A 72,089-nucleotide genomic window follows, 5' to 3' on the forward strand; every position below is an offset into this window, starting at 1 on the left:
TGGGTTTACATACGAGGACCGAAAGCATCTTAAGGCCTCGTGTAATGGTCTGTTGCTGAATCAGCCTGAAGAAGATGATTGGGATTTTCTAGAGTTTATGTGTGAAGATTCGAAATCTGAAGAAGTAGCTAAAAGACGAAGACGGGGTAATTCATCAAGGTCAGTTAAGTCAGTTGCGAGTGAGTCTGAAAGAATTACTGAGTTGGAACGTGAACTGGCTGAGTTGAAAAAAGGTAAGAAAAAAGAGGTCGGGAAAGTTGGAGTGAAATTCCCGGTTTGTGAAGATTGTGGTAAGCTCGGGCATAAGGCAGAAAAATGCCCCGAGTTTTATGATGACGAGGAGGATGAACCCGAGGATGTTAATTATGCTTACGGGGATTCCAATGGTCAAGGGTTGAATTCAAACACATATCACCCGGGCCTGAGGAATCACCCGAACTTTCGTTACGGGAACGCATCTTCGCAGTTGAACCCGAACTTTCAGGGAACGAGCCAGAACAGGTCGCAAGGTAATTACCGCCAGGGCGGTAATCAGCAGCAGCAGGGTTCGTATAACCAGAATCGGGGATATAACAGAGATAGTAACTGGAGTGGTAATTCTTTGGGTAATCAGGATCAACAAAAAGGGTATTCGGGGAATTCGGATGAGTCGGTGCATTCAAAGTTGGATGCGTTGTTGAAAGTCATGACTGATCATAAAACCGAGACGAAGCAACAGTTCGAGTTACGGGATAAGTCGTCAGAGGCAATGATGAAGCAGATCGGTCAGCTCGCTTCAGATGTGGCAAAGTTACAGAAGAACACGAGCCAACTCCCGAGTGACACCACAGTCAACCCGAACCATTACTGCTCAAGCTCCAAGAAGGGAAACAATGTGCACATCAACGCTGTAAGTCTTTTACCTCATTTTGAAATTTCTATTGTTGAAGTTGATTCACCACCACAGTTTGTTGAGGGGATGTTGGAAGATTTTAGTGGTGAAAGTGATTGTGTCGGTCAAAATGAATCAATTTTCCAAAATGAATCAGAACCAAAAACATATGAAATGTCTTTTGTGAAAATTGCACATGTGAAAGATGTTTAAATGGTAAATTAACCAACATGAGAGATGAGGAGGTGGAGAATAATACCACCTCAAGTAAACTCCAAGACCCGGGAGTGCCACTTTTATCAATTCAAATTGGGAAATTTAAAACTGATCGGGCACTTCTAGATCTTGGAGCATGTGTTAGTATCATGCCTGATAGTTTATATGATCAGTATGAATTTGGCCTTCTAGAAAGGGTAAACACCACCGTGGTGTTGGCGGACCAAACTCATACACTTCCACGGGGCATGGTGACTAGTGGTCATGTGGACAACCACATCCACCTCCACCACCATGATCAACCCAACACCGCCATTGCTGAACTGTCATCCACCACCAATTCGGTATGATAATAAATTATTTATTTATATTTTTATTCGAACAATTGATTTCTATTTATATTATTGCAAACCATTATTACTGTTATCATTTTAAAGATTTATTACTTTTATTATTTTATAGAATGTAATGGTTCAGGTGGAGGAATTTTTCTACCCAGTTGACTTTCTTGTACATGACTATGCCAAACGTGTGAATAATACACAATCGCAAGTCATATTGGGTAGGCCATTCATTGCCAAAGCACATGCGGTAATTGATTGTGCTAAGGGGATATTGGAGATTAAGTGTGGGGATCGTGATAAATGGTTACTATTGTTTGAAAATGCTACTAACCATGTTGTTGACAAGTGTGAATCCTTGAGAATGGATCACACAAAAGAGAAATTTTTTGTGACTGACAGGAATGAGCTAAGGAGTAGCATGAAGGAGAAATGATGGAATGAGATGTTGCATGGAGTTAGAGATGGTGAGGAAGCAACTACAAGAAAGGGAAAGAAGACGAAAAAGAAAGATGTAAAGAAACCGCCAGACGTAAATGAAAAATGGCAGGATCATGTCATTCCAAAAGGTTGGGAGGAATCTCTTGAGGAGCGTGCATGTAACGAGAAGGCTGCACGGGGGCAGGCTAGACGCCCACCTTGAATGTCATCAAATTTTCAAAAGGGTGGTATTTGTACATTTTGTATATTTTTAGTTTGCATTTTTTTTATTTATTACTAATTGTATTTCAAGCGTACCATCATAGCAAAAGCTAAGTGTGGGGATACCGCTCCACAAGAAAAATGGGGTTTCAGTTAAGCGACCCAAAGTGCTTTCATGTTCATTTTGCTGTGGTTAATCCAGGTACGTGTTTATTATGTTGTAACCGAACTTTGTGGGTGTTGTTCGCTATAAACCCTCACGAGACCCCACTCGTCCTCCCGGGCTACCGGGGGGTTTACAGGGCTTGTTGCATATGCTAAATGCAATCGTGATTCCTACGAAAGTGAGTTAGGTCTTTTAACGTTTTTAACTAACTTAACAGAATTTCTTATGAAACGACTTAATTTGGCTCGGTAATTGTTTAAATAAATTTAATAAATATTCATTTTCATAACTCTTAAAAGACCTATGTCTTACACTTGTGAGAAGCTTGCTTATACACGTCTCGAGATTTTGCAGGTTCGATTGTCAGTTTGGTAATTGGATGAGACGAGAGTTGTGTTTTTGAGAGTTCACGAGCCGACTGGTCCTTCTCCAGTCCTGTTGATATCAGGTGATTTCAGTTTCATAATTTGTTTTGTTTTTATTACTTTAAACGTTAAAAGTGTAATTGTATAATTATTAGTTGAACCGCCACATTTAAGCCCCGAATTTTAAAATTGCTTATTAGTCAAAAAGTCAATTTCAACCCCGTCCCTCAAATGTTTATTAATCGTTTTTATCTATTTTAACATTGAGGACAATGTAAACCTCAAGTGTGGGGATGGGGGAAATTTGAAAATTTTAGCCCGATGGTACCTCGAAGAGTGTTCGGAAACTGAAGTTGTTAACTGTTAATTATTGCAATTAATGCCAAGTTATAGGTTTCTGGTCATGGTTGGTTTTTCAGCTTCTCGATAGTCTTACTCACAAATGTTTTCAGAAAGAGAAGTTGAAAATGGGGTCGTTTAGGCGGGGATAACGAGTCAATGGGATGGGTATACATGTTTCATATCGGCAGCCCATTATTCCAGACATATTGTGAGATGGCCCCCTATACTTAATACACATACTATGTAATAGATATAAAACATGTCTTACACCATTGATTGAGGGAAACCAGTATGTTTTACAGAGTTAGAACTTGCTTGTCACATGCTCATCGAGATCTTAATACCACCACCTGTATGGAGATTAGGACTTTAGAAATCCCTTACGTACACTTCCCCCCCCCCCCCCAACTAAATAAATTTCCTTACCCAACATTATTCCCCTAGGAGCCCATTTGGACCATATTCCTTTTCATTTATTAAACTGAACATTACACTCCATTTCAGCCTTGGCCTTCACTTTATTTTAACCCTGTATGATGAAATCCAGTTCGTTATCGAGTTGTATATAGCCAGTTGTTGAGCATAGTACACAATGAACGTATGTCTCGGTTGAGTTGTAAATATGTGTTTATCAGAGTTGTATATTTATTTGCTTCAGTATATTGTCTATCAGCTACCAAAAAAAATCAGCACAAAGCCAAAAAGAAAGTCAGTTCTTATTCAGTTATGTAATTAGCAGTCTGTTTATTTTTGATTAGTTGTTTATGTATTTGTAAACTGGGTTACATCCACCTTAGTCACTAAATATGCCTATTCCGCACCCAACCTAAGCCCCAGCAAAACCTTAGTCCGAGTCTTTATGCAACCGGTGGGTAATGGGTGGAGATAAGACTGGCCTGCAAGCTTATTAAGTTGTGACTCATATTTGTTATTTGAGGGCAGAGACATATACTGGCACATCTTTTGCTAGTCCAGATATTAAACCGAGAGGAGTGTTGATAGTGTGAGGGGTATGAACATGTATGCTTTAACCGGAAACAAAGTACACTCGTCTGGACGGCTCTAATGTTTTTATTATAGCACTTAACCGTATTTGTGGGATGTCAATCTAGAAAGTATCAGTCTGGGAAACTGGGTATGAGCTTAAACCTTACTAGTATTAATGGCGATAATTCACATACCTATGATGGAGGTTAATGTTTACTTTAGAGTTTTGCTTGAGGGCAAGCAAAAGATAAGTGTGGGGATGTGATGGTCGGGTATTTTGTATATATATTAGTGTATTAATTATGTAGTTTTATTGAGTATATTGTTAGAACTTTGGTACTTCATACGTGCTTTTGTATTTCAGGTAATTGATCGTTAAAGATGCTAAATGCGAGACCTGTACGAGCATGGAATGATATCTCGGGAAGACCGAAGCATGATTTGATGTCTTGGGAAGTGTTACAAGGATTCGGGAAGAGTATGGATGGGAAATCATAAGCCAATGCTAAAATTGAACAACATGGGTTGACAAAATGCGACCTTGAAGTAAAATGAGCATATCCTGAGCTAGAAAATGAGTTACGGGAGCCATAATATATGAATTTTGGGTTTCTCGACGAGAGGAACCCAAATATGAGGTTTTATTAGGTCGCGGTATGCGAAGGGTAGGGTCTATGGCCATCGCGATACGCGATGGTATTAAAAAACATGAAAAAACGGATTTTGACCTATATCTTCTATTTTCCGAACCCTAATCAGGATTGACGACCAACAGCAGTTATTAGGCGATATTGGGTGAATTCCAGTGCTACCAATCATCTATTGATCAATCCTAATGGCCTTCCTCATCATAATCGAAGATCTATCGATGACGATACTCGGCTAGTCTTTTCCGAATCATACATGGGATGTAAAGTTTGTAACAATTTCAGTTTCCTCATTTGGCTAAGAACATTTATGTATAACTGTTTATGGTTAATCTATGATTATTGATGTTTAGTATTTTTGTGTGTTCAATTGGTTTAGGTTTACGTTGATCTGAACGATTAGTTACCAGTTGCTATAATAATTGATCATAGGGTTGTTTGATTAGGTTGAATACGACAAAGCATATAATTGCCCTTAACTGAGTCACACTGGCAGGGACCGTTTGATAATCAGTGCTGTGTGTAAAGCAATTATTGTTGCCTAAGGTTTTGTCTAGTTGATCAGTCTGTAGTTAACCGTTAATGATTAATCTGTTAGGTTGCATGAGATTACTGTAAGTTACCTACTTGAAGTCCCGGGTGTGATTTGCTTTGTTAATTAATTGAAACTCGTTTACTTGTTTGTTTGCTTAATTCTCTAAATTCAACTTAATTGCTTGTGTGATAAGCACTAAAAACCAGTCACTTCATAATTAGAAATCTGTTACACGAATACATTGACCACATACTCTTGGTGGATACGATACCTTACTTATCATATCTATATAGTTTAACTAGGTTTTTGATTGACTCAAACGACGGTCATCAGAACACGTTAATTTCTTTTTGCGGTTTAACATGCCGCAATATACCCATGTTTAATACTAGTTTTTTTTATGTTTATAACAAAAACACAAACTGACGGTATTTATTGAATGGGTTAGTTTTGACTTTTAAGAGGCATAATTTGCCAATGATCTCTAACTTAAGTGGTTAAGGTGAGACATTCACAGACTTTAATTTAAAATGGAGAAGTCTTGGGTTCAAGTTCCAACCATGACAAAATAAAACTGTTTCATGTTGAGCCAGGTAGGTATCTATCTGGGAGTGGTCTCTGATACTCGAGGACAAGTAAACCAGTGACACGTAATTGATCCAAATTAACCGTTAAAAAGGGTGCCTAATTTCATCCGATATAATCTACGAGTTACGAAGAGTTTTTGAGGAGTTAAATTACCGAAAATGACCTCACCGACAGCCGTGTTTTAATTTTGAAAGGTAAAAAGCAATGAACATTAAAGTCATTTAGTTTTCACTTATCCACATAATATCCACGTCAGACAGAGAGACAGACAGCAGACCGAAAGAGACCATGAACTAAAACACGACACCGACCCACCAATGGAATATTCTTCCTTTCAAAACGTGTCTATATATACATAATACATACTTCCTCACCAACCTTCTTTCGCCGATCCAATTAATTTCCAACTGGTACGCCTTCTAACCATTTTTACTATTATTTTTTTTTTTATTTTTTTAATTATATTGATTGACTCTCATTCTGTGTTAATTATCGAAATTGGTTTATGGGTTTTGGTGGGTTTTATCTTTTATTTGAGTCTTGGTGTTCTTGATGTTTGATTCTTGAGTTTATATCGAAAATGGTTAATAAAGTTGTGTTCTTGATGTGGGTTTTGTTTAATTCTTGTGGTTTTGGTGAATAATGATCAATATTGTTGCGTTTATGATGTGGGTTTTGGTGGGTTTTGTTTTTAATTTGATATTATTGTTATATGGGTTTTATTTTTTGGGGGTTTTGGTGAGCAATGTGCAATATATCTGATTTCTTGATTTAAAAGATGTGAATGTAATTCTTAATTAGTTTGATTTGTAAACAATAGTACCAAATTAATATGTAAATAAAAACATGAAATTAACTGCTAAATATCGGGTTTTAATTTGGGGGTGTTTAAGGGATTTTGGTGGATTTAGGGTTTACGATTAACAAAGCTTATAGCTTATTTTTTACAAAATAAGCTTAACATGGTGTTTGGTTTAGCCTTTTAAGCTTATGCTTATGAGCTTATATAGCTAATTTGAAGAAGCTTCTTTGAAGATGGTTTTTTAACTTATTTGAATAAGCTTATTTGTATTACTCATTTGGCCTCAAATGGTGATGGATTAGTAATTATTGAAGCAAAACAAATTAAAGAATGGTGGATTTAACAACTTATTAAGACACATAACTAACTTGTAGAATATAAGTTAATCCAAACACTTAAAAATAGCTTATCGAATAATAGAAAATAAGCTATAAGCTACTTTAAAATATAAGCATAAGCATAAAAAAAATGAAAAAGCTAGGCCAAACACCAATAGTTGGTACTTGGTTGTTACCTGCGATTAAGATGATGGGTATATATAATATATTGTATTAATATTAGTATTTTAGCAAGTAAAATTTTCTCTTTTTGAGTTTCTTTGTTCTTTCTACCCGATTCTTGAAAATCTTTGCAAATAAAGATCATAGTTAGCAAATTACTAATTATTAAATGAATGTTACTGAGCTACAGAAATGTTAATGTCACAGTGAAAATGATGGAAGTCGACACAAGTTCACAAGCTAACGGTATCATGACGATGGAAGTCAGTAACATAAGTACAAGATCCATTGAGAAGCGACCGTTGGAGAACCCGACACCTAGAAATGAAGCAAAAAAGAACCCGGAAGCCAATGAAAGTAGCACCCCTGTGTTTATTAATCATGGTAAATCTTTACTTCATAAAGGATGGGTGTATTTTATTTGTTCAAAAATGATATTTTGATGGTCAAAACAAGGTTATTTAAGTATGAATTGATTGAATAAACAGGTGCAATTGCTTGGAACGAAGGTAGAAAACGATGGGTCGGAGACCAATCTCAAAAACCACAACATTTGCCAAAAGATCCAATCATAAGGTAGCTACAAAATTATAGTTTTCTATGACTTAGTTGCGGTCATTCTGAAATTTAATAATTTTGTACAAAATTATATAATTTTATGTGATATTGCTACTGCTAATATTTATACACAATTTCAAAGGTCTAAAGAATGCTTGTACATATTTGGACCGTTTGACCTTAAAAGTCAAACTTGAACCTTTTCATCTTTATATGCAGCTGGTCAGCAACTTACGAAGACTTGCTTTCAACGAGCAACAGATTCTCCGAGCCGATTCCTTTATCCGTAAGAATCTTTATAAAACTGAATCCATGAACCTAGTATTTTATGATGTTGGCTTATTTTTCGACGATTTTAAATTTATTTTTTATGAACTTGCAGGAGATGGTAGATTTCCTTGTTGATATCTGGGACACCGAAGGTTTGTTTGATTAACCGATTAATCAGAAATCAATGATGAACTGATTTTAGGTGTTTCTTGATGTTAAAATCAAAGAGAGATTATAGACTATAGTTATGTTTTTTTTTCTCCCGAAGGGCAACTTAATAGTTATTAGTTATGTTACTTATGTAGCAAGAAGTGAAGTAACCATTTAATCATAGTACTCTGATTGATGCAACTTTGTGCACAAATGTCCGAAACTGGTCAAACCGTGGACCTGTTAGGGTCAACGTGTCGTTACATAGCTGTTGACCCGTGGTTAGGACACGTTTCTTAATTTGATTTTAGTTGTAAAGATGCCGTTTTGAACTCTTCCCTTGATTGTGGGCATGATTTAGGTGTTCAAATGGAGTGTACGCAATGTTTATTGCATTTTTGTGCCAAAGTGGCATATTTTTGGGGTTAATATAGCTGTTAATTTGGATGACAGTTGCCTAACGGCTAAGGTTAACAACCGATTCTTGTCAATTGCCTATATAAGTCAAGTTTTGCTCACACTTGTTACAAATAGTACTCAAATTTTAATATTGTTTCAGTGTTGTAAATTATATATAACAAGTTTTTTGACCCGCGCATTACCGCGGAGGCGTAAACTCGTGAGAAAACAACCAACTTTGAAACTCTATGACACTCTCGTTGAAACGTTAAAGACAGTCTTTGGTTAAATGGGTTATGGGGATATACCGTTAGTTCTTTAGTTCGTAAGACACGATTAAAATCGATAACAAAATTGCATGCAGCCAATTAACTAAATCATCTTGGAAAAGAGTTTCTTTTTTCTTCGACTCCTCTTGCATTTTACCTTTACTCGTTTTCTGTTTTCTATATTTCAACCGATGCGGCCTGAAGAGTTGCTTCTATTACCTGCACAAATTTATTTACAAAGGCAGTTTCTTCACCGGCAGCTAATAACTTTTGTTGGGCCTTTGAAAGTTGTGTTAACACCTAAAAAACAATAGAGAAAAGTTACAAATTAAATCTACACTGACCAACCCTACATATAAGAATACATAATCAATACAAACAATACAACACATAAACCCAAAGTTAGCATAGGGAAGTGACAGCAAGAAAAAGAAAACATGGTTGAGGATAGGAATTCGTGGAGAAGTAGAATTAAAGTTAAGGATTTTTAGAGAGAATTGAATACCTTAGGGCTTAGACTTAACTTATTTAGGTCACATACCATAATGGTATTTCCCTTACATTTATTATTATTATTATTATTATTAGCTTTTATATTGCGGTTAAACTGTGACCTTATTATTAATATTATTATAATTAGTAGTAGTTTTTTATATAACTGTTAAACTTTGATTTCCTTTTTTTGCTTCATACACATGTTCTTAGAGCCGAGGGTCTCTCTGGAAGCCACCTCTTTATTCCTTTGGATAGAGGTACGGTGTGCCTACATCCCACCCTCCCCAGACCCTACCTATAGCTCTGCTGTCGGTGGGATTTTACTGGGTATGATTGATTGATTGATTGGTATCTTACATTAAAAATTCATGATATAATAAGTTTTAGAGCATTATGCTTAAAACATAACATAAAACAGAATCTTCATTTGTAAAGACTAAATACATAAATCAAAGTGAATGAGAATGTAAAGGATACTATAATGAGTGGAAGGCAAAAAGGCGACACTGCCACTTTGATACAAAGATGTATATCATATAATATATAAAATATTAGACAACTTAACGTATTTATCGGCTCGCAAGTATGAGCCGTCTCTATTGACTCCAAAGACTTGCCCTTCAAAACACCTTCAAGCAACCTAACCTAACAACTGAAGCAGCAGAGGCCCTTTGTGAAAGTTTGCCATTAGTGTAACTTTAAATGTCGACTTTGCTGTTTATTTGCACAAATCCAAAGCTTAATATAACAATTGGCCTCTATTCTTCTAATTCAAGATAATCTTTTGTTGACTAAAAAGTTCAATACCAACATACCTTTGACTTTGCATGCAAATTACTCATCATCTTACGAAAGTTCAAACTTAACAAAGGAAGCAATTAGTCACATTTTTGCCAACAATACACTTGTTTATAAAACCAAATGTCCAATGGATTTCTAAAAGCAGTCCTTTAAATGGGTATGGATAAATCTTATTAAAATGAAAATTAATTTCCAAGAGGTTTGTGTTACCCAGGGCATTACCCTTGAGAGCATTCAAATTCTTGTACTCTTCCATGCAAATACTGAACACATTCTAAAACCTGCTATAATATACATCGGTTTGCTCAAGCGAATTTTATGTTGCATCAAAATCTGAGTATCCTTATATTATTTAGTTGATTTACCTCAAGCGAATTTTATGTTGCATCTCTCTTCTGATCACTAATGGGTATCAAATCACTCAATATTAGGATCCTAATACCCAAAAAATGTGTTCTAATCAATTACATACCACTAATTTTAAGAAATCGGTACAGTGTACCGATGTGCACAACTGGAGAATTAGGGCTAGTTACATGTGTTGATATCATCCGAAAAAGTAAATTAGGTCAAACCTAGATAGACAAAGTGAGATGAAATTAAGCAATCAATTAGCAAAATCGCCAAACAAAATAAGCGTTACCTCTAAGCTCGAGGTGGGAGACGAAGACACTGAGGTTGGCGTTAACGTAACCGTCTTGTCAACGAAGAATGGGTTCACCTTGAATTGAACCATCACAACTGTGGTGGTGATTACGATTTAGGGTTTGGAAGAGGTGAAGCATATCTTTGGACGAGCATGATAGGAAAGGAAAGGAGGGGCAGATGATTCCACGTAATGATAAGAAAAAAAATCAACGGCTCTTATTAAAATTTTGATGAATAGTGAGTGAACCATGATGCTTTTTAATATATATATATAATATTACTTTTTTTAAAATTAAGTGACAAAAGTTATTATTTTTTAGCTTTAACATTTATGAAGGAAAAAAAAATACAAATGTATTACATAATAAATAAGTTTTATAATTGTTTCATTTAAATCTATCTAATATATATATATATATATATATATATAAAGCATGAGCTATGGACCTCTTAAATTTTAAGAGGTACAAAACTCATTGCTTTATATAAAACACATAATGCATCAAAAATTTAAAAATTAGGGGTAATTAAGTATTTATCCACAAATATTACATAACTATTATTCTTTTAAAATATACCAACTTTGGTCCCTTAACTTCACTACCTTTTTTGTAAGTTTAATAATAGTTACATATATGCCCCCTAATTCAAAACCAACTACCCCATGATTTATTAACAACCATAATTTTTTCACACGTTAATATTTTTTAAAAAAAAAATACATTATAAAAACGAGCATTTTATTCTCTTTAATTTGGGTATAAAAAAAATACATTTATTCAGCAAACAAACACAGACAAACTTCTCGCCGAATAAGTTATGAACAATTTGCCGAATGTTCGGTTCGTTTACAGCACTAGTGCCTGTATCTATATATTTGAGGACTAATTAGGTAAGCTTGTAGGTGGAAGTATTTGGTTGGATATTTATTATATTGTTTGTTTCCATACCAGTATTTGAGAGAGGATCTAGAGAATGTAGATGAGAGCTGGACTGTGGCACGGTTTGATTCGTTACCTCATGTTGTCCGTATATTGACTTCAAAAGATCGAGAAGATGACATCCAAGCATTGAAAGACCAAAGTGATATTGTTGAGGAAGTTGTAGATGAAGTTGTTCAAACTTATCATGGTGGATTCAACAGAGCAATTCAAAATTATTCACAGATATTGCGGTTATTTAGCGAGTCTACTCAGAGCGTAGGAAAACTTAAAGTTGATTTGGGTAATGCAAAAAAAGTGATTAGTGCTCGTAACAAACAGTTGCATCAGCTTTGGTATCGGTCCATGACATTGAGGCACATTATTTCATTGTTGGATCAAATTGAGAACATAGCTCAGGTTTGTGTGCACCTGTTAAGGCTGCAATGCACTTCTCTATAGTTGTTAATATAAAGATATTTTCTGCTGCAATGCAAGTTATGGTGACTGAAGATCTTGAATTGCATGTATTATTCAGGTACCAACTCGTATTAACAAGCTTATTGATGATAATGAGTTATACGCAGCAGTTCAAGTACATGTTCAATCAGCTAGAATGCTTGAAAGAGAGGGACTTCAGACTGTAAGTCAATTTTATCTTATTCAAATTGTTTCTGGTTGCACAACCATGTACAGAGATCCTAAATATGGTGCCTCACTATAGTTTAAAGGTGGAAACCTAGCACGATTAATATGCTATTTTACATTGTGTATATCAAGCATATAGAATAGGAGATTGCATAAATTAGCCATTTGGTGTATTAGGTGACTTATACATCATCCTTATGACAGTGAAGTTAGACTTTTTTTTTTTGGGGGTTCTAAGTTCTTATATGGTGCATACTAAAGGAGATGTACCTATAAGCATCTAATTCTTAGTTCTTTTTTAGACATGTTTAAATTAAACCGAGAAATTTACATCCTAGCTGGTTTGACCAGGTTGGTGCTCTTCAAGATGTCCGATCAGAGTTGGCAAAATTGCGAGGAGTTCTCTTTCACAAAGTATTGGAAGCTTTACATGCCCATCTTTATAATACTGGTGAATATAGGTAATTCTTTTTTTCTGGTTTCTCACTTTGGCAAAGAATTACTTGCTTTCTGTTGATTTTAATCATGGACAGAAGGATTGAATTTGTGCCAACCGTTGTTTCATCTCATTACTGTTATTTATTATTATATTTTATCATGAAGCGAGGGATTTTAGCAATGATTATATATTAAAAAAGAATCCAGTTACAAGGATGGTTTTGGAGAATTGATATTGTTTTAGTGCAGCTCAGCTACACCTAGTATGAATGAGAAAGATGATGCCATTCCAACCACAACTGTTGCTGCATTTTCAATGAATAATTCCCAATCTCTCTCCCGGAGAACCAGATTGCAGAAAGGTGACAGTCATGTTGGAGTTGCTAGCTCTGTTGATGGAGGGTAAGATAAAATTTCAGTTCTTGATTACATTTTATGAAATAATCTTTATATATTGATGCTTAGTTGTCGATCCTTATTCAACAATGAACCACTTTAGAACACATGGATAAGATAACATTTTGTTTATGTTTTTAATGTATTTCAGTTCATCATATGATGGCCATGATGATGACGACATTAACGATGATGCAGAGAATATTCCTCGTCTTCCACCATGGTTACTGGAATCCACTCCTGATGAATTTGTTGTATGAACTATAATGCTTTATGACCTCACACCTGTTAAAATTTTAAAAAGTTTGTTTTCTCTAACTGATAAAAATATTGGGGTCCTAATTAATTTTAGGAAACAATGAGAAAAAGTGAATCCCCTCTTCATGTGAAGTATTTACAGACTATGGTTGAGTGTCTTTGCATGCTTGACAAAGTTGCGGCTGCTGGTGCTATAATCTGGTATTTTCTCCATCCATGTGTTTTCATTGCCTCCAATGAAAGAAGCAATGTTGAAGTGTGTTGTATATTTTAATGTGCAGCCAAAGATTGAGACCGACAATTCATGAAATCATCACATCAAAGATTAACGATCAGGCAGAATATGTAAATTCATCTAGGTCTGGTGGGGGGCATGGTGCTCGAACATCTACCACTGGTCTTCAGTATGTAAGAGGGCAGCTACAAAATGAAAAACATAAAAATGGGCCATCGTTAGCTGTATCACTAATGGCAGTTAGCCCTGTAACACCTGTCATGGCCCCCATGGGTGCCGCCCAGTCAGCAGCAAAGGAGCTTCTCGATTCTGTTCTTGATACTATTGTTCGAATATTCGGTTCGTAAAACCTTCAGTGTTCTGTGTGTGTATGAACACTCACTTTAGTTTCTGTGTAATATTAATGCGTGAATGTTATGTTCAGATAACCATGTAGTTGTTGGGGAGCTTATTGAATCAAAATCTTCTCAACAAACATACATGAACACAACAAAGCCTTTGGTGCGTGATAAATCTGGGAACTCTGATTCTGAAGCATCTCAGGCCACAGGAGGCTACACTATCGGGTTTTCCATGACGGTTTTGCAGGTAGTTAATTTGAACGTTGTGCTAATTTCTTTTCCATCTTATGAATAGTACCTTATGTTTGTAAATATCACAGAGTGAATGCCAACAACTCATATGTGAGATTCTGAGAGCAACTCCTGAAGCTGCTTCTGCCGATGCTGCTGTTCAAACTGCTAGACTTGCAAATAAAGCTCCTTCAAAAGACAAGAAGCAAGCAACTAGATTTTAATCTTCTTTTTTAAACACAACAAGAGAATATTAAATAATATATATACTATTTATTGTGGTTGCAGGGACAAATCAGAAGATGGCCTTACATTTGCCTTTCGCTTCACTGATGCTGCCGTTTCCAGCCAAGGTAAGTGAGACTCCTCTTTACCTTGATACTTTCTATTTTACTAAATTTTCCTGAACTTTATCTCGGGTTTGTTTAATTTAACTAATTTCTGGTACAGATTTGATTCGTCAAGGACGGAATAGAAAAGGTCAAAATATCCAAGAAGGTTATGGTTCGGCTTCCGTCCTACCAGAGCAGGGCATATATCTAGCAGCATCTGTATACCGGCCTGTTTTACAGGTTGGGCCCTTTGACCAATTTCTGAACCGTTTAAAAAAAGTTGTTAGCTGTGCACCATACTATAGTTTCGACTTACATTCTTGCATATGCAGTTTACCGATAAAATCGCGTTAATGCTGCCTGAAAAGTATTCTCAACTAGGGTAAAGTTTGTTGAGATATGATTAACCATTGTAGTGTCTTAACCTAATTCTTTTTTTCTGTTTAGAATTAACAAGACTTCTTGTGTTTCAGCAATGATGGATTCTGGCCTTTCTTGAAAACTTTATAAAAGATCACTTCTTGCCAACTATGTTTGTGGATTACAGAAAAGGCGTGCAACAAGCAATATCAAGTAAGTTCTTTTAAATTAATATCTTTAAGTTGTTCATATAGAATTAATAGACAATTCAAGGTTTCACATTATAAATCATGGGTTTGTTTCTTTTGTAGGTCCAGCTGCATTTCGACCACGCGCAAATCCTGTTGCTGCTTACACCCCATCTGTTTCCAAGGGACGACCTGTCTTACAAGGACTTCTGACCATAGATTATTTAGCTAAAGAGGCATACTTCTTTTACCTTTTAATGATGTTGATTTTACTATTTTTTATAGCTTTTTTTTATAGCTTGCATATTATTTTTGTAGGTTCTTGGGTGGGCCCAAGCAATGCCTAAATTTGCTGGTGATCTTGTGCTGTCCGTGCAAACGTTCCTGGAACGAACATATGAAAGATGTCGGGCATCATACACCGAGGCATGTCTAATGCTTTGAAAATTATGGTTAAAAATATTATTATGGTTAAAAACACTAGCATACCTAGCCGTCTTAAGTTTTGTGTGGTTGGTTATATATCAGGCAGTTCTTGAGAAGCAAAGTTATATGTTAATTGGAAGACATGATGTTGATAAACTTATGAAACGTGACCCAGCAAGTGCTTTTTTGCCAACTTCACTTGCTTATGCAAATTCAGATAGCCATATTGCTGATGCTGAAGCTGATGGTGTTGAGCTGGAGATTAGTGCATTATTGATGAAACTAAGACCAATCAAACAGGTCAAATTAATCTTTTAAATGCTTTCAGATTCTTTTATTACAGTGTTAACAATAACACTTGAAGTTTTAGCTGCCTGTTAGTCTAGAGGTCTAATTGTGTATAAGCAGGCACTTGCAATAATTTGTTTTTGCAGGAGTCTCTGATTCGTGATAACAACAAACTTATACTGTTGGCATCGCTTAGTGATTCATTGGAGTACATTGCTGACTCTATAGAAAGGCAAGTTCTTATTAATCAACATTTTCTTCTTTTGGAATGATTACTATCAAAATGTACGTGTTGATCAATTATTACAATTGTGAGATTGATTTTTTTCGGTCCATAAAGGTTTGCGAATGCATCAGCAAAAGCGTCTGAACAAATAGAAACCGATGTTAAGCCGACACCTATCCATCACAAACGAAGTGCCAGTCTAGCTCCTAAGGATCTGAAAGCATTTTCCGAGGAGTACAGAAAGCTGGCAGTTGATTGCTTAAAAGTTTTGCGTGTAGAAATGCAATTAGAAACAGTTTTCAATATGCAGGTTTGTCACTTCTAAAATAAAATCAATGTGAGACCAATAAATGATGAATGTGTTTTAACTTTTAACCTTTCAACATTGCATGTTAACAGGTAATGGCAACAAGAGAATACTTGGAAGACCAAGATGCTGAGGAACCTGATGCTTATATCATATCTTTAATTACCCAGGTGAGTCTTGTTTCTAGGTTGGTTTTCTCTCCTTTTTACACTTTTGTAATTGAATATATTCTAATTATGTACTTAATCCCATAGATAACACGTAGAGATGAAGTAATTGCTCCTTTCATTGCTCCAAACAGAAGGAACTATGTATTTGGTGGTATCTGTGCTGTCGCGTCACATGCATCCATCAAGGTACCTTATCATGCCAAGATGTTAATTTTATATATTTTTTTCTTTTCTGGTTTTATTATTAATAAGAATTTAAACTATATTTCAGGCTTTGGGAGAGATGAAAAAATCAACCTCTTTGGAGTGCAGCAGATATGTAGGAATACAATTGCATTAGAACAGGTTTAACTACTCTTCCTGAATTGTGTTAATTTGTATATGATCTTGTGTAATATTATTTAATAATTCATATAATTATATGATACAATAGGCATTGTCTTCCATACCCTCGATTGATAGTGATTCTGTTCGAATGAAGTTAGATCATGTTCGAACTTATTATGAGCTGCTAAACATGCCAGTTGAGGTAATATTTATTTCCGCATCCGTATTTGTCCTTTTTATTATAAAAAAAAGGTTAATTACATGTGTAAGTTTCTATATTTTGTTTCCAGGCCTTGCTTGCCTTCATTACCGAGCATGACCGTTTATTCAATCCAATAGAGTACGTCAATCTTCTAAAGGTCCAAGTTCCTGGAAGGGAAGTTCCAGATGATGCCAGAGCTAGAACGGCTGAAAATGCCTATATAAGATGTTGGATGTTATTGTTGTTTGTGTTTTGGTTTTTAATCATTGTCAAGCAGTATCAATTTTGGAAGCTTTCGTATATCTTCAGTATTATGGCCTCGTCTTTTGGACCGGCTGTCAAGAAATCACAAGTAGCATGTAATTTTCTTTCTAAATAATTGTCACTTGTCATTTTAATGATATATTCATGAGTTTGCGCACAATCGTTTTTGTGCGTGAGTGGTGTGAATTATGGGCATTTGTCATACATGGTGTGCTGCGGTGATCATTTCTATCATACATTTTTAAATACAAAAACAAATTTAAGGTTGTTCCATCTCTCTCTCAGCATTAAGCTATCAGTATACTAGTGTCAGTTTACCAAACCAAACACTATCTAAAACAACAAAATTAAAAATCCAGCTGCAATCCCTCTTTGTACATGAACGAGGGATCAAATTCTTGCAACCGAAATAATTGAAAGTCTCATCTCTAAGCTTTTGTGTGCGTGTATAAGCTCCAATTGTTGAAATTACTTCTCACCCCACCCCAACGCCTTTAACTGAGGCGGCTTTAATTCAATGTACTTGCCTAACCTATCAAGTTAAAAAAATAGAGGTAAGTTCATCCACAAAGCCATTTACAATAATCCATCTATTTACGATATCAGATCGCTATTCTTAATACTTTTTACCGAAAAATACTTACAAAAGATCTGGTGGAAGCCTGAATGCACCAATTCGTATCCGTTTCAGTGAATAAATCTGGAATTATAAAACAAGAATGGTTCATTAAAACCCGAAAATAATGGCACCTCATCTATGGGCGGAAAACAATCAATAACATAATAATGGCACTTTCTTTGTGAACTTAATTAAGAAAACACAATATTTGTGCCTCACATATCAAGAATAAAAGTATAAAACTATACCTGAAGTCCAGCACTTTTGACAAGTTCTCTAACTTCATGATTTCTCCCCTCATGAACCTACAAGCAGTCGGTTCAAAAAAATAAACAGATTACCTAACTTCATAATTATAATATTTGTTGGGTAGAACAAAACACTATATACGCAGAGCATTTAATTTCCAAACAGCAATAAATTACCACGATGCGAAGGCGAGGTCTTGTTTTATCAGGCTGTTGAGGTAGTAACTCCACAGCATCCGGGGTACAATGAACACCGTCAATTACTGTTCCCTCACTGATTGCTAGCAAGTGTCGTTTGTGTACTGTTCCATCTATTGTTGCAATGTACCTTGAGCCACAAAACAAGATTCACAACATTTAAAACTTTTACTCTATTATTGATTTTATAATAAAAAAAATATAAAACAATTAGATACACCAGATGGAATCTTACTCCTTGGATAAACCAGATGAAGGGTGAGAAATTTTCTGTGCAAACTCCCCTGAAAAGATAATTAACTAGTTAAAACCCGTGCATCCAAACAGAACCATAACTGTAAGCATACCGTCATTTGTCACGATAATCAGCCCGGTTGTGGCAACATCAAGCCATCCTACAGTAAACAACCGAGGCTTTGGTTGTCCGGGATTTCGTTTATCCTAAAAGACAATAACTTCATGTAAGTAACATAACATAATATGAATAATGAATGAACAAGTCGAGCTTACAGCTTACCCAACTCTTCATATAATCATTAAAAAGAGATAGGGCTGATTTAGTTTGACTTTCTGCTGCTGAACAAATGTACCTGCAATAGTAACCGTTCAGTTAGCTAAAACGACACATGAAAATAAAAAGCACCGGAACTAATGAACACAAAACAAACCCTTTCAGCTTGTTCAGAGCGAGATAGACCTTCGGGGGCAGTTTCTTGGGAAGACGGTTACCGTTCACATAAATCATATCCTTCTTAGGATCCACTCTAGTCTGCACATATTATTGAATTCATGATATCAGAAATAACAAACACATTGTAAGAATGTGAATAAGGCGGTAATATTAACAAGACCTGAGGAGTATTGCATACAGAGCCGTTTACAGTCACACGACCATCAAATATTAACTCCTCACAGCTCCTTCTAGATGCCACTAAAACAACAAGTTCACAAAACTTATTACTAAGCATCAACATCTAGGGGTGTTCATGGTTCAATTTAAAACCATGAAACCATCCAACCAGGTTATCGGTTTGGTTTCGAGGTCGGTTTTATCTTTTAACTTTCAGTCAGTCGGTTTCAAAAGTTAGACCGTAGCAAACGATTTGGTTTACGGTTTATACCGAAAACCAGCCGTATAAAACCAGACCGGACCATGATACTATAACTTTTTAAAACATTTTCTATCAACCGCATTTAACTATTTTACTGCGTCTAACAAAATGAATCTGGACTTTGCTGCATCGAAGCGATTAGGCGAACTATTCTCAAAAATCCTTAAGCGAGTCTACTGCCAATTAATAATTTTCATCATATTCTTAGTTTCGCCAGATACTCATTTTAACTGCTTTTTACCCAAACCGTGAAATCAAACCAAATCCGAACCGTCATTAACATTCCGGCTTGGTTCAACTTCAATTTCCAACGGTTAGTTTCAGTTTTCCATATTAAAAAACCATTAATAGTAATAGCGGTTCAGCTCACAGTTTCACCTAAAAACCTTCAAAACCGAACAGCAGTCCAACACCCACATCAAAATCCAATCTTTTACAGAAAAATCAAAAACCCATTTCACAATTGTGCATAACAATCAAACCCTCGTATTAAAAACTAAAAATTGATCAATCAACGCATAATCAAAATCGATAACACACCTCCAGCAGCAGCAAGGACTTTACTGAGCCTCTGCGACTCAGACTCCCTAAAATTCTCGTTATAAAACCTCCTGGCAGATTTCGAATACCTGGGTTCGGAGGTCAACTCTTTGGTTGCTCTTACTTTTACTTTCTTGGTTGCCGGTGACTCTGCGGTGATATGGAGGAGAGTGCGTGGCGAATGGGTGTAATCTATCCATGGAATATGGATTAATGTACGGAATTGGAGGTGGGTGCGGGTGAGAGAGTATGGTTTGGATATGTGGAAGGTGGATGATATGGTGACTACTGCCATGGAAGCGGTGGTGGTGGTGGTGGTGGTAATGGACGGTGGGGATAAGGGGTTTAAAATGTATCAAAACATTTTAGTGTTTGCCTTTTAACATTTGTTTAGAGCTTTAAAAAATGCGCTCATTATTTTCCAATTAATCGTTAGTCCTTGCTTAACTGATTAATTTTAAGTTAATCGGTCAATTGTTAAATCCGGTCAATATTATGATTAATCGGACTTAATCGGCTTTTTTCGATGAGATTCTGGTCAAAATCGACGGTTTACAGCGACATTCCGATCAAAATTAGGGATTTCCAGCCAATTTTCGGTTAAAATGTGTTTATGTATGTATAAAACTGAATATTACATATAAAAGTATGTGTGTTTATATATAAAACTGAAAATTATACATTAAAGTTCGATTCGATTAGTCTTCAATAATCCCGATTAATCGTTAGTCCTCACCTTATCGTCCGACTAGTAACTAGCAATTTTTTGACATTGTTTTTAACTCGCAAACAAGTCAAATATTTTGCAACATATAGAGTAACATCTCTTTTTATTCCATTTCACCGGTAATTAGACTTAACATTTTGATACATCTTGTCTTTATCGGAATGCATCATGCACTTAGATTTGTGAGCTTCATTCATAATCTTCTCACGTAAATCTCCAATGTTTGGTACCAAAATTCTATTTCCAAGTCTGAGAATACAATCATCGCCTTTGACTAAGGAATTAATGGTCCAATTTCGTTTTTTTTTCTGCAATTTAGCTTTCTTCTACCGCTCGTTTCTAAGCATTTTGATTTGTTCAATTAAATCAATATGAAATTCTAATCTCAATGTTTTAACCCTCTTAGGTTTCTCATGTTCTTTTTAACTTAATGCATCTGCTACAACGTTAGCCTTCTCCTCATAATAAATTGTTTCTTTGTCATAATCATTCAGGGCTTCCATTCATCTTCTTTAACGCATATTGAGTTCTTTCTAATCAAAGATATGTTTCAAACTTTTATGATTAGTATGCACGAAAAACTTCTAAAGATAGTGCCTCCATAATTTCAGTGTGAATATTATGGCACCTAACTCTAGATCGTGAGTTGTATAGTTCTTTTCAGGTACTTTAAACTGATGTGAAGCATAAGCTATAATCTTGTTTCTTTGCATTAGAACACAACCCAAAACCAAATGAGATGCATCGCTAAATACAACCAAATTTTCTTTACCTTATGGCAAGGACAATATAGATGCATGAGTAAGCTTTAGCATATCTAATGCTTCTTGTTGTTTTGGTCCCCATTCATATTTAACATTCTTACGAGTTAATGAAGTTAAAGAGACTGCTATTCGTGAGAAATTATCAATGAATCTTCTATAATATCCAGCCAAACCTAAGAAACTTCTAACTTTGGTTGGCGAACAATGAATCTCCCATGTAGTAATAACTTCAATTTTTGCAGTATCTACTTGTATGCCATTATCATTGATAACATGACTTTGAAATTGTACTTCATAAGCACGAACTCCTATTTAAAAAACTTAGCATTCAAATGACACTTAACTCTTGTATAAATTTCTTTAAATATTATAGAGCTTCAACACCCGGTGGGGTTGTTGATCACACAAATACAACTCAACAAGTTCATAAAATCAGACATATCACACTCACTGCTTTTAAATGCTTTAATTTCACGGGTTCAGATATAAAAATTTTGGGTTGGTTCAATGATGCAGAATGGTGGTTCATGCAAAGTTAATTACATAATAAAAACGATAAAATAATAAAAAACACCGTCATTAGAAATTAAATAAGCACATAACTTAACAATTAATGCTTTACCCTGGTTTAATTTGCTAATTATAGAAAAAATTAACAATTAACAAACGAATTTGAATAATTAACAATATCAAGCACGATTAACAAGAACAATTAACAAATGAATTTAAACTCAATATCACGGTCGCAAGATTCGAAGAAGGTTAGCAAGGCCGCCAGAGAAAAGCGTGAGCGACAGCGGCCAACGATGGTCTTTGTACAATTGTAACAATTTTATTTTATAAAACCCTATACCTAAAAGGACGCATTAAAAAATGTATAGGTGGACGGGAATCAAATATGGAACATTCAGTTAACAAAACTAGTGTCTTATCCACTAGACCAATATCTTACTAATCTATTAAATCAATACAATTTGCCACATGTCATTCTACTAGGCTATCCACCTAGGCTTCCAACTCACAAAATTTCCAATCTAAGAGTCTCTATTATGCTGCCATGTGTCATCTCACACACTATTTAAACCTTAGAATTTTCCACAATCATTTTAATATCTCTCTCTCTCTCTCTGCTTAATTACTAACTCCACCATCTTCTATATTCCGGTAATATAGATCGAGATTAATCGTTTTCCGGTAAGGTTATATATTATACTTTAATGGCCAACAATGTTATATGATTTTCCGGCAAGGTTATATCTTTTTCCGGCAACATCATATTTTCTTCCGGTTATTGTAGATCTAACATTTTTATCTTTATTTTCATTGTTAAGGTTCTAAATCAAAAACGGCGATGAAGCTAATATTTCTACGTATTTACGTTATTCCGGTAAGTTTTCCGTTTATGTGTTATATCTATAACAATGGGTGTTTTATATTTATTTGAAGTTTAATATTTTTCCTGTTTTTTTACTACACATCTTTTTCTTCTAGGTTCTAAATATAAATCAGCTTCATCCATATTCAGTATCATTATTTCGTTTTTTCGGTAAGACACATTTATATTATCCGGTTATAAATTATAATTCTAATATTTCATAATATCAATGTTATAACAAAACTTTATTATTTCAGGTAATTTACCCGATTGATTTACGGAAAATTTGATTATAGTTTCTTAATAAAAAACGGAGATACCATGGTTATTATCATTATTTGTATTTTCCGGTAAGACATTTAAATTTTTCGGTTATAAATTAAATATCAAATGTTCCATAACATAAACATTAATATTCTACTTTATAATTTCAGGTAAATGTCACGAGTCATACAACCTAATTTCAATTTAAATTCTACGAAAAAATCCGAGATACCATAGTCATTCTCACAATTTCGTTTTTCCGGTAAGACCTTTAAAATTTTTCAATTATTAATTATAATTAAAATACTCCATAATATCAATATTAATATTTGATTTTATTATTGCAGGTTATTAATACAATTTATTTAGTTTGACTTTCCTTATTTGTCTAAATAACCGAATTAACATGAATATGGTAATTTAAATACTTTAAATATCCCAATCACACTTTAATTAACATCAATATTGAATATTGACTTTCCTTATAAATAATGGTCCATAATAATAATGATTTGACTACAATATATTATTTTATATAGATTTAAAATTTGACTAAATTTTAAAACATAACTTATATTACCGTATTTTTATAATTTACAAAACTATTTGATTTCTATTTATATTCTAATTTAAAAAATTTATTATCGTTATAAATTTGATCACTGTATATAAGTATATATAATGGATAGTTATAAAATTTATCACGCACTCAAATTTGACCTTACATATTTAAGGTCAATGCTTTGAATATGGTAATTCTAAACAATTTTGGTATATGATTAACCATTAATTTATAATTAACGGTCCATAGTAATAATAATGATTTGACTAAAATATATTTTTTATATACATTAAAATTTTGACTATATTGTTACATTTAAATAACTTAATTTTAGAATTAATGATCAATAATTTAAATAATAAGTTGACTAAAATTTTCAAAGATAAGTTATGTTACCTTATTTTGATAATATTTTGATAATTTACAAAACTATTTGATTACTATTTATATTCTAATTTCAAAATATTATTATCGTTTCTATTTATATTATATCTTACATAAATAAATATATGTAATGGATAGTTATAAAATTGATCACGGGGCTCAAATTTCACATTACATATTTAAGGTCAGTGGAGGTTAATGTTTTGAATATGGTAATTCTAAACATTTTTGGTATATGATTAACCATTAATTTATAATTAATGGCCCATATTAATAATAATGATTTGACTAACTTATATTATTTTATATACATTTAAATTTTGACTATATTGTTACATTTAAACAACTTAATCTAACTATGTTTATAAAGGTTAATAACTTAAGGACCATATACAATATATACAATATACAATATTGTGTGTGTGTATATATATATAATATCTTTGGTAATTGTATACAATATACAATATTGTATATATATAAATTACAAATACAAATTAACTTTTCGGTAATTGTATGCATCTTTGGTATATGATTTAGACTTTATTTTATAATAATGATAATGATTTGACTATAATTTTCAACCTTTATATGAACTTTACAAAAATAAGTTATAGACTTTAATATTAATAAATCGAAATTCAAAATTATCTTCCAATCTATTTCAATTTTAAATCCAATATTATAATCTCTACAACTACTATGAATTATTTCGTAATTTCGTTTTAAATATTACCCGGGTTTGAAATATATTGTTAGTTCAAATACTATCATTTGGACACAATATTGAACAATATTGAAATATATATCATTTATTTATAAGTACAACATTTAGATTTGATTAAATTTATATTATGTTACATATATATTATGTTTTAAATTGTTCTACCGCGTGTAACACGGGCACTATCCTAAATCAATATTAGAATCTATGTTTCTTTTAAGAGATTTGAATCACTTGAATCTTGCTAATGTTAGAAAAGAAATGGCACATTTGGATTTGGAAAATGAAGTTGACGAGAAGGTAAAATGGTTGTTAGAGTGTGAAAACTATGAGTCAAATTTTAATGATCTTCTAAACTCTTTGGAATATGAAAATTAAATTTAAGGTCACACTTATTAAATAACTTAGTTATGCATGAATTTGTTGTTTAAATTTATTATGTTTGTTGATATTTTTTCCACCCGTGTGTAACACGGGCTATACCCTAGTTTTGTACTATAACTAAAATGGTTCCCTCCTAATTTATAAGATGGTTCACTCTATTATTTTTTATATATACCAATACACTATTATTTCGAAACTCGGATGGTTTCAATAAACCACTCATTTTTTAAGTAGATCCGCCCCTGCTCATCACTATCCACCTCTCATGCATCAGAACCTTTCTATACATATGTTTAAATCTGCATTTTTAGTGATAGGCATTGTTAAAATTTCATGTCCTTAAATAACAAATTTTGATTCTAGTGACTCGTAACGTATGTTCAAGTATTTAACAGATTCATCCTTAAATATATCTTTCACGCCCTGCTTGCGGTGCGCACATATAATGTATATATGTGTGAACCCTTGGGTGGTCAAAAGTAAAATTGCACTAATTTTGACGTTATTTTACTAATCACGTGAAAATAACGTTAAAAGTGGCGGAAGGTTAATCAGGCATCATGTGGTGGCGTTGATAGCCGAAAGACAAGGGCACATGCACCAATCAGCCGGTGTCCCGATGATTGAGTGTTACGTGTCTTATGTCCAAGGCTTGATTCAAAACTACTATCGAGCCGGGGTCTCACCGGAAGCAGCCTCTCTATCCCTATGGGATAGAGGTAAGGCTGTCTACATCTTACCCTCCTCAGACCCTACCATAGCATTGCTATTGGTGGGATATACTGAGTACGATGATGATGATCCTTAAATATATCTATATACATAGCTCTGATATCAAGAACCACGTTGCTATATCCATTTCTAATTTATATACATATAAATTTGGTTTCCTGGCCCCAGAGGTTGTAAATTTTTTGAGTAGGGTTCAACGTGTCGTACACGGAACCTCTTCAATTCTTAGGTCTCAAAGCTTCGTTTTTAGTAGGATTGGCTTTGCTATTAAAAAGGGGGTAGCGGCGCAGCTTGTTGCTCGTTTGTCTGCCACTTTATTGTAAACGTTTTCTAGAAATGGAAGTTATATGGTTTTCTTCAAAAAAAATAAAAATAAAGAAGTACATATATAGCTTTGATATCATCTCGTATACATTAAACTTTTGGCAACTTAACTACAGTTGAAAGGAGGCTTGAATATGATATGTAAAGTGAAGCTTAATTCAATATAGAGGAGAAAACATGTAATATGAAAACATATAAATGTATACACAAGATTGCAAAGTCGAATATATCATCGCCATAGAGTATAGAAGGGATTCGTATTTTAATACGCCAGAAAATTCGTGATTTTCTCAGAAGAATAAATCAGTGGGACTGAGAGTTGATTACGGGACGTGATGCTAACATGCATGAGGGAATTGCAATGACAGACATGAGGTTTATTGGCTTTGAGTATGTGTCATGATGGACTCAAATCATATAATATATACTAATACTATTATTTTCTCATTATAGATGGATTATTTTGGCATAAATTTTGATAAACCAAACTTTGTATTGAAAAGAATTGATATAATGGTGAGGATGACACTGTATCTAATATTCTAATGTAAATTAAACCAAACTACAAGTTAACTGATTAGATAATAAAATGCTCGTTCGTTTTTTATATCTAATCACCCTTGTTTTCAATTCTATGCTTTATTGATTTAAACTTAGTATTTAATATATAGCCGTTCTAGCTCAGTTGGTAGAGCGCGTGGCTTTTAACCACGTGGTCGTGGGTTCGAGTCCCACGGATGGCGTTTTTGTTACTTTTTATATGTACATTTTTTGTTTAATTTAAAAGCGAAATAACTTTCATTAACTTTTAACACTTTTTTTTATACGTTCATATTGTTTGAATAAATAAGGAACTCTCATACTTCTAATGACACACTACCCTCAACGCATGTGATTAACCTAATATGTCACCCGACTCGCTTTAAATGTGATACATAATACGATTCTCATTCAATACACGCAGCTTCAAATTACGCTACAAATTATTTCAATATTATACAACCTTAACACCCGACAGTACATGACACAAATACAAAACCTTTAAGAATCATACATAAATTATTACTCTTCAGTTTTTATACATAAAAAAACTCGCCATCATAACATATAATCACAAATATTAACCGTTATTAACCACCATATCAACTAACTCGACTCGTTGAAGAAGTTCCAACACACCCCCGGCTTTCCTCTTCGCTCTCTCCGTCCCATTCTCCGACAGTTCCTTCAACACCTCTTCCGCCCCAAGCTCCTTCACTATCTTCAACAACCGAACATCACCCGCACACAACGACCACAATACCGCTGACCCGTTCTCTCGGTTCCGGGCCGACCCGGACCGTATCACCTCCACCAAAACCTCCATTGGCTCGGCTTCCGCAATAGCCATCTTCCCTTCATGGTGGCTCACCAATATAGCAAGAATTGCCAACGCCTCGTCCATCATCCCGCCACTAGCATCTTTCAACAACCTCATTAACGGGGTTACAATCCCCGCCCGAACTGCCCGAACCTTGTTTCCTTGATATATACAAAGGTTAAAAATGGCGGTCGCAGCATCTTTTTTCCCTCGAGGCGTCCCGTCTTGGAGCAAATCGATTAGCGGTGGTATTGCACCCGCTGCACCGATGGCGACTTTATTCTCGTCCACCACCGATAAACTAAAAAGCGTGGCGGCAGCGTTTTCACGAGCCTCGGTACTTCCGTTTTTTAACACGTCGACAATTCTGGTATGGCTACAACGCTCACGATTATCCCTTTATTCGCCTCGTTTATTGATAAATTCAGAAGGGCGGTGACCGCATGTTCTTGAGTTCTACTGTCTCGAGATGATAATAATTCTACCAAAAGCGGAATCGCACCGGCGTCGGCTATGCATATGCGGTTATCAGCATTTCGTTTGGCTAGTAACCGAAGCTCACCGGCGGCTGATCTTTGCTCGTCTGAGTCCCCGATCACGAGTTTTTGGAGTAACGAGCCGATCACGGTTCGGTCACACTCTGAACCGCTTCGTCCAGGTTTGCTGTTGGCTTTAGGCAGCTCGATGCCGTTGCTATCGCACCATAAAGCGATTAGACTCTTTAAGACATAGTTGGGAGTTAATGCTGTGTGTAGTAATGTTTGTTGTGTTTTCGGACATGTTTTGTGTCCTGCATCGAGCCATTTCTAAATAGATGATCTTTCATACGTCTGCAAAATAGCAAGAAAACGACCAAAATTGTCGTTAGATACGTATATATACACAAAAACGATGTTCTAGATCAGCAAGCCTGCATTGACCAGGAAAGTTGGCGTAGAAGACGTCAAATATAGGTAAAAGGAAGTTATGTTATATCGGCTAACTACATAAATATATAATTAAATACTAATATTAAATATTACCTAACAATGTGGAAATCTTCTACAACATAGGAAAACTACATTTTATATGATCAACAAAATGAGCCTACAGACGTCTTCTAAATAGTATTATATATTTATATATGAACTAGAAAGAGTCAAAATAGAACCATTTATGAAAATGAAGTGTTCAATCATATCACAAAAAATATATATAAAAAAAACTGAAGTTGAAAAATAACATAGAAGATAAAAAACCATATGTAGTAACTATGAGGCACAAGATTTAGTAAACTGTCCCTTGAACAAACGAGAAACGACATTGGTAAAATTATATGTTACAAAACCCTTTGTTAAACATTGCATAAAAGCATTATATAGCTATTTAATATTTACCATACCTGTCCGGTTGACACAATCACGGGATCTTTCATCAACTCAAGAGATATCGGGCACCTAAAATCATCCGGAATCACAGGAGACCGATGCCTCATTACACTCTTTCCCCCCTCCTCCATATCGATTTCCGGATTCCCCAACATCACACAACCTTTAATTTCCTTAAGTAGAAACGATATCATCTCAATGCAATCTTCAGGATATCCAACACTCGATTCCACCATATCATGAAATGCAACCGATTCCAACTTTAAATCATTAACCGTTGTCAGATGCAACTTTTCAGATAATCTTTTGATTGTTTCAAGATCCGGCTCGATTTCCCTATTTATCAAAGCCAAATCTCTCTGAAGCTGCATATCAAACGAATCCATTCTCTTTTTCGCTCTTTTGAATTGTACATGCACAAGTTCCGTCTACGAACCAAATAACCGTTAGTCACATATAGAGTTTAGAAAAAAAATAATAATAATAAAGAAAGAAAGAAAGAGACCTGTTCGCGAACTTCCTCGGATAAATTGAGCCTCTAGTAATGAATTTGACTCAGTGCCTCTTCAATTTGCGTTGTTACGGTATGAAACTTTCCTGCGGTTTTCTCAATTCGGAGTGCCTGTGATAAAGAGTAACATAGTTTATATACTTATATGCGTTTAGACTTTAGATATATCGAAAATGTGGAATAAAGCATGAATCTAGACTGATTATTTCTACATATTTCATGCTATCTACACAAAAGCTAAGCATTTGGGTGCTCAGCGCTTAAACCAAGAAGTCAAGAACAACTTCGCGTGTCACCTAACCAATTTCACAAACCGAATCATCTACCCTAATGTACTAGGGGAGCAACCCGAGCAAGCCAATCTCCATCATCCCTCAACATTGATCGGTTTCACTAAATCGAAGCTGCAAACCAATTCACAAAACCGAAGGATCGGCAGCAGTGTGACCAATCAACCCGACCAACCTGAATCCCTTACCCGATGACGCCCGAGCAGGCGAGCACCTTTATAATGATGCATAAAATGAAACATATACTTATATTGGTCCCAAGAACATTAGCCTAGCACAAGTTATCCTAATTCACATGTAACAATACAAAATTTCAAATTAACCAAAAAAAATGTAAAATTAAGGAGAAATCAAATTTTGAAAGACCCATAAATTAAAAAAAAAATTGAAAGACACCTAGCAATTGGATCATGATCAATTACAGAACCCACAAATTATTTAAAAAAAGAAAAAGAAATTACCTGAAAAATCTTGCTGCCATCATTGACTGATTTGAGAAGCTCCAAAGCCAAATTGAGAGCAATAATCAAATCCTGTAAGCCTTTAATATCAGCATCATCAAGCTGTTGTTGGGTGTCTTTAAGCTCCTCAAACAAAGGGCTTAAAAGCTTAACTCTCCTCATCAAATTTCCATACATCTTCCGTATAGCGTTTCTGCACTCGGGTAACCCTGAAATTTCTCTGACCGAGTCAACGAGTTGACTCGCCAAATCTTGATCGGCCATTATTGATTGAAGAAGAAAGACGAGGTGGGGTTTGAATGTGAATTTGGGTTTTTGAAGTCGCGGATGATTTGTGGGTTGCCGAAAATATTTATTGGGTTTTTTAAGGTAGGAGAGAGAAAGTCAAACTATTGTTTTATGGAAAGCTAGAAAATGCCTTTACTATGAATGTATCTTTACTATGAACCGGTAAACTACCCGTGCGTTGCGCGGGGAAATCAGTCGGTAAAACATAAGGGTGGTAGTGGAGAGTCAACGCGAATTTAATGGATATTTGCAAAGCTCGTTACGGTATTGGAACTAAACATAAAAGGGTTGTTATTAACATTTTTAAAAGAAAGTATGCATGGGCGTTGGTAAAAGTGTAAAACCCGATAGTGAGTCGGCGTGAATTCGATCAGTATCGGCAACGTTCATTACGGTATAAGCAACGTTGATAAAACCTGGGCGCTGTCGGTGTTGGACGTTGAGGCCGTGGGTTCGGACAATTTTCGTCATGTCTATTACGGTTCGGTTACGTTCACTGGGATACCAAACTAAAACAAGAAATAACACATAAGTTGGGGTGAACCAATGGGTGTCATAGGTCGTTAAAATCGAGTGTTGGTAAAACCCCAGCGTTTTCGGTCACGATCGATGAGGCAGTGAGTCTACATGAATTTGGTCGACTTACGTCATGCTCGTTACGGTACCGGAACTAAAAAAACCCGTTCGGTTACATCCGTCATGATACCGGAACGAAAGCAAAAATATATAAACAACTTGACAGGGACCAATGGGGAGGCGGGATCACTAAACCAAGGCGTCGTTTAAACCTGAGAATTATCGGTCCCGGGCTTTGAGGTGGTTAGAGTACGCGAATTCAATCAGTTAAAACAAAAATAATATTGATCTTTAGTTGGTATAAAGAAAAAAAATATTGGTAATATCCTTCCCAAGAACGAACCAAGGCAAATGGCCTTAACAACTTCAAACCAAAACACCACTTGCTACCCAGGCAGCAGAACTAACAATTGTGTTCACATTTCATAAATCTCTATATATCTTAAAATTAAATCATTACACACATCACTTTTGTGACACCAAAAGTCTCTTTTACTATATATAGATAATGTACGTGTAGGTTTTAACTATGTTTCTTAAGATTTAGTGTGTTGTAGTTTTTTTTCATAAGTGTATTGATTTGAAGAAACACTAAGTGACCCCGGGCAGATTACGGATAATCTAGGGGCTAAGTAATGTTTCCCACGAGGGTTAGGTCCGGCAAAGATGGATGTTCTTCAGATGACCTGCAAAACATACCGTGAGCTCGTCACTGAGAAGGGGGGGTTCCTCCTTGTGACCACCCTCCGACGTGAGAATCAGACTAGATTGCTCTGAATATAAGTGTATATTGAGAGAAATAGCTAGTGAAGGTAAGATGATGATACCGTTCCAAGGTGTTGGAGTATTTATAGCCGAATGTAGGTTTCCAAGCAGGTACAGCTAGCTGTATAATATTCCTTTTCTACCAACTGTGGGCTACGCACGTGCCATGCTGGTTGGTGGGTAGGCAGCGGCTGATAGTGACAAGGCCGGCTGTGTACTGTTCCTTTTCCGCCGGCTATGTACTATTCCTTTTCCGCCGGCTGTGTATTGTTCCTTTTCCACCAACTGTAGGCTATGTACGTGCCACGACAAGGGTTGGTGAGTAGGCAGCGGCTGATAGTGACATTTTGTACTAGAGCGTGCTCCTCCTCGTACTGTTGTCGATGAGCTGTCACCCTGTGATTGGTTCATGGGCTGCTCTGGTCAGATCTTGTCTATTTTGTCCATACCTTGGCAGGTATAGTACAAAAGACCTTCCAGAAGCGTACGGACTGGCTCATTTGGGCGGGAGTATTCCCGCCTTGCTCATTCCTTCAGGTGACACTGAATTATTGAGTTAGTGCCTTGTGTGTGTAGCCTTGCTATTAGTGCGGGTAGCCTTCCCTGATGGCTTGTATCCGCAGCTGCGGGAACAGGCGGGGTACTTCACCATTGGGAGGCTTTTCCTGCGGGAACAGCTGGCGTACTGCGCGTAAGGTCTTCATCTCTGAGCATGGTGGGTCCTGCGGGACCAGTTGGTCCTTGCGCAGACGTCCCTCTTCAAGGTGAGTCTTGCGGGTCCAACTGGGCTCTGCTGGGACCTACCTCTTCAAGTCCCCCCAGTCCAATGTTCTTCTCATGAATTGTTAATAAGTGAGGTGAACTTTTGGACTTAAGCAAGGGGTTTTGTAAAGGGTTTTTAGTTTTAAGGTTTTCCGTGGGGATTCTTCCCGCGGTTTTCCTAATGTCACTCGCAGAAATTCCCGACTTTTCTGCCTGATCTTTGGTTGTGATGCGGGTAGGTGTTTAACCCCTTCTCACATCGGGAGCGTTGAGTTTCACTTGCATAGATTCTTCACGAGATTTTGGTAGTTTCGGACATAGTGATCAGTTATGTTAAACCACCAATTCCGCCTTGAAGTTTCAAACAAGATAGTTCTCAACGTTCCCGCTATGCGGAGGTGCTATTTCTCTTTCCGCAAGCACGGTCCAGAAGATCCTTTTTGGTTTCAATTCCCTGCAAGTGCTAAGTATGTGAAGGGTTTCGCCTTGACACTGTACCCGCACTCGTCTTATAGTTTCTTTACTTCCAAGGTATTCTTGGCTTCAATTCCCTGCATGTGCTAGGTATGTGAAGGGTTTCGCCTTGACACTGTACCCGCACTTGTCTTACGGTTTCTTGGATACCAAGGTAAGGGGGTATATTCCCTCTTATTTTTGAATCTTTGAATCTTTTTGAATTTCTTTGAAATTCGAAGAGTTGGTGAAAGGATAAGAACAGTCCAAACTGTTGAAGGGACGTTAGTGTCCGACGGTTTCTTTAGACAGTTTCAGGACGTGCAGGAAGTTATGACGACGTGACAGTATATGGTCATTCCAGACGCTTTTTTAGGCGCGTGGGCGCGATTTTTCGGGCGCGTGGGTGCGAATTTTACGGCGCGCGTCCTGTCAACAGCTGTTGCCAGCTTGCTTTTTCCACGTGTCATAGTTTCATTGCACCTTCGTTTTTCTCTCTCCCCCGCATTAAATTCATCGCATTCATTGCGATGAGTATATAAAGGGGGAGAGGGTTCATCTTAATCCACACTTTCACTTCTCTCTTCTTCTTCTAAACGATTTCCGGCAAATACTCTAACTTTCTGTCGAGCATTCTCCTGAAATCGTTCTTTACCTCCAAAACATGTCTTCTACTCACGATCCAGAAGCTACCGCCGAGGAGTCTGACGTGTACGTCGAGAATCCGACGTCTACGTCTGATAAGGATGCTAAGAGCACTGCTGGCGAATGCCAGTGCGCTCTTACCACCGAGCTTTATCAGTACATCGTCAGGAAGTTCATGCTCGAGCCGTTCGAGCCTGAGTTTCCTGAGCCTCACCAGACAGTGTATGATGCCCCCAAGGGCAAAATAGGGGTATATGCTGTCTTCTTCATCTATGGGAATCTCAGGTTCCCATTGACGAAGTTTGTATACCGTGTTTTGGAGAGACACGGTGTACACCTGACGGAGGTACACCCAATGTCGATCGCCAAGATCCGCCATTTTGAATGGGTGTGCCTCATTCTTGGCGTGGAGCCCCGTGTCGACCGCCTGATGACCTTCTACTCCTGGAGGTGCATCCAAGGCTGGTACACCCTGGTTACCCGGATCAAGGGTTTTAAGATCTGCGCTACCGAGCGCAGTCTTCGTTCTTGGAAGTGGGAGTTCTTTTACATCTCTGCCCGTGTCGTCCCCATAGCGATGACGTTCAAGAACGGGAGAGCTCTCCCGAACCTTCACGCCTCCAACTACCAGGAGGCGGAATGGTTCTCCAAGATTTCCCGGGTCCAGTCTCCGGTTTACCGCTTTGCGGAGTCCGGGATGGTGATGCTCGGGATGAGCTGGGTGTGGAAGGATGCTGGGGCGGAGGCGCCACAGATTCCCATCGTCCTCGAATACGGTTTGAACTTTGTCCCTTACGGTATGCTCCGTCTTCTTTGCTGATTTAGGGTTTCTTCTAACTGTTTCTCTTTTTATTTCAGAGGGGAATGACTTGCGATCGCTCCTGCATCCGCGGGAGGCTGGTGGTCCCGCTCGGCTGGGTACTCGTGCTCTTGACGAGAACGAGTTGCCCATCCTTGAACAGACGGTGGATCGGTTTGTGGAGGCCTACCCGCCAGGCCACGAGATACTGAGCGCCACGCGACCAGGTAAAAGATTATTCAACCCTCGCTCTCTCAATGCTCAAACCTCTGCTGGAATTTCTCTAATCTTGTCATCTTCTGATGAGGAATCCGCAGATGGTCCTTTCCTCGCGCGGAAGAAGAAGGCTGCTGGCAGGAAGGGCAAAGCGAAGGTCGCCTCAACTGCCGATCAGGGGAACCGGTCTGAGTCGGAGACCGAGAGTGAAGAGGCGGCGGGGAACCCTGGTGGTGGTGAGACCACTGTTCCGGAGGTTGAGACAGCTGTCACCTCCGGACAGCCCAGTACAGCGACGGTGACCGGCGTGAAGAGGCCGGCTCCATCGGGTTCGTCCCCGCCTGTTCGCACCTTCAAGCTCAAGAGGACTCGTAAGTATAAACTTCCTTTATCTTAACTGCATATCTTTCCGCCATTGTACTTATATATCTTGTCTTCGTGCAGGCGTGGATGCTACCGCATTCCAGAGTGGAGCGGGAGGGAGCAGCTCTGGACCCATGAAGGTAGGTTTGGTCAACCTACCCGAGGCGATGACCCAGGCGGCTACGCCTGTTAGCAGTATTGGTTCAGTTGCTCATCCCGTTGAGCCAACTGTTCCAACTACAACATCACCCCCGCCGGCTGTCAGTGCCATTTTCACAGAATCCTTCACTGAGCCAGCGGTGGTTTCTCTTGCGGGTTCTTCCGCCGCCACGGCCACGGTTGTGAGTTCACCTCCGGTGAGTTCACCTCCGTTGGTTTCCACCGCGGCGGCCTCCACCATGCCTCCTGCGCCGGCGACTACGGCCGGTCCTTTAGGTACGTTTGGTGTTGGGGCGTCTAGCCAATCCTCGCCTCCTTCCCGTCTCCCAGACCTTTTGGATGGATATCCCTTAGGTTCAGGTGATGGGTTTGGTGGCTATCGGCCTGTTGTCGACCCTACAGGTGCGTAGGGTTATTTTGGCCTATATCCCTTTTATCATTTCTCTCTCTTTAACTGTTTTTTGTTTTATTGCAGTCCGTGATTCCAACGAGGTATACGCTCATCGGTGGAATATCCGCCGGGGAACGACCCTCCGGACTGCTGAGGAGTGCGTCGAATGGGCGCGCCACGCCGCCCCAAGCGGTGCGCTGGGGGAAGCCAAGGCCAGCTACCAGGAGGGTAGGCTGTCCAACGAGCTCTGAATCCTCCTCGCCCGGATGCAGCCGCGCGTCGAGCTACTTTGTCGTGAAAACAACAAGTTAAAGACGCGCGTAGCCTTGAAGTGGCTCAGGCGCGGGCTATCCGGGAGGAGAATGCGAAGCTTGCCGCCGTTGCTGCGGAAAAGGAGGAGGCCTTCAAGGCCCTCGAGGTTGAAGTTCAGGCCCGGCTCGAGGCCCGTTCCAAGGCTGCCCAAGCTGTTAATGAACAGCTTCGGTTGGCCAAGGAAACTGCACGAAACGCAACCGAGAGGGCCACCAAGGCTGAAGCTGTTGCTGAGCCTCTACGCATCGAGAATGAGGAACTTTAAGCCAAATTAGAGAGGCTCCAGCAGGCTCATGATGCCTTGGCCATGGAAGATGCCAAGAAGCTCCAAGAGATCTTGGACCAGAGGGGGGTGCTTGACCACACTGAGCGTAAGCTAAAGGGCGTCGAAGAGGCTGCAGCCAAAGATGTGTTGCTTGCCAACCTTACAAAGAACGAAGCCGAACGCGCCCGTAATGAAGCTCAAGCTGCCCTCCAGGAGGCTCTGGTTACCAAGGAATGGCTTCTTCGAGAAGCGTTGTCGCAGGTATGCGCAGTTTCACAATTTCTTTACGCTTTTCCTTACACTTAGAAGAGTTTTTGATATACTTCTGTTTTGTAGGTTATGCATCGGGTCTTTACGAACACATCATATGACGATGCGATGAGCGCAGCCCTCAACGCTTCTCTTGAGGATGAGGAAAAGGCTGGCTTCCTGCTTGCTCTAGGGTTTGTTGAACAAGGCATCCCGCCTTCCAACTTCCCTCTTTATGACGTGGATACTGAAGCTGCTTATGACCAAGCAATGAATCAGTATGCTGCCTTCCCGCATCCGGTGGTGGAGAAGGTGAACGAGATTACTGCTGCTGATGATGGGCTAGCTATCCTCAAGGCTTTCCTTGAACCGCCACACTCTACTGATGGTGCGGGTCCAAGTGGGAGTTGTCCTGAAGCTTGATCCTTTAGATCCCTTTCCACCAATAGAGTAGATTTTTATTTTTGCACAGATTTACTCTTGTATGCTGGTATATGCCCGGCAATTCTTGTAATATTTGAATTTTGATGGAATAAAGATTATTTGTTAATGCCTTGCCTTGTTTATTTCACGCATATTTTGGTTTAACTTAGCAATTTCTTGAGTACTTGGATAAGTTAACTTTTCAACGTGGCAAATAATAAGTTAAAGTTTTGCTTCCTCTTTCGTGATTGTGCGGGTAAGACCGTCACTTTCACTTAGTAGGATGGCTAAACTTTACCTATATCTGACCTGCGTGGAGGTTTTCCTCATCTTTTCCTTAGAAATTTTCTAAGTATTTTGAATAAGTTAACCTTTCGACGCGCGGTTGTCAATAGGTTAATGTTTAGTTTCCTCTATCATGATTGTACGGGTAGGACCGTCACTTTCATTTAGTGGGATGACCAAACTTCACCTATAACTGACTTGCATGAAGGTTTTCCTTATCTTTTCCTTAGAAATTTTTACCGTTTTATGTGTTTATGCGGGTTTTGCCGCCTTCCACACGCAACGACTTACTTCTTCCCATATTTATGCGGTGAATACCGGCATATCAGTGTGGGAAGTTCATAAGTATAAAGGTAAGGCTATCAACACAATGTAATAAAGGAGAATCATTTCCATTAGAAGTGGCTCTGGGCCTTTTCTTTACAAGTTTGGAATTGATCTACATGTAACATTTGCGTAATTGAGCTCCGTTCCATGTTCTTGGGATGGGAGTGCCATCGAGCCTTTCGAGCCGGTATGCGCCCTTTCCCATAACTTCTTTGATAATGTACGGTCCTTCCCAGACCGGTGCCAGCTTTCCTGGGCGCTCTTGGTTTGAAGCCTCGTTGTTACGCAATATGTAGTCTCCTACATTGAAGTTGCAGAGTTTTACCCGCGTGTTGTAGTACTTTTGCATTTGTCGCTTGTAGTTCTCTTCACGCGCTGCGGCTAAGTCTCTGCGTTCTTCGGTTAGCATAAGGTCTAACCGTCTTTCCGCATCATTGTCTTCTGGCTGAATCAAGACCCTTGGTGAGGGTAAACCAATTTCGACCGGGACCATGGCTTCAGTGCCATAAGTGAGGCTGAACGGGGTTTCTCCCGTACTGGCCTTTTTCAGCGTTCTGTTCGCCCAAAGGGCGTGTGGTACTTCGTCCACCCAGCCGAATCTGTGTTTCAAGAGTCTTTTCTTTATGCCTTCGACGATGCTTTTATTTGCTCTTTCCACCTCACCGTTACCTTGCGGGTGTGCCACTGAGGTAAAGGTGTGGGTGATTTGAAGTTCTTCCAGCCACTTTTGTAGCTTCTTGTCAGCAAAGTTGGTGCCGTTATCGCTCACCAAAGTCTGTGGAAGTCCAAAACGACAAATAATAAATTCCCAAATAAATTTTTTAATATGTTTTGCGGTTGTTTGGGCTAAGGGTTTTGCTTCTATCCACTTGGTGAAGTAATCGATGGCTACCACTAGAAATTGAACGTTTCCTGCTGCAGTGGGAAATGGGCCTGTCACATCGATGGCCCACTTCTGGAATGGCCATGAGGAGGTGACTGGAACAAGTTCATTCTTCGGGCGATGCGTGTTGGGTGCGTAGAGCTGGCAAGACCTACACTTTCTGACGTATGCCAGCGCATCCGTATGCATCCCCGGCCAAAAGTATCCCGCGTTGTTTAGCTTAGCTACAACAGCGCGTGGACCTGCGTGTACTCCACAGATGCCCTCGTGTACTTCCCTTAGGAGGTAGCTAGCATCTTAGTTGTCCACGCATCTTAGGAGTGGGCCAAAAAAGTTACGTCTGTAAAGGATGTCATTGATGAGTTGATAGTTCAGTGCTTTACAGCGTATTTTTCTTACCTGTATTTTTGACTCTGGTAGTATACCCGCAGCAAGGTAATTTATTATTGGTGTCATCCACGTTTCTGTACCAGTTTGGATGACACAGATTTCCTTGTGCGGGACTGATGGTGCTCCAAGGAGTTCAATACGGATGTCCTTTCCCAAGTGGGTGAAGGCTAATGATGCAAGCTTGCTTAACGCATCCGCAGATTTGTTTTCGCTACGCTTGACGTATACGACTTTACAATTATTAAAATCGCGCATAAGGGTTTTTGCTTGTGCGAGGTACAGGGCCATTGTGTCGTTCACGGCCGTGTACGTCACGTTTATTTGGTTGGCTACTAACATGGAATCCACGTGGGCTTCCAAGTTTTTCACTCCCATCTTACGCGCAATTCTCAGCCCGGCCAAGAATGCTTCATACTCTGCTTCGTTATTCGTACTTGGAAAATCCAGTAGAATAGCGTAAGTGTATTCTTGGCCTGCTGGGTTGGTTAGTTTCAACCCTGCGCCTGAACCCTCGTTGCTGGCTGCTCCATCAGTGTAGAGTCCCCCGACATCATTGATGTCCTGTGCTGGGGAAGGTTGAGCCTCCTCCTGGCACTCTTTCTCCCGCGAAGCGGGGACTTCTGCAATAAAGTCGGCCAAGACCTGGCCTTTTATGGCTGGTCTCGGCTTGTATTTTATCGCGTATTCTCCCAGCTCAATTGCCCATTTGGCTAGGCGTCCCGATAACTCGGGTTTGCCTAGAACGTTTGCAAGTTTGAAGTTGGTGAGAATGGTGATTGGGTGACCTTGGAAATATCGTCTTAGCCTGCGTGAAGCCTGTACGAGCGCTAAGACTAATTTTTCCAGGGTAGAGTACCGGGTTTCTACGTCTGTTAGGACACGGCTAACATAGTAAATAGGCATCTGGATACCTTTTCGCTCTACTAGCAGGACTGCCCCGGTTGCTCTATCTGTGGCGGAAAGGTATATGATTAATTCCTCCCCCGCTTCTGGTGCTGTGAGCGTTGGGAGTTCGATCAAGCGTGACCGAATTTCTTGAAAAGCTGCTTCCGCTTCTGGTGTCCAGCGGAAGTGCGTTTTCTTTAAACATTTTCTCAATGTTGACACGAATGGGAACGACCTATCCGCATGGTTTGACAAAAAGCGGTTAAGTGCGACTAGGCGTCCATTCAGTGTCTGAGCTTGCTTGATGGTAGTAGGTGATTCCATTTTGATAATGGCTTCGACCTTTTCAGGGTTCACTCTGAAGCCATCTTTAGTAACAATGACTCCTAAGAACTTCCCTTCTTCCATCCCAAAGGAACACTTGCTCGGGTTGAGCTTCTTGTTTATCTTTCTGAGCGTGTTGAAAGTTTCTTCGATGTCTTTCAACATCGCTTCTAGCTCAGGGCTTTTGATGACCAAGTCATCCATGTAGACTTCCAAGTTTCTCCCAATTTGGGCATGAAACTCTTTGTCCATCAGGCGTTGGTATGTGGACCCTGCATTCTTAAGTCCGAATGGCATCATTTGATAACAAAATGTGTCATCGGGCGTCCGAAATGCGGTTTTGTCCTGATCATCTACGGCCATGTGGATTTGATGATACCCCTTATATGCGTCAAGGAAGCACTTAAGGCGAAACGGTGCTAATGAATCCACTTTGAGGTCAATTTCGGGTAACGGGTAACAATCTTTGGGGCATGCTTTGTTTAAATCTTTGAAATCTATGTACATGCGCCATTGTTTGTTAGCCTTCGGTACCATAACGGGATTTGCAACCCATGTTTGATATCTACTAACGCGTACGATGCCCGCGTCGAGGAGTTCCTTGACTTGGGTTCTACACGCGTTAGCTTGTTCCGCCCCCATTACTCTGCGCTTTTGTATGACTGGCGTAAAAGCCGGGTCACACTTGAGCCTATGCTCTGCTTTACTTTGAGGTACACCAGTCATGTCAGCTGGTGTCCACGCGAAGATGTCAGCGTTTTTCTGTAGTAAGCGTTTGAGTAAGGTGCGCGTAGGATCAGTGATTGTTGGGCCAATGGTAACAGCCTGGTCAGGGTATTTGCCATTGAGGGCCCATTTTTCTGGTTCGGTGATGGTTGGTTTAGCCATCTTTGGTTTGGGTTTAGATGAGACAGATGCGATGCATACCTGGGGGATACCGGTGATCATCGCTACACCTCAGCAGTTGGCCATCCCATCATGCCGTGGACTGAAGATACCACGACGTTGAATCTTGCCATCCCGTCTCTCCCGAAGAGAATGTCGTATGTGTGGTGTGGCTTCCTCATTACGACGAAGTCCATGTCTTCTGTGCGGGAGTGTTTCCCGTCCGTAAGAATGACGGGGAAAGATAGGATACCCAGGGGAGTGTTTGTGCTGCCGTCGAACCCTTCCATTGAGGCGTAGACCGTTTCCAGGCGTTCCTTGTCTTCGTCGTCTAGCTTGTCGAAGAACTGCCTGTACATAACCGTTGACGAGGCGCCGTTGTCAGCAAGAGTGCGGGAAGTGATATAGTGCCCCAGCTGGCTTTTGATGACGATAGGGCCTTCTTTGCTGGGTCCTCCTGACACTCGCGGGAAGCGCACCTCAGCTTCCTTCCACGCGCATGGTTCTGTCGTTCGTCTTTTTCTTCCTCTGATGTTACTATGAACCATGTGGATGCTCATGTCAACGGGCTTTCGTCCGTTGCCTTTGTACCGGTTATCATTCCTCCCTCCATTATTGATTGAAGCCACAAGGTGTGCAAGTCTTCCATCCTTTACGAATGTTTCAACAATATCCTTCAAGGATGTACACTCCTCAGTGTTGTGACCCTTTGTCCCGTGGAAGTCACAGGATTTGCTCTGATCCGCATTAGGTCACTGTCGGATTATTGGAGCTTTTGGCCATGGGAGTTTTTCGGTGGCAAATATCTCCGTGACGCTTTTGGTGAGTGGCGTCCACCTTTGTTTTCGGCTTGAAGGGTGCGTGTTATCCCTTCCGCCTACTAGAGGGCGAGAGCTGGATGAGGTGTCAAAGTTTACCCTTGACTGCTAAATACCTAGCTTCCTCTTTTTGTTTTGCCGGGCGGTCCGAACGTTGTTTTCTCTAGTCCTCTACATGTAGAGGTGTGTGTTCTGGGGAAGATCCCTTCCCAGTTGCTTCTCCGTTTCGGCAAAGCGCTTGGCCGCCGTCATGATGGCATCCCATGTGGATGGCATGCCGTCCTTACCCGTCAACGTGCGGATAAGCTCTGGGTATTCGGCGCACTGGATGAAAGCGGCGCGAACAAGATTTTCGCTTATTGTGCCCAGACTCAACTTTTTGGAGTTGAAGCGAGTGATGAAGTCTAGTAAAGATTCATCCTCCTCTCTAACGCAGTTGAGGATCGTCCACTGCTCTTCAGTGTATTTCCTCTGTTGACTGAAGTGTTGGCTAAACTTGTGTTGAAAGTCCGCCCAATCATAGATGTGGTGGACCGGTAAACGATCAAACCACGCTCTGGCCGCTCCAACCAGCGTCATCTGGAACATATAACACCACGTGGGTTCCGTCCAGTTGCTGACGGTTGCCCCCGCTATGAATCTGTTCAAGTGATCATCTGGGTCGGATATACCATCATAAGTGCCGATGTTGGACATCTGTTTGGCACTTCTCGGGGCGATTGCTTCCGCAATGTCCCTTGCAAACTTGGATGTTCCCGCATTTGCAGCAGTTGGTCTAAAGGTTTTGGAGAAGTCACGTGGGTTTCCCCCCGCCTTCCTTGGTTTGAAGGTTTCTCCGAAATTCCTTCTTGGTTGGAAGTCCGTTTCCTTACGCTTCCCTTTCGCCCTATGGCGAGGGTTTGCGTCGGTGTCGGATTCCTCCCGATCATCGTCCGAGTACTCGCACTCACTGCTCATGTTGAGCTGTTGTCGAGTGCTTCCGAATTCGTCAGCCTGTTGGAGTGAACGCAAGCGTTCATCCAACTCAGCTTGGAATTCCTTCTGACGTGTTTCGGCCCACGCCTTAACTTGATCGAGTGTTTGGCAGGGGAGCCTTGTCTGTTTCTCCAACTGGGCATCGGTGAATCCCAGTGAAAGATTGTTTACTGCACTTGCCCCGGCTTGGGTAACCGATGTAGTGTTCGTAAAATTTGTGTAACCGCCGGTGTTCCCCCCAGTAGCTGGGGTTGTGGTTACCGGGGTTTCTTGGTCACTCACTGGCCTTGGGACCGGAGTAACGCTAACCATCTTTTCAGAGGTTTTGAAAAAACTGAGAAAATTAGTTCTAGCTTTTATGCACGGATGGGGCCAATGAAGAAACACTAAGTGACCCCGGGCAGATTACGGATAATCTAGGGGCTAAGTAATGTTTCCCACGAGGGTTAGGTCCGGCAAAGATGGATGTTCTTCAGATGACCTGCAAAACATACCGTGAGCTCGTCACTGAGAAGGGGGGGTTCCTCCTTGTGACCACCCTCCGGCGTGAGAATCAGACTAGATTGCTCTGAATATAAGTGTATATTGAGAGAAATAGCTAGTGAAGGTAAGATGATGATACCGTTCCAAGGTGTTGAAGTATTTATAGCCGAATGTAGGTTTCCAAGCAGGTACAGCCAGCTGTATAATATTCCTTTTCTACCAACTGTGGGCTACGCACGTGCCATGCTGGTTGGTCGGTAGGCAGCGGCTGATAGTGACAAGGCCGGCTGTGTACTGTTCCTTTTCCGCCGGCTATGTACTATTCCTTTTCCGCCGGCTGTGTACTGTTCCTTTTCCACCAACTGTAGGCTATGTACGTGCCACGACAAGGGTTGGTGAGTAGGCAGCGGCTGATAGTGACATTTTGTACTAGAGCGTGCTCCTCCTCGTACTGTTGTCGATGAGCTGTCACCCTGTGATTGGTTCATGGGCTGCTCTGGTCAGATCTTGTCTATTTTGTCCATACCTTGGCAGGTATAGTACAAAAGACCTTCCAGAAGCGTACGGACTGGCTCATTTGGGCGGGAGTATTCCCGCCTTGCTCATTCCTTCAGGTGACACTGAATTATTGAGTTAGTGCCTTGTGCGTGTAGCCTTGCTATTAGTGCGGGTAGCCTTCCCTGATGGCTTGTATCCGCAGCTGCGGGAACAGGCGGGGTACTTCACCATTGGGAGGCTTTTCCTGCGGGAACAGCTGGCGTACTGCGCGTAAGGTCTTCATCTCTGAGCATGGTGGGTCCTGCGGGACCAGTTGGTCCTTGCGCAGACGTCCCTCTTCAAGGTGAGTCTTGCGGGTCCAACTGGGCTCTGCTGGGACCTACCTCTTCATGATTCAATTTGATGAGTTGAGGTGGGCTTACTATTCATTTTCATTACCGCTTAAAAAATTGCATACGGTGTATTGTGCTTGTATGTACTCTGTTTTAGGAGTTGCAGTAGCCACACTACAATGGATGACTGCTACGGACAAGATAATCAGGATTAGTGAATGTCCTCATAATCAAGCAGTAGGCTTTGTCACTCAGTCATTTAATTTACATCCGTCATGATACCGAAACGAAAGCAAAAGTATATAAAACAACTTGACGTGGACCAATGGGGAGGCGGGATCACTAAACCAAGGTGTCGTTCAAACATGAGAATTATCGGTCCTGGGCTTTGAGGTGGTTAGAGTACGCGAATTCGATCGGTTAAAACAAAAAAAAATAACAAAAATAATATTGATCTTAGTTGGTATAAAGAAAAAAAATATTGGTAATATCCTTCCCGAGAACGAACCAAGGCAAATGGCCTTAATGTAACACCCCGGCCTCTCGTACCATCAATATTGTCTGTCTTTGCCCCCAATGGGTTGCCCATCCGGGAACTCACGGCTTTGTTTTTGGTTGCCTAGGTAGAGACTTCCCAGATGGTCACCCATCCTAGTACTACTTTCATCTAAGCACGCTTAACCGTGAAGTTTTCATATGCTCCACAGCCAACTAAGCCCAAAACGCTTTGGTGATTGAAAAGGCATGACATTTACTTATGAACCAAAGATCTCTCTTGTCCACGGCCGATGTGGGATTTGCCTAAGAGTGGGACGGTGTTGTGTTTGCAAAGGGTGTTACAACTGTAACATCCGGCCCCTCGCACTACCAATATTGTCCGCTTTGCCCACGAACAGCTCGCAGATTTGTTTTTGGTTGCCCGGGTGGAAACTTCCCAGGAGGTCACCCATCCTAATACTACTTCCACCTAAGCACGCTTAACCGTGGAGTTTTAATGTGCTCCACAGCCAACTAAGCCCAAAATGCGTTGGTGATTGAAGAGGCAGGACATTTACTTATGAACCAAGGATCTCTCTTGTCCACGGCCGATGTGGGATTTGCCTAATAGTGGGACGATGTTGTGTTTGCCAAGGGTGTTACAAACAACCCTCCTTTGGACTCATCGTCCTCTATAAGGCATGTCTCATCATCCCGAACGACACAAGAGTGACTCTGATACCACCTGTAACATCCGGCCCCTCGCACTACCAATATTGTCCGCTTTGCCCACGAAGAGCTCACGGCTTTGTTTTTGTTTGCCTGGGTGGAAACTTCCCAGGAGGTCACCCAATACTACTTCCACCTAAGCACGCTTAACCGTGGAGTTTTCATGTGCTCCACAGCCAACTAAGCCCAAAACGCGTTGGTGATTGAAGAGGCATGACATTTACTTATGAACTAAGGATCTCTCTTGTCCACGGCCGATGTGGGATTTGCCTAAGAATGAGACGATGTTGTGTTTGCCAAGGGTGTTACACTTAACTTCAAACCAAAACACCACTTGCTACCCAGGCCGTAGAAGTAACAAGTTACACTTTAATTTGGGAAGATGTTTGAAGCAAAAACAAACACAACCTACCAACAAGTTCTTCACACTTTAATTTGGGAAATTTTCCAAAAGAGCCATTTTAATTTCCATTATTCCATAAATGTCACGAGGAATTTGGACATGGGTGCCACTTTAGAAAGAGTTTCGACGGGATTCATCCTCAAATAAAAAAACTGACACGTGTAATTATTCTTACGAGACCGATCAAAAAGTTCCTAAAGGTGTTGAACCGACCATATTCAATCCTTAAAGAATCTGGTCAAAAGCAGCCTACCCGATTGTTTTTTCTTTGGTTTCTATCGACGTCGTACAAATTCCCAAGTTTCGATATTGGTGCCATTTTTCATAACACAAGTATATGACATTTTATATGCTTACAAGAAACTCCTTGACCCGTGAAATATGTCATTTTGCATGAAGTAGACATAACTTTTACGGTAACTTTATCCACAATAAGCACCTGCGAATAAGCCAGTGAATTCTTTGCTAAGCTCAATCTAATGGATGAATTGCTTAGAAAATCAGGTTAGAGTATGACCGGGTATTGAAAAATCAGGTATTGGCAATACCCTGGTTGGGTTTGGGTTCGGGTATTGTCTCTAAAACCATACATATGCATCTGCTCGGGTCGGGTATAGAACCGATAGTTCTAAAACAAGATATTTGAATACCCTATTTTCGGTGTTTTTTCGGGTATAGATTGGATTTTTTAAGGGGTTACACTTTTTAGGGGATTTTCTGGCATTCTTCAGGTATTTTTCCGGGTAATTTGAGGTATAACTCGGGTATTTGAAAAACCCAATTTTGGATATTGGAAAAACTCGATCCGGGTATAGAACCGGATCCGGTGTATTACCAGGTACAAAATTGGGTCTGGATACGGGTTTTGGTACTGAAATGCATACCCTATCCATACGGGTCGGGTACGGGTATTAAAAAACCCGGTTCCGGGTTTTATTTGGGGTGGGTTCCAGGTTCGGGTTTTTTTTCACCTCTAGTCACAACTACTTTAAAAAAATATTAAAAAATTATATGGTACTACAGTAACTTTTTCAAATATATAGATTAATCACTGCATTTCTCTCCTCTATTTACAATACCCTAAATAATTCTCTAAATTATAAAAACCTCACTCACGTAATTTGGTGGGTAGGATGGGAATGCTCTTATACATGAAAACAAAGGTATGTTTCTGAAGTTGAGGGTGCTATCACAACTAACCTCTCTATCTCTTAGAATGAAGAAAATGTTTGTTCTCATCTCACCCTCCAAGACCTTTGCTAGTAACTTACTATTTATACTAGGTTATTGACCTCGTGCATAACATGGGTGGAAATAGAGACAACATCAATCAAACACACACACACACACACACACACACACATGTTTGTTTTTATATTTTAATAAATATAATAATATTTTGTGTGGGCGTGTTATCAAACTAAAAACAATTATTGGTACTACACGGGATGAAATATAAGAATCGTAAAACAAAGTTATATATAAAGATGCATACATGTTGTAAGATTACTGTTACTTCATATAAAACGTATATGTTTGTATAATATTATTTTAGGAGTAACCAATTATATGATTTTTATATTCAAAAACTACTAATTATTGTAATGGTGAAAATAATTCTATGCTTTGGCATCATCGTCTCGGTCGTGTAAATGTTAATAACTTAATCGTCTTGCTAAAAATAACATCGTTCGTGGCTTACCAATAAAAAATATTTCTAACTATCGAAAAGCGTGTTGCTTGTGCACAAGGAAAACATCATCGTAAACCTCACAAGCCTAAACTTATTAATATAGATGATTCTTTGTTCCAGTTATTTCACATGGACCTGTTTGGTCTTGCTAAAGTACTAAGCATTTCTCGTAATTCTTATTGTTTGGTTATTGTTGACGATTACTTACGTTATAATTGGTTTTCTTTTTATCTAATAAGAGTGAGATTGCAGAATTTAACATCTTTCCCACTAACATGTTTCTCCTGTCTTGTCTTTGGACATAACTAATAAAAAAACCATTACTTCTTTCCACAGATAGTAAAAAGTTTCCATCGGTTCTGGTACGAGTGTGGCAATTTGGCTTTATATTCATATATGTACCCAAACTGCCGCGGTAAGGTGTTGATTCAACTAGAAGTTTAAAACTGCTGTAAAAATTATGTTTGCGGGGAAAAAAAGATAGCATCAGTATCTATTGTGCACGTTTCAAGGTAATCCCATAAGTTATATCTTCTTTAAGTTTTTTATATCTGCGGCATCTGTATATGATTTGGCAAGAAAAAGATTAAAAATGAGTCACAATTCTACCAATTTTCAATGCCTAAAACCTCATATGTCATGCTAAAAAAGATTGTAATATTATTTTGTAAGCAAATTAAAAAGGTTACCTATTTTGACTCGAAATGTATTTTAATGTATTAAAATCTTCACGTGGACTCCAGCCATAAGTTACCTAATGTGTATTTTCAATACAATATAATTTGGGATGAGCAAACCTTAACCATAACCGCACCAAGACTATATTGTGTCGAAACTAGAGCTGTAAAGTATATGCCAACCATTACCTGATAAATTTAACCATAACTAACCATTAATCAATAACCTATAACCGAAGCTATCAGGTATGGATATGGTTAAGAGTAAAAAGTCGAACCGAACTATGATTTGCACACCACTACAATGAGTTGAAAAAAACAAAAATAGACCAAGAAATGTATGGGGTCGTGTTTTCATTTGTTCCAATCAAATTACATGTTCCCAACTTTGACACAGAGTTACTCTAATCTTCTTTACGCTGTTTATTGTAAGGCTCCGTTACCGGTACCTTACAATTTGGACGTTGGATTTACTCATCGACATAGTTTTATTTATCAGAGTTAATAAAAACATACGCGAGATATAAAAACTTTCATAAAAGATTACATTAATCCATAACTTGTCTTAAAACAACATCTTGTCTTTCAAAATAAACAAAACATTAAACATGAACGCCTTGAGTCTCCCGATGCCAGTCTCTTATTCAATGCCACGTGTTCCCCTCAAGCGAGCTGTTTCATCCTACTCACCTGCGTGCAAACTAAAAGTCAGCTACGCTGAGTGAGTTCTAGTTAATCAGGCATCATACATTACATTCACATTTATACATACGTATCCGAAGACACGTATTATCATCTTTCCTCACATACTTACATATATACTTACATACACACTTTCGCTCATATATATACGTTTTAAAGAGCTTTTCGCCCTATAACCTTCGCCGATATTATTAGGGTCGGTTCCCTTTCTGGTCATATCTTCCTCTACATTCATAATTATAACTTCCATACGTACACACATCATATATCTATATATCAGTCATAACTTTAAACTATCCCTTGACGATACATTCAATATCCGAAGATCGTTCATGCATCATCAAGCATTCATTCATACATAAATCATATAGGACACACATTTACCACATAAGGTAAGTGTATTAACAATTCACATCGAGTATGCACACAGCCCCGAAAACCCGAAAACATAACACAGAAATGGGGCTAGAAACTCACCTGAATGCGGTTACGTTCACCGTTATGGTTATCCCTTTCTTGAGCTGTGCACGACTAACTGTATAACAATTACACGTATCAATTTAACTATCACTACCCATATCTTGTTTCTAGTTTAATTATTGCCCTCAACGAACAGGGGTTCGGGGCAGCGCCCCTGGCAGCGGGGTTCTAGGGGCGGCAGCCCCTAGCGGGTCCAAGGGGCAGAGCCCTTGGCTGGGGTTAATATTTTAAATTATTTTCTAAGTTGGGCTCATTTGCTAAGCTTAAGATAATAGGCCAGTTTGCTTTATATTAGATATGGGCTTAACATTTATGGATTTAGTTAATTCAGGCCCAACTGTTGTTTATGTATTAAGATATTGTGAACTATAGGTACTCGTAACTCACCTTTGCACGAAGAATAAATTTTAGACCCATTTTCAAAAGTAGAGGAAGCATAGCCATTTGAATCAATATATCCTTTAAGATGACCCTGCCAATGAAAAAAAGTTAGAAAAAGGCTTATGATTTAGAAGATTGACAAACGTGTCAAAGATACAAATAACGTAATCTTAAGGTCTTCTAAAAATGAGGTTTGTAATTGCTCAAAAACTAGTACAAAAAAATTTTAAAAGGCTTCTTCCAATTCTTGATCTTTTATAACGTTTGGAAGCTAATTTTTTTATAAAACTTATTATCAACTAATTCAAACAGTAAGACAATGTTGAACAAAGCTACTCAATTTTCAAATTGGTGGTAGCATCTAACTTTATCCGAATGATGAAACATGAAAAACTAAAAGAAAAAAATAGTAGGGGGGGGGGGTATGTAGACAGTCATAACCAAATTAACTTTATCTAGAAATGTATTTGTACATAAGAACATACCCAAAAGAAACCTACCACAAGAAAACCAACAAATATTTAATAATATAGCATGGGTAACAAATTAGAACCAATTATTGAAAGAATAATCATAAACTAGTTACTTTTTTAGACACTTTGTGATGATAACTAAGGGCCACCATTCCAGAGCCAATCTGACATGCAAAAACCTACATTAAAAAAATGATTACTAGAAGTACTTGTTAAGATTTTAGGCATTTCAACATGATGAAATTACGAAGTTATTTTTCTTGAATCACGCAACATAACCAACACCATACTTATTTTTCTTGAATCACGGAAATATTAAATAAGGAATTATAAGAAAAATAAGAAAATAAAAATATTTCCTAAGTAAAGTTTACTTGTATAAAAGAAATTTCATCCCAAATTGAAAGATGTAAGAAAGTGAAGCATTCCACCAATGTATAAATAGAAAGATGGAAAGTGGTAAAGAAATGGAAGCTCTTTATAAGGAAGATATTTTCCATAGTTATATTCTTTTATTAATATCATGCACCAAGTGGTCCTAGCGGATGGTGCGTAGCACCCGACGCGCACGCGCGCGGGCTTGGTCGAGGACGATGGCGACGGCGAAGGGCGTTGGGCGCAATATGACGCTTTGATGGCGCACTTTGCACTACACTCTGGTGACACGTGGCAGCAGGCCAAGACACGTGGCAGACGTGTCAGGCCACGTGGCGACACGTGGCAAGATCTCATAAATATGGGTATCGCGATACGCGACGAAGGAATAAAGGAGCCCATCGCGTATCACGATGGGATCCAAAATTTGCTATAAATAGGGAAGGGATCGGCTCATTTGCAGCACACCTCTCCACTCTCTCTCTACCTCGGTTTGCGTGCCGAACACCATTTTGCGTGCCATCAACCCGACAAATATCACATCGTAATCCATGCCAAGTACCCGACATCCGCCTCGAAGTACGTGCACGACCCGGCGACACATGAACATCGGCTCGATTTGCGTGCCAAGGAAGGTTGATCAAGAACGCCTCGATAAGCATGCATATAGAGTAGAAGTGCTGCCCGTATAAACTTAGGAATATTTAACTCCGAATACCGTGCGAGGTAAGGGGGTTCTGCCTAAGTTATTATTATATTATTATAAATGGCTTAGACCATAGTCGAAGTTATAGCCGAACCTTGATTACGATTAAGAATAAAATAACTTTTCTTAAGCAAAGGTTATAGTCAAAATAGTATTTCTTTATGACTAAGAAATATAATACAAAAAGATTATAATTATGAAATTAATGTTTCTTTTTGAAGAAGAAACTCAGAATAGATGTTTCTTCCTGAAGAAGAAACGTAGCATGTAAATGATAAACAAACAAAGGGACTAAAGGTTCAAATGTTTTGAATAAACAAATACTTGATATTTTATCAAGGTTAAAGCTATACCAAAATGGACTAAAGGTCTAAAGCTAGATCGATGATCTAGTTATTTACACAAATGTTATTCTCGTACTATAGGTCCGAGATAACAAAACAAGAAGAAGAGAACAGAAAACATGAATCAGTATCAGAAGCTGCTTATAAATAGACAAGGTGAATACGCCCCAAACCTTTTATATTGAGTCAGAATGTTTGCATAGGATTTACGAATCCTTAAACCTTTGTGTACAATAATAAGAAACGGACACTCTGATTAAGAGTATACATGTGTCTGGATCCAAACATACATGGTGACTCGGCATTTCCCCGAGGCCATGCATATCATCAACATGCCTCTGAAGGTCTACGGGACTGTTCAGAGAAATGATATTGTGTATATAATTAATTGTACATGGTACTTAGGGTAATTTGATCCCAATTTAGTTGGGTGCCTAATGAGTAGTCACAAAGGTATTATTGTTGGTTTCACAAAGGTATTGGAAAGAGATTTTAGAGTCAGCTTTATTCACCAGCTTTGTGCTGACGTATTTTCCCACCCATGTTACAGGGAAACAAAAAAGGTTAGAAAATACAAGCAAGAAGGAATAGAAGATTGGAGTTATAGTCATTAGATGCTATTTGATGGCTCAGATATTTTATTTCAAAATATTACAAAGAGTTATGTTTTCTAAAGAAATGTAATTGAAATATCAAACGGGTATTCAAACCTGACTTTTTAATAAGTTTTCAAAGTAATAATATTTTATTAAAGACTTCCGCTGATATAAAACCCGCAACTCTGATTTATATACAAAACAGGTACCAATTTGTGGTCACACGCCTAGGCCTTAAAGTGGGGTGTGACACGGAATACCGAATACTTCACATCCTAAAGAGAAGAAAGGTGTCATACACTGCAATCAAGAAATAAAAAATAAATATCATGTTATATGGATAATAAATACTTCATATAACAAAGATACATGATTAGATACTAGATAGAAGACATCAAATTAGATTACTCAACAACCCTTATATCCTTAATTAGCAACGATATTAATAATCTACCTTTTTCTAATAAAAGAGAATAAATGGGGCACACGTAGAATGCCCCTTTGCTATGAAAATTCCGCCAATTTTTAATATTTTTTTTTCATTTTTGGATCTATACGTGTGGATCTTAATATGCCCGGTTTGACCCAAGAAACTAAGTGTCGGAACAATTACTATTTGAATTATGTGGCCTGTTTCGTTAGTTGAATCATATCTTTGTTTATAGATTGAATTATGTGAACACAGAACTTTAGATTGCAGTAAAACACAAGCAAAGTAGAACTAATAAAAGAAAATGAAATAATCATATGATACTAATTGGCATTATTAAACGAGTAGAACTGTTTCACAATTATGAAGCTTCAAGATCTTCACTGCAGAGTTAAGTGAGGTCAAATTAGCAATTGTCTAACCAAAAAAACATCAAATAATGGTTAAATAACATCTCTGTACATTTTGGGGCTTATGGCTTTCTAGTTGGGACCATGTAGATTGTTGATTGTTTATTGCTTTTAAGGATTTTTCCCTTGAATTAATCGACTTGACAGTTGCAATCTTTGTTTTGTTCAATGTGTTTTATATGTGTTATGTTATTGGTTTGATTTTTTTTTTTTTTTGTTCAATTTGCTCTAAATTCTATATGTTGATTTAACCGGATTTCATTTATTATTTTCACTGGCTTTATGCATCTTTAATGATATCTTCATTGATACGTCTGAAAAATCACATAATTTGTTTGTGCATAAATATAAAAGAATAATCAAATGAAGATATGTGATGTAGAGGTGCACAAAAAACCCGTACCCGGAACCGGACCCGAAAAAAATACCCGGAACCGGTTTTTTTATACCCGGGTATTCTATACCTGAAACCGAAACCGACCCACCCGTAGGGTATGGATAGGGTATGCATTTTGAGATCAATACCCGTACCCGGAACCGTACCCGATTTATACTCGTAAATACCCGGACCCAGTCATACCCTATACCCGATACCCAATACCAATTTTCTAATACCCGAAATAATACATGAGTTTTTATAGTATATTTTTATGTTACTTCACAACTTTTATGTTTAAGTTTTTGTAAAATGCATATTACTAAGTAAATAATTTGTAATTAAGTGGATTTATGGTTTTTATAATATAGTTTAATTCATTACGCAAATTTAAATTTTAAACAAATTAAAAAATGTATAAAAAAATTACAAATTCAAAACCGGGTATTAACAACCGGTTGTACCCGGTTCCAATACCCGAACCCGATCATACCCTACCCGGGTACATAGGGTTGAGTTTTTCTCCTCAATACCCTACCCGAACCCTACCTGATTTATCTCAATACCCGATTTTTCAATATCCGATCATATCCGAAACCGGTTTATACCCGAACCCGGGTATTAGAAAAAACCCGATTTGTGCACCTCTAATGTGATGTTTGTTATTGGATATGAATTCTCCCACCCACAGCGTGCGGGCTTGGTTTGACATGAAATTGACAACGCCTCAAAAAGAAGAGATGTTAGCAAACTATCCTGTAATTGCTAAAATAGCACTTCAAGGCTGATAAAACATGTTCTTTGCATTCATACATATTATCTTTTATTAGGAAATTCTAAGAGTTCTCATTGAGTTTTGTGAAGTTTGTAGCCATATTTAGTGAAGGAAGATAATAAATATTCCAAGGTGGAAAATAATGCTTAATTGTGTTGGAGCATCGATTTTTTTTTTAACATTTAGCCATCAACCAGGAGACTTACCCGGCGCGTTGCGCCGGGCTAGTGATGTTTGGCTGTATGTACGCTTGCTTCGGCAGCACGTCAACGCAAATTCGGTCGGTATCGATTTATGTAGGCGTAACTACACAAAAAGAAAATAATTCGTCAACACCTAGATACTTTAATAAACATATTTAAAAAAACACACACACAATGAGGTGGACATCCGACGTGAATATGGTATAATAGTTGCACCAAACTTCTCAATTATAATAACTAGTGTTCTTCCTGGCGCCGGGTAAGTTGGTAAAATCTGGACTATAGTAAAAACCATACGTTGATGCGGTAAGTTGATGTGCTGAAAGTAGTCAAATAATTATTAATTAAAAATAAGCTAATCTAGACACTAAGTAATAATTCTAGACTCTTAAACTACTAACCGGCAAGTGTACCGGTCGACTCTAGTACAGCTAAGTAAGTCCGGATATCGAACTCACGAGACTCTATAAATTACGTATACTGGCTAATTAGACTCGACTTACTAACACGACTATTTAATAATATTATTTAAGGGGGAGTTTTAAACTATTTAATTAAAACCTAACTAATGATTAACTTAATTATTACTTAAATAACTAATTAATAAACTAATACTTAAATAATTAACCCTAACCCTAATTAATAAAATATAATAAAACAGAATCATCACTTAAAACCTAATTAATTAAATATTATAAACTTAACCCTAATTAAATAAAATATAATAAACTATTAAAACACTTAAATTAACTCAGATGATGAAAATAACTACCTAGGCTAGAATCCCCAATGTTACAGCAATCAATCAAATGGGAAACTTAAGTTATGGAACTGAGATCATAAAATAGACCCTTAACAAAAAACCCGAACATGACCCTTGAACTTCAAGAAGACGCATATGGATTTCTAACAAGTTTAAAGACTCGTCAGTTTTATGAATTAAACTTCCTTACGGTTATTTAATAACTTATGTCTAAGTATCTTTATGACGAAAACCTATCTTACAGCGCGGAATTCAAAGATAGTTGAGAAGACTTAATTAACTTAATAGACTAAGCTGACAATCAAATCTAGACGAACTCCTTACGAAGAACTAAATCTAGTAATCCCGACAAGCAAAGATCTATCAATAGCCTATCACCTTACAGCTTTCTAGACTAACAACTCACTTTTATTTGTTTATTTGATTTTATTGTTTCTATGATTTTAATCGATATTAATCACAAACTAGTCAAGAACACACAATAAATGACCTAACAAAACCCTATCGTATGAAACAATCAACAAGGGCAATGTGAAACAATAAATCCAAGTAAACAAAACCAAGCAAGCATACGCATTAATTAAATCAAATTCAACAGTTTACTTAGAACATAAAATCCATAACAAAACGCAATTCAAACAAAATCAAACCGAACTAAGGTTCATCACTACCTAGGTAGTTTATGGAATTTAGCCTAGCATCATATAGTCTAAATCAAACAAAACAAGTAATACTGAAAACATGGTGAAAATCTAATAAACGAAAGATTAAAGGCGATAAAACCCTTAATCTCTAAATGTGAACGTATAAGTCTTCACCGGCTGTCCTCTTGCCTTCAAAATCACCACAAAACTCGAAAATATGCTCCAAGAACTCTCAAATTCGGCTAGGGTCTTCAGGTTATGTTTAGGTTTAAGTTAAAGATTTTTAAATACCCAATACAAGGACCAACATGTAGCAAAAACGAAAATAAAAATTCCTCCAACAAACCCTAGGCGCCGCGCGACGGGCTTTGGCCTCCCCGGTCGCGCGGCGCTGCGTGCTTTACCACCCAGTCTGACCGGTCATCTGTTATGGCTCCTTCCTGACGGCTGACGCGCTCCGGATCTCCGTTTTGGCTCTTTTTAACTCGTTTTCGCCATTTTCGAACACGATCAACTTCCATTGCCTACAAAACATAAAAGTGTTAGTAGTATACAAATCTCGACTAAAAACGAACATAAATTATTAAAATATTAATTAAAATATACAAGGGAAACATAAACATTTAGCATTATATCATAAGTCGAAGTGAATACGACCGGTTTTAGTTACGTGTGTTATTGTACCAAAACTAAGTCAAAAATTAAAAAAACAAACAAAAAATATAAAAAATGGGGTGGACCAATGGTGTGACATCGGTTAGTAAAAACTCGATCATTAGTAAACCCCAACCATTATCGTTGAGGCGGTGAATCTACGCAAATTCGGTCAGTATCCGTCATGTTTTTACGGTACCGGAACTTAAAAACAAAATCAACATTCGGTCGGTTTTCGTTACAGTACTGATAATAAAACAAAATGCCGTGAGTATACGCGAATTCGGTTGGTTTCCGTTACGTTCGTCATGATACCGCAACTAAAACTAAATAATAAAGGAGATAAAAAAAATAAAATTGACATTCTGTCTGTTTTCGTTACGTTCATTATAGGTCAAAACTAAAAAAAACTATAAAAAACCAAAAAGAATTCGACCAGCACGGTGCCGCCAAGTGGCCCAACAGACACTTAGCGGCACCAAACTTTGAAAATGTTATATAAAATAATATAACTTTTTCAAGGCTCTATAATTTTTTTTTCCATTAAAATGCTGATTTTTGTGGTATAGTAAAAGGTGAATTTGGTTAATGACACGGTTGCTTTAGCAACTTTCTAAGTTAACAAAAAGTTTTAGATTTTTCATCGAATTTGAATTTCAGGTTACATTGAATTGAAGTCCTTAACCTGAATTTCTAATTCGAATCTTGGTATCATGAACTGATTTGATTTGAACAATCCGAGTTCACAATATATATTATTTTTGTATGTTACATAATTAATATGGTTTATAGTATGACTTGTAAAAGGTAAAAACCTAAATCAATCAATCCATCAGTATAATGTGTATGTATATGAAATATACAGATATGCTAAACAAACTGTGTGTTTAGGGGTTGTTTCGTTGTTGAATGGCGATGCTATATGTTTTATGCACATATGTTAAAGAAACTGTGGATGTAGGTTTGTGGCTGATTTGTAACTGTTTTGGAGCAGATTGATGAGGGCATGACTTCCTTATTTTCTCCGACGCCTTGTTGCATTCATGTATCACAATTTTCTGCTTCATTTCTATAGTTTTAGTGAGCATGACCGGTTGAAAAACGCAGCAGATAAAAAGAGTGAAAATTATAATTCTAACAAGTAACAACCACACACACACACACATAGTTAAGTTTTAATGAAGGTAAGCTAGATTAGCAAATACTTGTTGGTTTTATCTTGAAGTTAAAGTAAAAGTCCAGGTCAAAGTTTTTAAGTCTTAGTTGAAACTGTCACCGGTCAAAGTCAAACGGTCAAGTCTTCGCAAGAGTTCTTCATTTGAATAACATAATATTGAATTAAGCAAGACTTGATGTAAAACAAAAGATTATAAACGAAACTATATTAATATGTGACTATGCGATTAAGTTTTAAGTAGTGGGTCATGGGTCAAGATTATGTGGCAAATGGGTCGATGGTTTCAGGTTTCTATTGTATTTTAGGACAGCTATAGCGGTTTCTAGCACTCTAAGCTGAAGATGTGCATCGGTGGGAAGCACCATTTCATATAGTATATATGTGTCAATCAAACAAGTTATCGTAATGGAGAATTGATGCTTGGAATTTATGATTTTATGTTTGATTACATATTGCATTGGCACACGAAAAATTTGCATATGTTTTTTGTTTACATCTTTTACACGATTTCAAGTCAATTCTACACACCCTCTAGAGTGTGCGTTATTCATTGGTCACAATACAATTTTTTTTTCAATTTGAAATAGATTCTCTCGGTCCAAAACCGAAACCTGAAAGAGGTTCAAGAATACAATTGTCACAAATTGCATTGGCAGAAGTGGGGAACGAAAACTAGATACAAGGATCCCATTAGAATAAGCTCCTACAATTTAATTTTAGATTAAAGGAACGTGTAAAGGGAATTTTACAAAATAATCTTATTTGTCACAATGGAACCGAGAACCGAACCTTGTAGCTGTATGCGGGTCGGGTCAGAGGGTCTGATGGTTCGGTTTTTAAAGAGTTTTGGGTCAGATCTGTTTTAAATGGGCTGTGTGAAACTGGGCTTTTCATAACAAACAAATACATTATACATATAAATGATTAATTATACATGTATTGAAACTGGGCCAGATCCAATATAGGTTGTTAATATAACTGGGCTTTTAATTTGCTATATGGGCTTTAGTAAAGATTTATTATTTTTTCTTGTTTTATTTTTTATTTTTACATACACACATTACACGGGTTTGCATGACCCATGTGAACATAATATAATGGACAGTTACGACCATTTTTACTGTCTTAATCATTTACCCAGTCACTACTTTTAGTATATAAAACATAAGGCAAACCATGAAACCTTAGTACCATTCACGCTAGTCGGTACTAGGTACATCAAGTAATTGTTATCGTATAAATATAATCTGTTACTCAAAGTTCTCTTGATAAACATTTATTTAGAGCATCCCTAATGTGATGTTTAGTTTTGATGTGATACTGTTCAGAATCCTGAACTGGATAAATGCATATTGGAGGTGATGTTCAGTTTAAAGCATATCCGCAAAACTGAATGGAAGTAAACACGATAAGTGAGCTTAATGTAATTAATTTTTCATTTACTTCAACTATTTTTCTTTTTGAATTAAAAAATAATTTCTTTATGTTTGATTTTACTTTCAGCAGTAAAATATTTTAATAAAACAATATTATTGTTTATGTAATTTTTTTAAAACAATATTAGTTTATTTGTTATTTATGTAATTTTAAATTTTTATTTATATGACTTTTATTATTTTTATTTTAAATCTATTTACTATAAGTTATTTTATTTTTAAACTATATGAAATAAAAAATAAGATACCTATAAAAGTATTTGAGTTTATAAAAATAAAATATAGAAATAGATGATTGTGTGGAATTTATGGGTGTTTAAAAGTGGATGTAGCGTTGAGGAAAAATAAGAATTTTTTATGTTTGAAAGTGAATGAATGGAAATCTGATGTAGCAGCTAATGTTATACGTTTAGTTTTTTCTTTTACTCATCCACCATTGTAGAGGCTATTAGTAACAATATACTAATAGACACGGTAGATAAACCTTCACCACTGTACAAGTATATTAGTATATAGAATATTAATAAAGTTATTTTCTTGATTTTTGATTAAAAACATTAAACACGTAACGATTCTCTATTTCAAAACATAAATAAAAAAAAATACAGAAACCTTAATTAATCAGAATAATAAAGAAAAAAAGCTAACAAAAGAAGAAAAAATAAATGATTATCTTTTAAGGATGTTCAATCCCATGAGATTAGGTGTGATTAAACAATGTCTAACCCGCCCATGGTTTTGATTAAGCTCCTTTCCACAGCCAAAATAGGCAAACCTAGAGCAATGTACACATACTAATGCATAAGGTGCATGTAACCATCACATAACCATCACAAATGCATCAATTTATACTTCCTATTTCCTAAGGTATTCCCAAAACTTGAAGCAACTCAGATTTAGAATCTACAAACCAGTTCACATGATAAGATTTGCATTAAGATCGTTGGATTAAACAAAGAGTTGAAGTGGATTCATGTGCTTAAACTATGTTTTTCAATAAATTCATAAATACTTTAATTAACCAATAATACCGTATTATCTCTCTGTAGCAACTGAAAAAGAAAACCTAAAACTATAGCAACTGAAAAGTTATATGGTTTTTTAATAAATTCATAAATACTTTGATTCATGTGTCAGACATAAAGTTATATGGTTTTCGATGTACTTAACATAAAAACTGAAAAAGAAAACCTAAAATTATAGTCACAGTGTAAGTAAATTGGCATAAGAACATGTTTGTTTCTAAGTTTTTATCATGTAACGTAAAAAATCACACAATCAAACACGTGTGCCGCGGTAGGTACCAAATGAAATAAAAAATGGTTTCTTTTTCTTGTTCTATGTTATTTATGTAAGTTCTCTCTCAAGTCATAAAAGCACAATTATCCTCTTCTAGTTCATCTTTCTATGTTCTTAGGCCACCCGTAGTGGTGGCGGTATCCCAAGCGTTATCCTTCATAACGCCGGGGAACACCGCCCCCTATGCGTTGGGGGGGGGGGGGGGGCGTTTTCTACAAAAACGCGAAGGTGGCACGATTTTTGATAAAATTGCATGTGTGGAGAGGAGTTGGGGGGGGGGGGGTAAATGAAATTATTGTGGGAGAGTTATGACGTTTTGCCCACTACGTCACTTTTTGTAAAACTCTCAATTGATGACGGGGATGCCACATGACCAAAATACATAAGGGTGATACGTTTTGACTACACATGGTCTTATAATATACTCAATTAAGGCTAGAATCTTTTTCTTTCTATGAGTTCAATCTTGCAAACCCCACCTCATATTTGAATATTTTGATTTGGACTTTTTAACAACTAAGGGGCCGTTTGTTTTTCCTCAAAAGCTCTTCCAAACCACTTTTGTCCGCGCCGCGCAGACGTTGTGGTCTGCAGTGTGTTTGTTTACCCGAAGACATTTCATTAAAAACCTCTTCGCGCCCACTTCTCCTAGAAGTGTTGTTCTTGTTACTTCTCACCTCTTCTCCCCCTCTTCTTCTTTTTTCCTTCATTTCCTTCATTAGACTAGTCCAAACCCTAGCATCTTTTCTCCTCTACAACCAGCCCCTCCACTGCCTCACTCCTCCACAGTCGCAACCCCACCGGCGGCCTCCACTCCTCCACCGCCGCCGGCACTGCCGCACTCCTCCACCGCCGCAACCCCTCCACCGCCGCACTCCTCCACTGCTCCACTCATCCACAGCCGCCGCTCCACTCCTCCAATCCTCCATCGCCGGCGCCTACACTTCGCATCGAATTGCTGTATTGTTAGTTTATAGTTCAGATTATGTAGTTTTGAGTATGAATCAGATTGATTCGTGTTTGTTTGATTACTAATTGGCGGTTATATTGATATGATTTACAGTTTTCATTAGTAGAAGTTGAATTAGAGGTGTGAGATACGAGATCTGGCTTAGTAGAAGTTGAATTAGAGGTGTGAGATACGAGATCTGGCTTAGTAGAAGTTGATTGGTTACGGTTTTCTAGTTGTATGATGTTAGAAATTTGCTGGTCAAGTTATGGTGACTTTAATCATGTTGAAGACATTTTTTATTTAAATTTCAGTTTATTTTAATAGTCTTTAGATGTTAAAAAGCAAGCAGTCTTCTAGTTGCAGACTGCAGAGATTTGGTCCACCTATTCTGCTACAGATGTCTGCAGAGGTGGTCCGCAGACTGCAGACATTTTATCTCTGAAAAAACAAAAAGTACCTAACAAATTTTGACCAAATTCAAAATCTAGTTTTGATATCAATTGTAAAGAAAAAGAAACATTCCCTTATGACTTAATAAGAAGGTTGTTTAGTTTTCATGGCTCAACTCACATGGCCCTACACATGGTACGCTTTATAAAACAAGCACTGATCTTTTCAAAATAAAATTAATACTTTAATTAGCATAAAACAATTCTTAATAAAAACTAGTCACATATAAAACTCTCGCGTTGCAAAGGGCAAGAGATTTTTCAAATTTTGACGTGCTTGATATAGCAAATGAAAAAAAAACCCAAAAAGTATATTCATAGTATGTTCAAAACTGAAAAGAGAAAACTCATATTAGGTAGTTAAATATTTGAGTCACAAGGGAAAAAAAAAATACAACTGGGTTAACCTAAAATGCCAATCAAATAAATAAAAATAAAAAATTTGAAATATGGTTTTGGGGGGGGGGGGGGGGGGGGGTTTAAAAACGCGACATCTAACTTCAAAACCACACAATTTACCACTATGTCACAAGGTTGATTTGTTTTTTTTCTTTCAGCAAATTTGTATGTATATACGATCTAGTCTAGAGTTAACAATAAAACAAAAAATAACGAAAAACATTGGGATTAGGCCGCCGGTACTTACAGTACCACTACACCGATACACAACTTGTGATAACATCAAACAATATATATATATATATATATATATATATGGTAGGGTTAATGTAAAAAACAATATTTTTGTGAGAAGAATAAGAATAGATCTAGGCCCTTGGATCTATGAATAAATGGTTGAGATTATTAGTTTTTAAATAATTGTATTGTTTCATATTTACATTGTATGGTGTCATATTTAGTTGGTTTGTTTTATTTTAAAGCTCTTCTCACACTTCTCACAAAACATTTGTTTTTTATTTGAACTCTTTTCTATATATATATATATTGAAGTATATTGTGTAATCTTAGCACCAAAACCTTAATAACAACATATTTTGTTTCTAACAGCGTTTGAAACTATCCTCAATATTCACAGTTTTCTATGACAAGATTTTCAGTTGTTCATACTGATTTTGATGCTACAGACTTGATTCACCCAAAAACATCATAAAGGAAAACTCGCGATCATGAAAAACCTTGTTTGAGTTAGGTTTCAACATAAGATCATAAGATCACAAGGAAACAACCCAAAATAAAAATATTAATCTTAAATATATATATGTAACAACATGAAAATTTCGAGCTCAAAGTATCAACTTTTCAAAGTCTATGGACTAAAACTGTCAAATTCCAAACTTGAGGGTTAAAAATGAAAATATGGTTTTCCTGACCCGTCGCGCTACGCGATGAGTCAGAAGAGACTCCCATCGCGTATCGCGATGGGGTGTCTGACAATGCGTGACACGTGTGCCACGTGGCACACGGTGGCACTGGTTATCGCCACGTGTCACCACGTGGAAACACTGCTGCCACGTGTTGCCACGTGGAGCGGTGCCTGCCACGTGTCGACACGTGGCAGGTCTACGCTGTGAGTCAGCAGACCTATATCGCGATAAGCGATAGGTCTGCTGAGGAACACGCGATGGGAGCCAATTTTATGTCTATAGATAGCAAGGTCCGGGTCTCATTCTTGGCATCCCACAACTCAGCTCTCATTCCTCTCTCTAACATCTCACTACATCCCGACAATCGTATACTCGATCCACCTCGATAAACGTGCCATATTTCATCGTAAATCGTGTCATGATCTTTCATTTGTGTACCGACGTTTCCTCGAAGTTGTGCCACCCTCCACCCTCATACCAAGAAGGTGTTGTTATAATGGCAATGAATCTCGATAAGCGTGTTATTGAGAGTTGAAGTTTGGCGTTATCTATTGACGACCAAAGTGTTCAAGCGGCGTTGGAGTGCTGCTCGAGTCCCTAGAGTTTCTATACGCCACTTAAGGTTAGGCGTAATATCGAATTCAATATAATTTAATATTATATTCAAGGCTTAAGCCTTAAGTCGAGGATATACTCGATACCTCGATAAAAGAAAAGAAAAGAAAACATAACAAAGAAACGAATGAAAGTATGATTATGAATATTGTTGAATACGTATATATGTGTGTAAATATATATGTAAATATTCTTTGTTATGAAATATTATTTAATGAATAAAGAGTATTCTTAAATAATAAAAGAAAATGATTACGTTTCTTGGAGAAGAAGAAACGCCGGGTTTTTAATATAAACTAAAGATTTATAATTTACTTTTAAACTAAAGGTTTTCAAGTAAACAAGAATTGAACTAAAGGTTCAATCGAGGATTGAGATATAAGACTAAAGGTCTTAAGCCGGATCGTGTATCTGACTAACAAATATTTATACTCGTACTATAGGGGCGAGATAAAGAAAGGGAAAGACCCTTGGACGGTGAGTGAAGCCGATCCTAAAGAGACAAGGTGAATACGCCCCCAAACTTTTGCTTATTTTAAAATGAGTCAACTTGTTTTGTGAAATTGTTTACAAGGAACTATGTGTTCCTAAAACCGTTATAAATAAAGGGTATGAACCTAGCCCTCAGGCTGTGGTATACGTATGTCTGGATCCTTACATAGGTGGTACTATGCGATGTATGGGCATGATCGCACCACCCTTGGTCGTAGGACGCTCTCCTGCAGGGAGTACGACCGTTGTGTATATTTACGAGTACTTAACTAAGTCGAACGCTGCGGTGTTTGCTGAGGTGACCTAGAGTAGAGGCTCATATTTATAATGTGTTGTTTGACTCTGTTATTCCTAAGCCACGTTGGGCCGAGGCAGGCGTAGTCTCGAGGGGTAATAAAGTAAAAGAAGTATTTTTGCGTCAGCGTGTTCACCAGCATTCGTTGCTGACGTATTTTATTACATTTTGCAGGTGAACAAAGTTAGAGCTTGGAAATGACGAAGTACTAATATCCGATGGCTCGGATTCCTTTTGTATAAGTTTAATATGGTGGTTTGTAAACATAAAACAAGTAATCTTTTGTTAACAACTTTAAACGGGTATTTTATAATTCCCGTCTTTTGATTGTATATATATAAATTACATTTTTGATCCTTAAAGTTTTATAAGTCTTCCGCAACATAACGCAACTCTGAAATATTTACAAACACGATACCAACTTGTTGGTCACACTCCTAGGCCCTAGATGGGGGTGTGAAAATATAAACGAAATCTCCCTAAATTCTTTCAAGCCACCATATTGTTTTAATTGTAAATCAAGAATTCTCATGCATTTGCGTCGTATTCACGGGTATGAGTCTCATCATACCCAGATAACCCTTAAACGAGTTGTAACATCTCATTATATTAAATTTTAATCTCATCAGATATGAAAATTCTATAAAACAAGGATATGCTAATAAATTAGTATCCGTTTATTTTAAAAAGATATTATTTATAATTAAAAAAACACCTTTGTAGTAAAAAAAATGAGTCATGAGTCTCACCAAACCAAGATCGATTTTTAACTAGGTTATAACATCTCATTATTTGTGAAACTTTTACATCATCAAATTAATCCAAAATTTATTATTACCTTTCTTACAATAGATAAAATTAAAATTATAAAAAAACATAAATATTTGAAACAAATAATGTAATACAAACTCGTAATAAAGAAAATAAAATATAGTAAAAAGCTAAGGAACTTTAAACCGACCTATTGGGAAAACATTTTTTTTAACAGAAGAAAGGGTGAAACATTAATACCCTAATTTGTCAAATGATATCTTAATAAACTGAGTGAGGGACAAGTCAAAGTGGTACTAGGTTGTTGGCCACAACTAGAGGAGTGGAGTGGATTGGATCACGAAAAGTGTTTCCTATTCGATCGTTTAAAGTGATGCATTTAAACCTCTTATTAATTGATTCTTTATTTTTATTATTTCCTTTATATTTTTCCTGTAGTCTAAAAAACAAAATTGGAGTATTCAAATAATACTTATAACTAGGGTTTTACCCAGCGCTTTGCGCCTGGAAAATCTGTATATCCAGACGGTGGTAAAATTCAAGTATTGTCAATCACAAATGTTAAGACGGTAAGTCACTGCTAGTCCAGTCGGCTTCGATAACATGCGTTATTGTACAGGAACTAAACAAAATATAAAACATTAAAAATTATAAAAATTGAGGTGGAACAATGAGGTAGTGCCGGTCGGTAAAACTCGACCATTGTCGATCTCTAGAATTGAGGTGTTGTATTACGCATATTTGGTTGGTTTCCGTCATGTTTGTTACGGTACCGGAACTAATACAGAAAAAATCGGCATGCGCTCGGTTCTAGAACTAAATAAATATGCGTTGAGTGGGTTTACATCATGTTCATTACGATACCGTTCTATAAAAAAACAAAACAAAAAAATATTGGTATTCGGACAGTTTTTATACCGTTCATTACGAACCATAACTAAAACAAAACTCAAAAACAAAAACATTACTAACTATAAAAAAATACGCGTTGAGTTTGCGCGAATTCGGTCGGTTTGCATCATGTTCATTACGATATTGAACAATAGAAAAATAAAACAAAAAAATATTGGTATTCGATCTGCTTTTATATAGTTCGTTACGAATATTACTATTGGGATATTTTTTGGCTCAATAAGTTCTTGTGGCACTCAAAGAACATCGACTCACCTCACCTGAAACTGTTCGCCACTTTCACGTCAGAACGTACGGATCAAGTGGTCATTTAACAATTATTTCAAAGTAATGAAGATTATGATATCATATCCTATAAAATTTTGTTTTTATTATATTTTAATAATATTTTATTCATAATTTAATTTAACTTTTTAATAAACTTTTGTTCGCTAATAATTTAAGAAAAAAATTAAAGACACATTTTTAGCTTTAATATATATTTTTTAAGATTTCGATATGTATATATTTTATTAAAAGCCGAATTTGCATTCAAAATACAATATTATTATTATTTTTTTTATCATAAATGGCTTTTGAATGTGCTTGCAACACTAACTTCTGTAGAATATAATTAAGACTTTGGATTATCCGACATCGATACATAATTGCATTAAAACTGTTAGTATTACTGTAATTTGTTATAAAAAATAAAAATAATGTTTTAGTAAAGAGTAGTGGTGCGTAATGAATGTTTCAGTTTAGGGATGAACACTTTTTCTTAATGAGAATCATTGTTGTACTGAATTGATACCGATTCCCAAACAAATACCGGTGCCAATATCTTTTCATTATGGTATTTAACAGAATAACAGTATCAGTTTCAAACCGGTACCATGCTGCCATAACTGGTATAATACTCAGTTTGTGCTCATTTTCGGTTTTGGTATTTTTGGCACCGTATCAAATTGATACTAACTGAACAACATTGGGACCGAGTTCGTTTTTATGGGCTTTGATATATTAAATTGGTATGAATCAACATAAACGGTACTAGTACTATTGGGTTTGTGTTTTTACTTATTTTTGGTACCGGTATTCATAATCTCATCCCTATTTTCATGGTTAATGTTCAGCGTTACTTTGGCGGTTCACGAATTTTAATTTCCACATATGTATATTTTTACGTGTAAAATATGAATGATGCCAGTGGCGCAGATTGCTTAGGGCCCGGGGTGGCCCCGGCCCCCATGTTTTTTAATGCAGTAGTGTAAATTTATCCGTTTTCGTCCGAAATTTTTTATACGTAGTGTATATTTAGCCGTTTTTGGCCCAAATTTTTTATACGTAGTGTAAAGTTTAGCCGTTTTCGGTCGAAATTTCTTATATGTAGTGTAAAATTTAGCCGTTTTCAGCCTAAATGTCTTATACGTAATGTGAAATTGTAACATCCCAAAATTTCGGATAATAAATAATATTGTATATTGACTCGTTATGACGGAAAAGTTACCTGAGTTAATAAGAAATAGTAAAATGATAAAAGAGGAAAGAGGAGTGGGCTAATTAGATGGATTAACCATGGACTAAAAAGGAAAGATGGGCCTTAGGTCCATGGGCTTAAGGGAGTATAAATACCCCCTTAAACCCTAAATCTTTCCATTTTCATCCATCTTATCCATAATATTCCCTACACACCTCCAAAACACACACACTCCTTTCCTATTTACGGCCGAGAGAGGAAGAGAGATCCAAGACCAAATCCAAGCCTTAAATCGATCATAACAACGTTGGATCTTCAATCATACAAGCTAGATACAAGATCAATAACTCATACAAGCTAGCCGTAACCTAATAACCATATAAAGGTATGTACTTTACGTTTAAAGGTCACATTTTTATGAACATTTTGCCATGAAACTTGACCCTAGAGTAGATTGGACCTAGATGTCTCATAAAAATACAAACTTGATGATTAAAACGGACTTAATGGACATATGGTTATATACGGCTCATAGATGAACCCTAGATCTAGCCTAGAACGTTTTAAAAGGTATAAAGGTCTAAGCTTTATGCCTAAAACGGGATAGATCTTGAAGCCGCGATAGTAATGGGTGTGAAACGGGTATGACTAATGATGATTAAGGGTTAAAAGTTCATGGATTGAACTATAAAACGGTTAACTGGGCTAGGTGAAAGTTACAAAAATGGAAAGATGAGATGAACACACCTCACCTGAGGGTTCTCGGCCGGAACTGGGGGTTCTCGGCCAACCCAAGTTCTCGTTCAGGCTCGAGATTTCGGTCAACCCAAGTTCTCGGCCAGAATGTTCTCGGTGTCCTATGTTCTCGGTCAAGGTTCTCAGCCGAAAACCGGAGTTCTTGGTCAAACCTCATGGGTTTTCTGTCTTGGAGTTTTCGGCCACCCAGTTTGGGCTTGGACCTGAACCCAGCTGAAACCAGAAACAGTATTGGGCCCTTGAACCTGACTTAACTCAGCCCACCAGCTTAAGCCCCTGTGACTATTTAAAATAAATAACGAGCCCAATTTAGGAAGCCCACATTAACTAGTTAGACGGTTAATTAACAAAGGTATATATTTAACAGTTAGCCGTGCTCAATTAAAGAAGGGGATTACTATTAACGGCGAACACAACATGATCCATGTGAGTTTCTAGCCCCATTCCTTGTTATGTTTTTCGGGGCTGTGTGCATACTCAATGTGATAGTTAATACACTTACCTTAAGTGGTAAGTGTATGCCATGTATGATTTATGTGGTAGATATTATGTTATGATTGTGAATGAAAGCTTGTCAATACGTGAACGATCTTCGGATATTGTACGTGTTGACAAGGGAGGTATGTACATGAAAGGTGAATGTGTATGATATAAATACATGTACGATATATGGGTATCTATTAATGAACAAAGAAAGTATATGTATGAGTATGTAAAGATAGTATGAACGAAGATGAAGAAAGAGGGATCAGACCCAAATAATATCTGAGATAGAGAAGACGGGATCATACCCGTTATAATATCTGAGATAGAGAAGTAAAAAGAGATCAGACACTAATAATATCTGAGATAGAAAAGGAAGGGATCAGACCCTAATAATATCTGAGATAGACAAAGGAAAGATGGATCAGACCCTAATAATATCTGAGATAGAAAAGGAAGAGATCAGACCCTAATAATATCTGAGATAGAATGGACAGTAAATATAAAGTATAAAAGTAATAAAGTATGTACGTATGTATGAAATAAAGGTAAATTAGTAAAGTAATTATTATGTATCTTCGGATGCATGATTGAAGGTAAGCGAATGTATTGTATGACGTATGATTAACTAGAACTCACTCAACGAAGCTGACTTTTAGTATGCACGCAGGTGAGTAGGATGCGACAGCTGGCGTGAGCGGGACACATGGCAGAAGAATAAAAGCCTGGCATCTGAAGACCTGATATGTTTTATAAGTTATGTTTTGATTTTGAAAGACAAGAAGAATGTTTTAAGACATGATTATGATTTGATATTTAATGTTTTATGAAAGTTTTATATTCCGCGTAAAGTTTTAATTAACTCTGATATTTAGAACTGCGTTTATGAGTAAATCCAACACCAAAGTAGGGCTACCGGTAACGGGGCCTTACAGAAATTTAGCCGTTTTCGGCCAAAATTATTAATACGTAGTGTAAACTTAGCCCTTTTGGCCAAAATTTGAGGCCGGCCTTCTTCGTTTGTGAAATTTGTATACATTTTGAATCCTAGTTTAATCAAATCATCTCCTTATCTTTTCAGTAATTTTGTTATTATCTTAATCGCAATTTTGGCTAGACCATTTAATTGCCTATATATGATTTAATATCTTAATTATGTTATAGCTTGATACAAAGTTTAATTAAATAATGATAAATAAGTGTCGTATAAAACGATATGGGTTTTTATCTAAAAACATTTGCACTTCATAAACTGGTATAAATAGAAGTAAACAGAATTTGGTATGAACAGAAACCGATATCACACTGGCAAGCTTCTTCATATTCTTTGTTAATTTGGTTGGTTGAGTCAGAGTATCCATAGCAAGAATACAAAAAAACACTTAAAAAACACTTCTAGTTAGCTGTCAAATCGTAAAAACATCAAAAACTCATTCGAGGTCTCAAAACAGATCTAACAACACAAGTTCTTGAATCAATCTAAGCTTTAGCTAGTAGAAATCACTAAAGCCAACCTAGATCTCGGATGTTGTTATAGTGTGGCTGTGAGTTTAGAAAGAGTAAGTGTAAAGAGAAAACTTGAATAATATTATAACAAAAGGTTATTTTGTATAACATGTCATGTTTCCTTATCTATGAAAAGCATGGCTCAAGTGAGGATATGCCCAATTAGCATACAACATATGGCCTTGGGCCCAAATAAAACAAACATGATAAACATAAAAAAATGATTACGTTTGAAAATAATACATAAGACTTAATTTATAAAATGGGCTCTACACTCATCCAATAAAAAATCCTAAAAATACCCACACACATTATCAGAGCATTCTCATCATATACCCTATAATTATGTGAGAGGAGTTTACAAATTATAGGGTGAGGTTGTTAGTGTAAATTATAGGATGGATAGAGAAAAGTTAGTGATTTTTGTAAATTTGGAGAAACTTTGTTCGCTCCTATTTATTTTGTAATATTGTTGAATTGTTTGTGAGTATAGGAGAGAAAAATCTGTGTAGATAAAATTATAAAAAAAATATTATATAATTAAACAAGAGAGAATGCTTTCACATCATCACAACATATGTGATTGAATTTTATATAAATTTTTATAATCAATGCGGAGCTAGCTCACTTGATATAGACACATGCCTCATATATGTGAAGTCTCTTATTCAAATATAAGATATGCATGGATTGCAAAGCAAACACCTATACAAGATACGATTAAACCTATTTAATAAAGAACACATAAATTTTATACTGTTTTTAAATGATCACAATTAGTAGGTTATGCTCCATCATTTCTTCTTCTTGGTATACGAAGTCGTTAAACGATTCTTTAGATTTAATAATTGTGTTAATAGCGTCGTCTTTAACCTATTAAGTATAAAACAGCATGTTTCCCAGTACGACTGAGCAATGGAGTAATTTTATGATTGTTTGTGTAAACTACTAAAATTGTTTAGAATCTATACTATATAAAATGCATAATTGAATGACCTCTTAAATTTTAAGAGCTACAATCACTATTGCTTAAAATATAATCACTAATGCAATCAATTTTGAAAATCTAGGGGTACTATAATCTTTGCTTACTATGATCATGTAAGGTTAAAATTTAACAATTTAGTTTGAAGCATACTTACAATTATGGTCCTAAAACTTAAGGGTAAGTATTGTTAACTTATTAAATAGTTACATATTAACTCTCTTATTCTTAACCAACAAACCCATAAAGTTTTAACGACCATAACTTTTTTCATGTTAGTATTTTTTAAAAAAAAATACACCATAAAAATGAGCATTTTATTCTCTTTAATTTGAGTATGATATTACTATACTTTTTAGAATTAAAAAATAACATGTTACGTGACATTCAATTAGGGCCACAACGAGTCTGGTAGGCTTGGGTCATGTTTCTGACCGAGTTACCCATTCACCGACGAATGGTTACACGTCTGACGCCGCATTACATGCATACTATAGTCAGGTTACGTGCGTACTATTGTGAGGTTACCGCTTATGCGCTCGATGTCGTGTTTGAGCGTGTACCTCACCGCATTGCGAGGGTCCCAAGCTAGTATATATATAAACTATTATTATACTTGACAGGTAACTAAAGTAAATGAATTTTTATATAAAGTTCCAATATAATTTGCATAAAATTAAGCAAAAGGTTCACATGGGCCCACCGCCCAAACACTTTTCCACTATATAACTTGTGCCCAATGTAACCCTTTCCTCATCCCCAAACAAAACCCTACGTTTCTCACTTTCACAAAATTAGGGTTTCCCCATATATTTCAATCTTAACTTCGATCTAATGTCAATGCTTACTGCTGCGGCATCATCAAGATTCACATGCCGCCAGATCTACAGTTACAGGCTAATGAGAATCTTGATGATGCTGCATCGGTAATCCATTGACTACATTCAAATCCGAGGCATCTTTCTTGATTATGATGGGATTACACAAACAAGGTCATCTTATATTCTGTTTTTTGTTAAACATCTATTGTTTTTAATGTT

General features: G+C 37.4%; 2 protein-coding genes, 1 long non-coding RNA gene, 1 other non-coding gene and 2 pseudogenes across 6 annotated transcripts; 3 read left to right on the top strand and 3 right to left on the bottom strand.

The window, feature by feature from the left end:
* The first annotated feature begins 7,111 nt into the window (after positions 1 to 7,111).
* LOC143618603 (uncharacterized) lies at positions 7,112 to 8,132 on the top strand. Its single transcript, XM_077090747.1, has 4 exons — positions 7,112 to 7,386; positions 7,491 to 7,578; positions 7,780 to 7,846; positions 7,943 to 8,132. The coding sequence occupies exons 1-4, from the start codon at positions 7,176 to 7,178 to the stop codon at positions 7,994 to 7,996; spliced, it is 420 nt and encodes a 139-aa protein (XP_076946862.1). The 5' UTR covers positions 7,112 to 7,175; the 3' UTR covers positions 7,997 to 8,132.
* A 1,383-nt stretch (positions 8,133 to 9,515) lies between these two features.
* LOC143618610 (uncharacterized) lies at positions 9,516 to 10,757 on the bottom strand. Its single transcript, XR_013151052.1, has 3 exons — positions 10,588 to 10,757; positions 10,417 to 10,519; positions 9,516 to 10,225 (listed from the first exon to the last, which is right to left on the bottom strand). It is a non-coding gene; the product is annotated as an uncharacterized LOC143618610 (long non-coding RNA).
* Positions 10,758 to 11,411: 654 nt separating this feature from the next.
* On the top strand, positions 11,412 to 17,285 carry LOC143618717 (exocyst complex component SEC8-like; annotated as a pseudogene). Its single transcript, XR_013151068.1, has 24 exons — positions 11,412 to 11,434; positions 11,497 to 11,932; positions 12,051 to 12,155; positions 12,512 to 12,621; positions 12,848 to 13,000; positions 13,146 to 13,248; positions 13,347 to 13,453; positions 13,534 to 13,826; positions 13,912 to 14,075; positions 14,149 to 14,264; positions 14,348 to 14,412; positions 14,510 to 14,631; positions 14,724 to 14,773; positions 14,865 to 14,964; positions 15,063 to 15,175; positions 15,258 to 15,365; positions 15,468 to 15,665; positions 15,800 to 15,885; positions 15,994 to 16,189; positions 16,279 to 16,356; positions 16,441 to 16,542; positions 16,628 to 16,701; positions 16,790 to 16,885; positions 16,974 to 17,285. The product of XR_013151068.1 is annotated as an exocyst complex component SEC8-like (transcript).
* Positions 17,286 to 17,355: 70 nt separating this feature from the next.
* Positions 17,356 to 20,172, bottom strand: LOC143618616 (putative ribosomal large subunit pseudouridine synthase SVR1, chloroplastic). Its single transcript, XM_077090754.1, has 10 exons — positions 19,867 to 20,172; positions 19,066 to 19,145; positions 18,883 to 18,983; positions 18,732 to 18,804; positions 18,562 to 18,655; positions 18,450 to 18,498; positions 18,194 to 18,344; positions 18,017 to 18,073; positions 17,794 to 17,849; positions 17,356 to 17,681 (listed from the first exon to the last, which is right to left on the bottom strand). Exons 1-10 carry the CDS (start codon positions 20,159 to 20,161, stop codon positions 17,618 to 17,620), a joined length of 1,020 nt encoding a protein of 339 aa, XP_076946869.1. The 5' UTR covers positions 20,162 to 20,172; the 3' UTR covers positions 17,356 to 17,617.
* Positions 20,173 to 26,776: 6,604 nt separating this feature from the next.
* TRNAK-UUU (transfer RNA lysine (anticodon UUU)) lies at positions 26,777 to 26,849 on the top strand. The gene has a single exon. It is a non-coding gene; the product is annotated as a tRNA-Lys (tRNA).
* A 372-nt stretch (positions 26,850 to 27,221) lies between these two features.
* Positions 27,222 to 31,499, bottom strand: LOC143618788 (U-box domain-containing protein 14-like; annotated as a pseudogene). The gene is made up of 5 exons (XR_013151074.1): positions 31,474 to 31,499; positions 30,096 to 30,530; positions 29,339 to 29,455; positions 28,848 to 29,261; positions 27,222 to 28,296 (listed from the first exon to the last, which is right to left on the bottom strand). The product of XR_013151074.1 is annotated as a U-box domain-containing protein 14-like (transcript).
* Positions 31,500 to 72,089: the final 40,590 nt, after the last annotated feature.

Source organism: Bidens hawaiensis, unplaced genomic scaffold, assembly GCF_021521415.1.
Source record: "Bidens hawaiensis isolate Kalapana, Puna unplaced genomic scaffold, B.hawaiensis_p1.1 tig00002338_1, whole genome shotgun sequence".
Taxonomy (NCBI): Eukaryota; Viridiplantae; Streptophyta; class Magnoliopsida; order Asterales; family Asteraceae; genus Bidens; species Bidens hawaiensis.

Bases quoted from the DNA above. Each gene is read 5' to 3' on its own strand.
- LOC143618603 (XM_077090747.1), top strand. From the start codon at position 7,176: ATGTTACTGAGCTACAGAAATGTTAATGTCACAGTGAAAATGATGGAA. The intron at 7,387-7,490 runs GTAAATCTTTAC...TTGAATAAACAG, and splicing joins CCCTGTGTTTATTAATCATG to GTGCAATTGCTTGGAACGAA. The intron at 7,579-7,779 runs GTAGCTACAAAA...CTTTATATGCAG, and splicing joins CCAAAAGATCCAATCATAAG to CTGGTCAGCAACTTACGAAG.
- LOC143618616 (XM_077090754.1), bottom strand. From the start codon at position 20,161: ATGGCAGTAGTCACCATATCATCCACCTTCCACATATCCAAACCATAC. The intron at 19,146-19,866 runs GTGTGTTATCGA...TTGTTGTTTTAG, and splicing joins AGTCCTTGCTGCTGCTGGAG to TGGCATCTAGAAGGAGCTGT. The intron at 17,850-18,016 runs GTATAGTTTTAT...TTATAATTCCAG, and splicing joins TCAAAAGTGCTGGACTTCAG to ATTTATTCACTGAAACGGAT.